At 37.8% G+C, this 72,089-nt stretch overlaps 4 protein-coding genes across 5 annotated transcripts; 3 read left to right on the top strand and 1 right to left on the bottom strand.

Annotated features, from left to right (window-relative positions):
* Window positions 1-13,937: 13,937 nt before the first annotated feature.
* Window positions 13,938-16,457, top strand: LOC104113735 (peroxidase 43-like). The gene is made up of 4 exons (XM_009623997.4): window positions 13,938-14,453; window positions 14,595-14,777; window positions 14,898-15,060; window positions 15,888-16,457. Exons 1-4 carry the CDS (start codon window positions 14,256-14,258, stop codon window positions 16,304-16,306), a joined length of 963 nt encoding a protein of 320 aa, XP_009622292.1. The 5' UTR covers window positions 13,938-14,255; the 3' UTR covers window positions 16,307-16,457.
* A 5,810-nt stretch (window positions 16,458-22,267) lies between these two features.
* LOC104119649 (putative clathrin assembly protein At1g03050) lies at window positions 22,268-25,062 on the top strand. Of its 2 annotated transcripts, none has more exons than XM_009631216.4 (3): window positions 22,268-22,440; window positions 22,662-23,390; window positions 23,677-25,062. In XM_009631216.4, exons 2-3 carry the CDS (start codon window positions 22,751-22,753, stop codon window positions 24,792-24,794), a joined length of 1,758 nt encoding a protein of 585 aa, XP_009629511.1. In that variant the 5' UTR covers window positions 22,268-22,440; window positions 22,662-22,750; the 3' UTR covers window positions 24,795-25,062. The 2 variants fall into 2 exon arrangements, with proteins under 2 accessions (XP_009629511.1, XP_009629510.1); XM_009631215.4 differs by having other exon boundaries at window positions 22,268-22,533.
* An 85-nt stretch (window positions 25,063-25,147) lies between these two features.
* LOC104113736 (phosphatidylserine decarboxylase proenzyme 2-like) lies at window positions 25,148-49,638 on the bottom strand. The gene is made up of 21 exons (XM_070177814.1): window positions 49,295-49,638; window positions 47,706-47,785; window positions 46,713-46,737; window positions 45,667-45,726; window positions 44,979-45,047; window positions 43,909-43,998; window positions 43,765-43,815; window positions 43,139-43,222; window positions 42,773-42,864; window positions 40,957-41,112; window positions 40,729-40,813; window positions 40,035-40,146; window positions 38,173-38,273; window positions 36,745-36,792; window positions 36,126-36,272; window positions 35,661-35,756; window positions 31,088-31,162; window positions 30,860-30,952; window positions 29,406-29,492; window positions 29,265-29,315; window positions 25,148-25,558 (listed from the first exon to the last, which is right to left on the bottom strand). The coding sequence occupies exons 1-21, from the start codon at window positions 49,511-49,513 to the stop codon at window positions 25,451-25,453; spliced, it is 1,929 nt and encodes a 642-aa protein (XP_070033915.1). The 5' UTR covers window positions 49,514-49,638; the 3' UTR covers window positions 25,148-25,450.
* A 5,139-nt stretch (window positions 49,639-54,777) lies between these two features.
* On the top strand, window positions 54,778-55,110 carry LOC138901656 (uncharacterized). Its single transcript, XM_070189457.1, has one exon. It carries the CDS (start codon window positions 54,778-54,780, stop codon window positions 55,108-55,110), a length of 333 nt encoding a protein of 110 aa, XP_070045558.1.
* The last annotated feature ends 16,979 nt before the right edge of the window (window positions 55,111-72,089 follow it).

Raw genomic sequence — 72,089 nt, 5'->3', positions numbered from 1 at the left:
GAAAATGATACAAAGTATCCGAGAATCTCGGTACCACTCTGATAGAATCAGTTCTTCGATAATGGGGTGTCCGTGAACTCAAACTACTCAGTGCATCAAGGCCACAAACCGACCACCACTTTAAAAACTCACAAATTTTCTTTGTTTGAAGCAGGAACAAAGCAGTGCAGGATGGCGGTTCTCAAAGGACGAATGTCACCAAATGTAAGCTCCTTAAAATCTTCAGCATGCATCACTACTGTCCTCACTTCTCATTTTCGTAGCTTAACCCATGTAGAACCTTTCCGCCTAGGGGGATCCAGCTCATAGTTCCGGGTAGAAGTACTTTTCGCTCAGGTTGTTTTACGTAGCTTAACCCAGGTAGATCTTTTCGCATTGGGGGATCCAGCTCATAGTTCCGGGTAGAAGTACTCTTCGCCCAGGCTGTTGTTTTGTAGCTTAACCCAGGTAGAACCTTTTCGCCTAGGGGGATCCAGCTCATGGTTCCGGGTAGAAGTACTCTTCACTCAAGTTGTTTTACGTAGCTTAACCCAGGTAGAAATTTTTCGCCTAGGGGGATCCAGCTCATAGGTCCGGGTAGAAGTACTCTTCGCTCAGGATGTTTTACGTAGCTTAACCCAGGTAGAACCTTTTCGCCTAGGGGGATCTAGCTCACAGTTCCGGGTAGAAGTACTCTTCGTTCAGGATGTTTTATGTAGCTTAACCTAGGTAGAACCTTTCCGCCTAAGGGGATCCAGCTTATATTTCTGGGTAGAAGTACTCTTTGCCAAGGCTTACTTTTCGTCGCTTAACCCAGGTAGAACCTTTTCGCCTAGGGGGATCCAACATATAGTTCCGGGTAGAAGTACCCTTTGCTCATGCTGTTTTTTTGTAACTTAACCCAGGTAGAACATTTTTGTCTAGGGGGATCCAGCACATAGTTCCGGGTAGAAGTACTCTTCGCTCAGGCTGTTTTTTTGTAGCTTAATCCAGGTAGAACATTTTCGCTTAGGGGGATCCAGCTCATATTTCCGGGTAGAAGTACTCTTCGCCTAAGCTTGCTTTTCATAGCTTAACCCAGGTAGAACCTTTTCGCCTAGGGGGGATCCAGTTCATAGTTCCGAGTAGAAGTACTATTTGCTCAGGTTGCTTTTCGTAGCTTAACCTAGGTAGAACCGTTTCGCCTAAGAGGATCTAGCTTATATTTCCAGGTAGAAGTACTCTTTGCCCAGGCTTGCTTTTCGTCGCTTAACCCAGGTAGAACCTTTTCGCCTAGGGGGATCCAACTCATAGTTCCGGGTAGAAGTACTCTTCGCCCAGGTTGTTTTTTCGTAGCTTAACCCAGGTAGAACCTTTTCTCCTAGGGGGATCCAGCTCATGGTTCCGGGTAGAAGTACTCTTCGCTCAAGTTGTTTTACGTAGCTTAACCCAGGTAGAACTTTTTCGCCTAGGGGGATCCAGCTCATAGGTCCGGGTAGAAGTACTCTTCGCTCAGGATGTTTTACGTAGCTTAACCCAGGTAGAACCTTTTCGCCTAGAGGGATCCAGCTCACAGTTCCGGGTAGAAGTACTCTTCGCTCAGGATGTTTTATGTAGCTTAACCTAGGTAGAACCTTTTCGCCTAAGGGGATCCAGCTTATATTTCCGGGTAGAAGTACTATTTGCCCAGGCTTGCTTTTCGTCGCTTAATCCAGGTAGAACTTTTTCGCCTAGGGGGATCCAGCACATAGTTCCGGGTAGAAGTACTCTTCGCTCAGGCTGTTTTTTGTAGCTTAACCCAGGTAGAACATTTTCGCTTAGGGGGATCTAGCTCATATTTTCGGGTAGAAGTACTCTTCGCCTAAGCTTGCTTTTCATAGCTTAATCCAGGTAGAACCTTTTCGCCTAGGGGGGATCCAGTTCATAGTTCCGAGTAGAAGTACTATTCGCTCAGGTTGCTTTTCGTAGCTTAACCTAGGTAGAACCGTTTCGCCTAAGAGGATCTAGCTTATATTTCCAGGTAGAAGTACTCTTTGCCCAGGCTTGCTTTTCGTCGCTTAACCCAGGTAGAACCTTTTCGCCTAGGGGGATCCAACTCATAGTTCCGGGTAGAAGTACTCTTCGCCCAGGTTATTTTTTCGTAGCTTAACCCAGGTAGAACCTTTTCTCCTAGGGGGATCCAGCTCATGGTTCCGGGTAGAAGTACTCTTCGCTCAAGTTGTTTTACGTAGCTTAACCCAGGTAGAACTTTTTCGCCTAGGGGGATCCAGCTCATAGGTCCGGGTAGAAGTACTCTTCGCTCAGGATGTTTTACGTAGCTTAACCCAGGTAGAACCTTTTCGCCTAGGGGGATCCAGCTCACAGTTCCGGGTAGAAGTACTCTTCGCTCAGGATGTTTTATGTAGCTTAACCTAGGTAGAACCTTTTCGCCTAAGGGGATCCAGCTTATATTTCCGGGTAGAAGTACTATTTGCCCAGGCTTGCTTTTCGTCGCTTAATCCAGGTAGAACTTTTTCGCCTAGGGGGATCCAGCACATAGTTCCGGGTAGAAGTACTCTTCGCTCAGGCTGTTTTTTGTAGCTTAACCCAGGTAGAACATTTTCGCTTAGGGGGATCTAGCTCATATTTCCGGGTAGAAGTACTCTTCGCCTAAGCTTGCTTTTCATAGCTTAATCCAGGTAGAACCTTTTCTCCTAGGGGGATCCAGCTCATAGTTCCGAGTAGAAGTACTATTCGCTCAGGTTGCTTTTCGTAGCTTAACCTAGGTAGATCCTTTTCGCCTAAGGAGATCCAGCTTATATTTCCAGGTAGAAGTATTCTTTGCCCAGGCTTGCTTTTCGTCTCTTAACCCAGGTAGAACCTTTTCGCCTAGGGGGATCCAACTCATAGTTCCGGGTAAAAGTACTATTCACTCAAAATGTTTTACGTAGCTTAACTCAGGTAGAATCGTTTCACCTATGGGGATCCAGCTCACATTTCCGGGTGGAAGTACTCTTTGTCCAGTTTTGTTTTTCATAGTTTAACCCAGGTAGAAATTTTTCACCAAGGGGATTCAACATTCTTTTTCCCAGTAATACAGGGCACCTACCCCTGGTTACATTTCCTTTTCAGTAATACATGGCACCAACCCCTGGTTACGTTTCCTTTTCAGTATAGGGTACATCAATCCCCGATCTCCTTACCAGTATAGGTTACACCAATCCCTAGCTGTGTTCTCCAATACAGGATACTTCATTCCCTAGTTTATTTGAGTTTAAATGCATGGTATACCACTCCCTGATATCATTGCCAATATAGGGCATCCCATTCCCTTGCCATATTTTTCCGACATAAGGAACACCAATACTTAGTTGAGACATTCTTTTGGGATCATGACCTTTTTCAGGGTACACCATTCCTGTTCTTTTATTTCTTTCAATAAAGAAGTAGTTTAGAATTTTTGTTACAATAACTCACGAAATTTTCCTAGTGAAAACTGGGGCAGAAAAATTTTGTTCGTTTGTTTGTTGTAATGTCTGAGCAGATTTTACCGCGAGGCACAATGTTTGAGATAAAAAAATAAAAAGACTCAATCCAGAATAAAGAAAAGAAAAGGAAAAGAAGTGAATCCAAATGCAGAAGCAGATGGAAAGGATATGGACTACTCAAGACATGACTGAAGTTACGAGCTTCACATTTCCCGTTTTGCTCAGAAGAAGCCGTAGAAGAATGAACTAGCACTTACAGCTAGCAAGCATCAAGGTTCAGATCAGAGCTTGCATGAACAACCAGTCAAGATTCAAGATCAAGCTTCAAAAGACTTATAGATAGGAATCTTGTAACTCATAGTTGATAGGCTTGTTTAGTTTCTTTCAATTTTGATGTAATAGCAAGACCGCGGACCGGAGCCTCGACGGAACCTTACTCGACTCTCCAAATCATCATTCCATCACTTTTCTTGAACTACACGCGACCTGATTCCCTTATAACCCGGGATATGTAGGCTGTCCAAAACCAGAACTCGGTTGCACCTTTTTCTTTTATTTTCTTCCTCTTTTGAATAACGATATGGTCAAAACTTAGTCACACAGCTCACTTTATCTTTGCCTGAAAACTTTTAATGTTTTCAAGCAAAGAGGATAATGCTGTGAGCACCTAATTTTTGACCGTGCTTGAATATTTTCCGCTTCCCAGACGTGTCCCCACTCAACCTTTCTTTGTCCCCCATGCTTGTCCCCCCATGCTTGTCCCTCCATACTTGTCCCCCCATGCTTTGTCCCCCGTGCTTTGTCCCCCACTCACAAACCCCATACCCCAAATTAAAGCACACCAAACTTCCTCCAAGAACGGAGGATCTCTCTTCTACACCAAAACAAAAGAGGGGGAGCAACCTTCTTCAACCTAGCCGCCTATCTCACCTTCTTCCTCCTCTACCCACAAATTTTGACTTCACTCACATACACTCACAAACACACACGAAAGGGGACAGAAAAATCTAAAGAAGGCTGAAACTAAGAGCAAAAATCTTCCAGAAAAATATAAAAAGTTTGAAGTTAGTGTGTAGTTCTTTCCTATTTAAAAAAAACTGTCGAGTTTCAAGGTGTCTTCTGGGTTGCTACACTGATGTTGCTGTTGGTTTTGATCTGTGTTTGATAGCTGTGAGTTTGGATAAAGTCCATCACTTTTGTTTGCCTTCGAAACCGCGGCCTAGGCCACCTTGCTGTTCTTAAGTCTCTCCAAATAGATTGCAGCTGTTACTTTATTGTGAAATCTTCGCAAAAAGGTAACACTTGAATCTTCTTTTTTAGTTGAATATTTATTGCGATGAACAAGATTATTTTCTTGATTGTTCTGTGTTTATAATTAAAAATTATTGTTTGATGCTTAGATATCTGTTGTTGTTAGAGTACCATCCAAGTTCGACTAGTGAATGATTTTCGCTCACTTTCTTCTAGATCAGTCTTCTTTACAAAATTCTGTATAATTTTGTTTTACTCATGTTAGTGGTAGTATAATATGAAATTAACCAAGAATATTTTCTATCATTTGGGTTCAAATACCTTGTCAGATTCATGTAACTATCCTGACTCTCATGTTAGTTTAAGTTTATTTCTCATGGATATCGAAATCTAAATCTCTTCATAAAGTAGAATATGTATGCAGGTTTGATAAGATTACGGTATCAATACATTATTTCTTTTCTACTTGGGATAGGGGTTTGTCTTTGAGATTATATTGGTGTAAAGATTCTTGGTGAACTTTGGCTAAATTTTAGTTCTATGTAAGAATAATATTTTATTTAAACAAATATAAATCTATTAGGCCAAATAGGTATGAGATCATTAAGTTATTTTCAATAAATATATATATATATATATATATATATATATATATATATATATATATATATATATTATTTTTTGATAAATAAATAAAAAAGAGAATGGGAAGAAAGAAAGTGATTTGCGGCAGTTGGTTTCTTGCACTTAGAATTGAAAAAATGTTGTTTTAAAATCATAGTGGTCCCAATGCTATTTTAACCGCCAAAATCTCCAAATCATTCCATTCTTAAGTTGATAAAAAGCTAGCCCAATTTTCAAACATAAAGGGTTTTATCAATTAATTTCAAAGATCTATTCTCTTTAAATAGTTATATGACTTAAAGCACTTTTAAAATAGAAGGCCAGTGAATTCTTCATCACGTGCGTTAATAATTTTAACACGATCACGGATTCGCTTGCGTAGCGTGATTCTTACATTCAATAATTAGCTTTGCAAACAAATATCATGCCTTCTCTTTTAGGTTTAATTATTTTTGTCATAACCACCGACTCGCTTGCGTAGCGCGGTAATGACATTTAATAAATTTTTCAAATTAATTTCTCAAGTACAAATGTAGTAATTTTCTCAAAAGTAAAAGCACTACAAATAATTGATTGTCATGATTTCAGGTTCGCTTGCAAAGTGCGATTATGATAAATTAATAAATTTTGTTTTCAATCATGCATCCGCTTGCGTAGCATGGTTATAACAATGTAATATTATCCAAAAATATTCTTTAATAAATCTAATGATCAAGAAATAAAAGCGGTTAGGTAAAAGCATGAGAATCTTATAATTCACGGTTTAAAAAATTAATTCATGCCAAATGTAGCCAATAAAGCGACCGTGCTAGAACCATAGGACTCGGGGAATGTCTTACACCTTCTCCTCGATCAACAGAATTTCTTACCCAGACTTTGTTTTCGCAGAACAATAATAATAGAGTCAAACCTTCCTTTGACTAGGGATTCAAATAAAAGGTGACTTGGAACACCCAAAAACTCAATTCCAAGTGGCGACTCTGTAAATAAAATAATTCCTATTTCAAAATTATCACTTTAATTGGAAAAACTCTTTAACCCACAATCCATAACAGATATTTATCTTTTGTGGGGGGTAAAAAGGGGTGTGACAAATATGAGGCCATGATTACAGGTCTCGAACTAGCCAAAAGCTTGGGAGTGGAGGTGATCGAAGTTAAGTGCGACTCCCTCCTTGTGGTAAACCAAGTTAATGGAACGTTCGAGGTTAGGGAAGAATGAATGCTGATATACTTAGACAAATTACAGGTGACGTTACATCGGTTCAAGGAATGAACTTTAAAACATGTATCTCGGGATCAAAACAGCGTGGCCGATGCCCTTGCTAACCTAGGATCGTCAATCGAAGACAACGAGTTCAACTAGGGTGAAGTCGTGCAACTTATGAGATTGGTGGTGGAAGAAGGCCATGCCGATATCAACTCGACGAGCTTAACTTGGGACTGGAGGAACAAGTACGTGGAATATCTCAGGAACGGAAAGCTGCCCTCGGACCCAAAAGAATCGTGGGCCTTGCATACAAAGGCAACCCGATTAAGCCTATCCGAAGACGGAACCCTGTTCAGAAGATCATTCGATGGCCCATTTCCAATATGTCTAAGGCTGTGGGATACAGAGTACATTCTGAGGGACATCCACAAAGGTACCTGTGGAAATCATTTGGGCACCGAATTATTGGTTCACAAAATAATCAGGGTTGGATATTACTAGATCGACATGGAAAAAGATGCAAAGGAATTCATCCAAAAATTTGATGGATGTCAAAGATACGCTCTGATGATTCATCAACCTAGGGAGTTGCTGCATTCAGTTTTTTCTCCATGGCCGTTCATGAAGTGGGGGATGGATATCGTCGGCCCCCTTCCATGGGAACCTGGTAAGGCCCAATTTATATTATTTATGATTGACTACTTTTCTAAATGGGCAGAAGCCCATGCATATGAACAGGTCAGGGAGAAGGAAGTTATCGATTTCATTTGGGACCATATCATATGCCGATTTGGGATACCAGCCGAGATTGTATGCGACAATGGGAAACAATTCATCGAAGCAAAGTGACCAAATTCTTTGAAGATAATAACATAAAAAAAACCTATCGACACTTTATCACCCTAGTAGGAATGGACAAGATGAATCTACCAACAAAACTATACTCCAAAGCCTTAAAAAGAGGCTAACCGATGCCAAAGGAAAATGGAAGGAAATGCTACCCGAGGTCCTATGGGCATACCGAACAACCTCGAAGTCCAGTACCAAGGCCACCTCGTTTTCTTTGGTTTATGGTACTGAAGCTTTAATGCCGGTCGAGGTTGGAGAACCAAGCATCAGATTCCGATACGCAACAAAGGAATAGAACGACGAGGCAATGAGTACAATCCTTAAGTTATTGGATGAAGGGCGAGAAGCCACCCTCGTCCGACTGGCCGCCGAGAAACAACAAATCGAAAGATATTACAATCGAAGGGACATCCTTTGACACTTCAATACAGGGGAGTTGGTACTAAGTAAAGTCACACTAAGCACCCAAAACCCGAACGAAGGGAAATTAGGGCCGAACTAAGAAGGGTCATACCGAGTTATCGAGATCACCGACAAAGGATCCTATAAGCTCGGAACAATGAACAACGAGCAATTACCGAACAACTAGAATATAACCCACTTAAAGCGATATTATTGCTAAGGTACGCCCCCGATTCTTTCTTCTATTTTTTATATTTCAAGCTAACACTTGCAGGTAACCAACAAAGGATGATACGAAGTCCTAGGTCTGAAAGCATGCGTTGCACTCTTTTTTCCTTGAACCGTTTTGTCCCCAATGGGTTTTTTGGCAAGGTTTTTAACAAGGCAACAAGCAAATCATGCTAAGTTAGAATTGAAGGCTGGTTATGAACTGGTGATAATGATCACAATACCATTCGAGAAGGCAATATCCCTCAGATATCGACTTTAACAATGAAAGAAACTCCGTGATCAGTGGGGCCCGATCAATAGGATTTATTGTAATGGCCAAACGGTCAAATTGAACCATGACCACACAGATTGATCGAGCCCTGACACAAAACATGTATACATATACAATCATTGCGCACAAGAATAAAAAATAAGACTCTTCTTGTTTTTGATATCACATTGTTTAAGGAATTTCCTACTCCCGGTCCCTTAAGGGTATCGAGCCCAAGGGTCACCATAATCCGAGTTCGAAACTTTCACTCAGGGATTATCAATCGAGCCCAAGGGCCATCTCAAATCCGAGTTCGAACATTCACTCGGGTGACTGCCGATCGAAAACAATCTCGGACGGTCCGAGCTATCATATTATAGGGGCAAAAGACCTATTAGGCAACGCCCGAATTTCTAAGGCTACGGCCACCCCTGCTCGGGGATTGTTATCTTAGGCATGGCCAGATAACTTGGGATAGCAAGCCCACTGGGCGACGCCTGATCTAAAAGGTTACGGTCATATTAACTCGTCTTGGAGCCGTCCGAGACCCCTAACAAAAACAAGGCCTTCGAAAAATTCTTTTTTATAACCAGTTCTAAAGGCTACCCTCGACAAGGCTATAAACCTAGGATATTTCGGGGAAACATTATCGGTAACACCGAACCCCTACAATGCCTTAACCCAAAGCGGCGATAAAAGCAAGGTTTGGTTGAACCTTCGAACATAACCTAACTATTTCATGCTAAGGCATTTCAACCTTTACGAACACAAATAGAAAAGCAAAAGAAAAGTTCAAAAGCCATAGAAGGGAAAAGCCATACATATATATCAAAATTTATTTACAAGGACTGAATAGCCCCGATGCATGTTTTTTACAATGGCTGAACGACCTCAACAAAAAGCTAGTACAAAAGACAAAAAATGGCCTAATCCTCATCGGGGGCTACGTCGCCGCCTATGGGGTCTTCTTTACCATTAAACTCACCCAACTCTTCAGACACCTCGGAATCCTCCTCAGGAAAAGCCAGCTTTCGGGCATTGGCTTCGCATATCTTGGCGTTCTTGATTTCGGTCAATATGTCAAAGTTCTGAGCATGGACTCCCTCAAGGGCATCCCTTCGGGATTCCCACCTCGCATGCTTCACCATATTTTTTGCCTGCTCCTGAATAGCCTCGATATCAACCTTGAACTGGGCCACCTTTTTATCAGCCTCAGTCTTGTCCGTGATGACCTCTAACTTGGTAGCCTCGAGCTCCTTGGCCAGATTCTCTTGACCAAAAACAACCGAGTTCAGCTGAGATTGGAGTCCCTCGATCGTTTTGGCATGCGCCAAATTCTTCTCCTTTGTAGCCCGAATCTGAGCCTCAGCTGAAGCCAACTGTGCCTGAGCAATCTCTTTCTCCGAGGCCAGGTGATCCATATTCTTTTTCCACTCTTCGGTCTCGGCTTTGACCGTATCCACCTCACCTCAGAGTTGCTCGATCACGATAAGTTTATTCAAAACATGTGTGTTCGGATTATTAGCTACTGAGTCGAACTTGTCATCACTAACTTCAAAAACTCTCCTTACCTGCTCGACCAGGTCGGTATGTTCCCTACGAGCCGCTTCAAGCTCAGCTTGGGATTTTTCACTAAGGAGCTTGTAAGCGTCCCTCTTTTCAGTAAGCTCACGGGCCTCAGCCTCGTAACGCTTTGACTCCTCCCGGTATTGAAGAAAGGCCTCGTGATGAAGTACCGAGGCCTGGAAACACAAAGGAAAACATTATGATTATTCATGATTAAAGCTAAATACATAATAAAGGGTCATTCGAAATTACCCGATTCAGCGCCTGTTGATCTTCGTTGAATAGGCAGGGTGCCTCTACCTCGTTCATTTTGGTTTGATCCTCTTCGGTCACCAAGCACCGAAGGTAACTGGCAATCCCCACCGGGGCAGAAAAAACCCGGGCATCCTCCGGGATGGACATATAAATTGCCCATCTCCGAGTAGGATCAACACTCGGGACTGGAAACTGATTCACTAATTTTGGGCTCGAAGAGGACCCGTCGGCTCCCGAGGAAGATGCCTTTTTTGGTACCGGCAAGTCGCCCAATCCGATAATATCCTCCGAGGCGGTAGAATCCAAGCCATCGAAGAAGTGGTGAAGAGAATCTACTGCTCCTTGGGCCCCTTCGCCGAGGTTACCTATCATGGTCTAGGCCTCGTTTATCATTGAATCGGTAAAAGAAGGCAACCCAAAGAGGTCGATCATGCCAAGCGCCTCTTTAGGCATATTATCTTCTGACCAGGAAGTACCGGCCAAATTCCCTTTGTCAACTTCCCCAACTCGGGGAAAAACGGTCTCGGCCCTCCCTGGTTCGGAGGCTTCGGCTGCTACTTCTTCTACGACCTCCATGGCTTGAGCCAGTTTAGAACCATTTCTCACACGGGCCACCAGATTAGAATCTTCTTCTTTTTCTTCGGACACATCCCTCAACTGATGGAGTGAGTCCGGTGAGAGCTCCCGAGCGCTGGCATCTTTGGTTTTGCGCGCCAGTCGCTGAGGTCTTTTCTTTTCAGGGTTCGAGGGACTCAGAGCTTTTCTTTTCTTCTCCTCTTTATCCTGCTTCGGAGTAGGGGGATCAGCATGTATGTCGTCATCAGCTGATAGAGGCCTCATTTCGACGTCTTTTGGTAAACCTGCAAAAAGAAAATATAACAGATCAGAGACCAATGATGAGAAAATAAGATCAAATATGTTATTAGGGAAAAACTCTTATCATGATTACCGGCCTCCCATCGGCCCTTCGAGAGCTCATGCCATAAGCACTCAAAGTAAGGTCTCCATGTCACGATGCCCTCAACCCACTCTTTAAGTTCAGGAATGACGTCCGACATTTGGGTGACAACTGCATCACATAACATCGATGAGAAACAAATGAAATGACAAGCAATAAAAGAAATACTAAAGGCAAAATCATACTTACGTTTCATGTTCCATTTCTCTGAAAATGGCATGTCCATAGCCGGAATTAAGTCCGAGGTCCTCACTCGAACAAATTAACTAAGCCAGCCCCGGTCCCGATCCTCATCGATACTCGAGAACAAGGTCTTAGTGGCTCGGCGTGCGAGTTTGATTAATCCTCCTCGATAAAGTCGAGGGCTGTACATGCGCATGAGATGGTCGATGGTAAATGGACACCCCTCGACCTTGCTCACAAAGAATCAAAGCAGAATAACGATCCTAAAAAATGAAAGATGTATCTTCCCGAGCGCCACCTCATACCTTTTGCAAAAAGCTATGATAACCGAGTCTAAAGGACCTAGCATGAAAGGGTAAGTGTAAACACTTAAGAAACCCTTCATGTAGGTGGTGATCGACTCCTCGGGGGTAGGAACCACTAGGAGTTTATCTTTCCGGTTGCAGTCCTTTTTGACTTTATCGAGGATACTAGCTATAATCGTACATATGTACCTCGAGACTGGCTCACACCGACCCAGTACCATAGGCGTATTCTCAACCTTGAAGTCATCCACGGTTGGGCACCCAGCATGGATATACGACCTCAGAGGTGGTTCCTCAATAGCAGCGTGTGGAACATTTTCAGATGGTTTTGAAGAAGAAGGTGTTTCTTTTTTAGGAACAGACTTTGAAGACTTTGCCATTTGTTTTATAGAAAATAAAGAAAAGAAATTGCCGGTAAGGAAAGCTTTAAGTCTAACAGTTAGAAAACCAGAAGGTGAAGGTGGTGAAGTTTTTTTAGAACATAAGAAGAATTTTAGTGTAAAAGTTCTAATAAACGGATTGAAAGATATTTATAGGTTTCTCAAGCGGTGGTTCACCTCCCGAAGTGGCCGACCGTCAACGGACACACATTTAATGCCTTGAAGATTGGACCGACGGGATATTTCAGTTACTTTTTTTTGCTTACGTCATGATTTATCGAAGTGAGAACCAAGGGTTCACATCGTTTTTCATGGCCTACTCTCCAAAAAATGAGGGAACTATCTGTATATGGGTAAAACCGAGCTCGATGCTTGATCGAGCATCTGGAACGGTAGGCCAGGCTAGACACATCTATAAGAGATCGAAGTTATGGATGAAACCGAGCTCGATATCGAGGTTCGAAGTTCGACATGGTCAGCCAAGATCGGAATATGATATTGTTGGACCTAAAAGTATCGTCAAAACATGCCATCAAGACCATCAGCTTTGCCCTCGAGTTTACCGAAGGCACGACCGATCCTGCTTTTAACGGCCTCGAAGAAAAGCTTCGCCAACTCATCCGACAAGGATCCGTGATTCTCGACATTAACCAATTATTATGGCAGAAATCACAAGATTAAGTCAAAAAAAGGGGCCAACGGTCTACAAAATTAAGGACTTATGTTTTTTATAAAATAATGTCTTAAAAGGAAGATCTCCCTTAATATATAATGGGAACTCAGTAATTCATGGGCAGGCATTGTAACATACTTAAAAGAACAACATACTATTGTTTCTAGCTTTGTTCATACCATTCCGGCTTCAATAATATTATATCTAAGGTCGAAGGAGATTAAACTCACAAGGCCTAGGTTGTTCAACTTGCGTGGTTTGCAATTATCTTTCCATTGATTACTTCCACATTAAATCTGATTTCTTGCTTTGTATCAAATAGATCACGTATCCTTAAGACCGCGTATAAATTCAATTGTTATCCGATTTTGAGGGTGAACAATATTGTTGACTATCGTTATTACGGAGAATATCACATTCCCTTCTCCCCTCAAATAAATACTCCTATCATATAAGAGCTACTTTATTACATAAAGCTGTATAGAGATACTTAAAATGACTTTTGAAATATTAGATTTAACGTTTTCCTCAATTGTTAAAATAAGAAAACTATTACTCATGATTTGCTAAAATATGTGTTTCAGCGAAGTAATTTCTAGTTATTAACCTCTTATACTTGATTTATCATTGAGGAGGTTCTAAGTACTGGGTTGGAATGCCTTCCAAAGAAGGAAAAAAGTGAGGTTGTAAACATGGAAATACATTTTTCGTCCAAAAAGAATGACACATTTCTATAATTGGTAATAATTCAGCTTTAAACTCTTTATTTTATCTATTTTACTCTTAATGAGAAGCTTTTATAACCACACAAATATCATGACCCTACAAAACTTTTACCCTTTAAGCTTTTAAGACAATAAGTTTTCAAAGTCTTTTTTTTTTTTTAAACTTCGTGCCAAGTTAAACTATTTCATCTATAATGATACGGAGGGAGTAATAACTGTAGCACCACTATACAAAACAGAGAAACTTAAATGGCTTCATCCAGCCCATAAAGGTCCAAAAACCCAAAAATCTATATGTTGTGTATCTACACGTGAATCCCTCTACTGACAGTTGTATTATTCATCTATTTTGGCACTCGTTCGATGTTTACAGCAGTTAACTCAATTACAATAATAACAAAAACTTTACTCCATATTTCCTTTGTTCCGTCACATTTTTTCTTATTAATCGGTTTTTAAAAAGATACAATTTTATACTTTAAAACATTTTAACTTTAAATTCTTATCTCTTTACTTAATAATATATGGAAATATCATGATATATATATAGGACCATAATTTCTAAGAATAGTTTTCCAACCGTCGTATAAAATGAAGCGAAGGGAGTATCATCTTTAAAATTAATGACTTATGAAAAAATGGGATGAAGTAGAAGAAAATTCAAGAAAGAAAAGGAAACCCCCAAAATCATGCAACTTGGCGCTTGACACATTGCCATCTCTTAATTCACTTAAGTGTGGTAAGAGGGAGTATAAAATAAAGAATTTTTTTTGTAGAAATATAGTGGATAGCAGGTACATCACCTCCTCCATTTTCTCTTTATCTCGATCTTCTCTTTTTGGGTGTACTACCATTTCATAAATCATATTACTCTCCTGCTTCCAACATTCTGACCACCTTTTACTTGATTCTTTGTTTTTTTATTTCCAAGAATTCACTACAATTACCCAATTAAATACTTTCTACACAATGGTACTTGTATTTTTCATTGTAATTTTTAGCTATCTAGCAGGGATCTCACAAGGCCAACTAAGAGTTGGTTTTTATGGCAGCACATGTCCTAATGTTGAGCCCATTGTTAGTGCTGTTATACGTGAAGTTGCTGCCTCCAACCAAAATATTGCTCCCGTCTTGCTTAGGCTTCATTTCCACGACTGTTTTGTTCAGGTCATCATTTTTAATAAATTCTAGCGAATTCAAAATTTAGAGTCAGTAAGTTCATAATAAATAGTAGAATTCTTTTTTACATATGTGTAAGTGATTCGAGACGAAAGTTGTGAAATTATAGTTATTTTTGATGATGTACAGGGGTGTGATGGATCAATATTGATAGATAATGGAGATAATGCAGAGAGGCATGCATTTGGACATCAAGGGGTAGGAGGTTTTGAAGTGATAGAAAGAGCCAAAGCACAAGTAGAAGCAATGTGTCCTGGTGTTGTGTCTTGTGCTGATATTGTTGCTTTGGCTGCTAGGGATGCTGTTGTTTTGGTAAATTATTTTTTTAATTGAATTGTCTCATCAGTTATGTTTCAGTTCATTAACTACACTGTTGAACAAATTTGTAGCTTTTTCCTTTATTGTTTATACTAACATATGTGGTGGCAACAGGCGAATGGACCTTCATATGAGGTGGAAACAGGAAGAAGAGATGGAGTGATATCAAATTTATCATTAGCAGAAAATATGCCGGACATCAGCGATTCCATTCAGATATTAAAAGCTAAGTTCTTTGACAAAGGCCTCTCTGAGAAAGACCTTGTTGTGCTCAGTGGTACACTCTCTCTTATAATTTCATTTTTTATTTCCTTGTGGTTTTAATTGAACTTATTACTTCGTGCTCGAACCATACGTACACGTGTGAAAAAAGAATTTGTCTACATATAGTAATATCATATGAATTCTGAATTTACTAACTTTAGATTTTGAATTTGCTTTTGCTTTACACCGACCTAGAAAACCGAGAGAAAAAACCACAAACATGCGCACGCACACACAACACAACACAGCACTGATAGTCACACTCAGTAATGCATATGTACATGCAGAGATTGTGGGTTTTGTAGGTTGGTAGACATTGAAGGGATGTGAACTTATATTGTCATTAGCTAAGCCACGATTTTGGAGCTTTCTATTTAAATAGGAGTACTATATTTTGGGCTTCTTAATTAAATCCTTAAGCCAGATTTTAAGGTAATTGTGACTTTCACCTTTGTCTTATACACCATTCAATTCATTTTAGTTATTAAATTCACTTGGAAAATGAGTTATTATAAGTAGGTTAAGTCAATGCAGTCAGATGAAATTCTTCACCCTTGGTCAGTAAATGCGACAAAATAAGAAAAAAGAAAGGCATATCTTTCCTTTCTGAGCGGTGAAAATGGGAAATAGCTAGTGTTTAGTAATTGAAGATCACGAGATCGCTTAATTAGGAAATGGACCACGTAAAAAACAATTTACACATGATATTCTTGATATCCAGAATACAATCACCAATTATTTACACATGCATGATTCTTATGTTCCTTTGATTTCATTACGCTATTATAAGCAGTTTTATCCAATTAATTATCATAATTAAGAGAAATGATGAATTTGCAGCTGCACATACAATTGGTACCACAGCATGTTTCTTCATGACCAAAAGGCTTTACAATTTCTTCCCTGGAGGAGGTTCTGATCCATCAATAAATCCCAGTCTCCTACCAGAATTAATGACTACTTGCCCACAAAATGGAAACGTTAATGTCCGATTACCGATAGATCAAGGCAGCAGCGACGCTTTTGACAACCAAATTTTGCAGAATATTAGGAATGGTTTTGCTGTGTTACAATCTGATGCTAGCTTATATGAAGATGTGGTAACAAGGAGTGTTGTGGATTCTTACTTTGGGATGTTTAGCCCATTTTTAGGGATATCATTTGAGGCTGATTTTGCCAATGCAATGGTGAAAATGGGTAGAATTAATGTGCTAACTGGCTTTCAAGGGACAATTAGACGTGTGTGTTCAGCTTTTTGATTGATATAATTGTAATTACTAGTCGTACCTTCTCATTGGGTCTTGCTTAAGCATTTTACTTTGTATGTTGTGGAAACTTAATGGTTCATTTTGGAGTGTGCAATGTCAGAATCCAACGATCTGAGAAGAGAAGTGTAGCACTCCGTAAATTCGAACTAGGTATGGACGTGTTAAATTAGTATTAATGTGACATCTTAGACATATGAAGTCATATCGGAATGAGTAAAGGTGAAAAGAGTTATTTTGCAATCAACACGGAGAGTGAGGTGCATAAGATTTGATAAAATCGACTAAGTTTATGGAATATCTGTCTTCTTGAAGGATATCGTACAAATCTGTTGGGAAATTAAGAAAACGTAAAACATTAAGGTTGTAGCTCTTTGAAATAACTTTCCAACGATATATTGTGGAGCCCGAATGGATTTCTGAGTAAGATGTTATGTGCGTTTTACTGGACAATGCGCAGTATGCGCGCCCAGATGGTCCCGTGCGCGGCCGCGCACTTGTGGCAGTGCTACTGCCCTGATGCGCATCCAGGTGCGCGGGAGCGCACCCGGGAATCATTTCTAAAGCCCTACTTTGTCCCCCACACCCCAAAACATAAAAACTTACTCTAGAAAGGGAAGCTCTCAAGAACCTAACTCCTCAAAGGTCTCTCCACCATCCAAGGTAAGTTCTAATGGTGATTCTAAGTTAATTTCAATTCCCCAACACATTATTAATATGGGTAAACCCTCCAAATCATTAGATATTTGATCGAGACATCATTGTTGAGAGAAGAAACCCTAGAATTCGAATTTAAAAGGATTGAACGTCAAAATATAATATCTTCACCCTCTAATTGATTATAGCATTGGATTAATGATTATAGACTCTAAGTTCATGAGATATGAGTTGATGAGTTTGATAGAAAAGCATGAACGGTTATAGATTTGGGTTGTTGGTTGTTGATTATTGATTATGGGTATTGTTTATCTTATGGGTGATGAAGAATAATGTTGATTATAACAATTTGAGATTTTAGAATTTATCTTGGAGCAAGAGAATGGGTTGTTGGGTGTAGAAATATCATTAATGAAGGTTATGAGGCTTTACGCCCATAAAGTGTTTGATAAAATGTCTAAGTGACCAAAACATGAGTATTATTGCTAATATGGAATCCCTTTGACTTGTATTGATGTAGATTAAAATTGAAAGGGTTGACGAATGTTATATTACGCTCAAGAGCAGGAAGTCAAGGTATGTGAGGCTAACTCTCTATGTTTGGGAATGTTAATGATTCTCCCTACACTACGTTTCTTTTACGACGTTACTAATTGCCTCAGAAATAAAGTTAAGCCTAGTTCCTTGAATAGTTGTACAACTTCTATTCTCTAGATTCATAACTCGTTCATGACTTTCATTTCGAACGTTGTGGGCTCAGTGCGTAATCAATATAGACTTGTGATTAATTCTCATGAGTCTTAGTCTAGATTACTCAGCATGTTATAAATAGTTGAAGCTTTAGTTCTCATAATCAGTTCATGAATACTTGTATCAGTCTAGTCTTATTCAGAATTTCAGTATCATGTAACTCAATATGATTCAGTATTTCAGCATCACGTATTGCAGTATGATTCTCAGTTCCTTATTTAAATTAATGTTAAACACCTGTATTTGGGCCTGAGACCGTAGTTTATATGCTTTATGCATATTTGGGCCTGAGCCCGTAGTTTATGCTTTATGCATGTTTGGGCCTGAGGCCGTAATTTATGCTTTATGCATATTTGGGCCTAAGCCCGTAGTTTATGCTTTATGCATGTTTGGGCCTGAGGCCGTAGTTTATGCTTTATATATTTTTGGGCTTGAGGCCGTAGTTATGTATACGTATATTTGGGCCTAAGGCCGTAGCTTGTGCATATATATATTAGGCCCAAGGTCATAGTTTATTTAGATAAACAGGTTGTTCATCATTCAGATGAGGGATTATTCATATCCTTACTTCCTTTGTTCAGTTCAATTATTAGTTATCATTTCAGTTATCAGTTATCAGTTATTAGTTTCAGTTTCAACAGCTATCATTTAAGTTATCAATTATCAATTCTCAGTTATCAGCTCAGTATCAGTTTCAGCATTTATATTTCTTTTTTTCAGTTGCTTTACATACCAGTGCAATTCAAATGTACTGACGTCTCTTTTGCCCGGGGCCTGCATCTCACGATGCAGGTAATGATTTACAGGTTGACGATTGAGAGCACTAGGATTCTCGTACCAGCTATTTGGTGAGCCCCAATTTTTCGGGGGCAATATCATTACTTTATAGTTTTTCAATATTTACAGATAGTCAGTGTTTTTAGTAATTCATTAGAGGCTTCATAGACTAGAATAACAGTTAGATAGAGTCGAAGACTTTTCATGTTAAGCTATGTTGGATACAAATATGTTTCAGAATTATATTAGTATTTCCGCACTTGATTTATATCATTCACACTTTTTAGTATATCAGCATGTGTAGTTTATCTTCTGCATTGAGTATGTTATGATATCACATGTTGATTCAGCCAGCCAGTTGGTTCGCTCGGTCGCATGTAGTCAGGCACTGGATTGGATGCTGCGTGTTGTGTCCAGGCCCAGGTTCGGAAGAACTATGAATTTTGATAGACTTTCAAGTTAATTTCATGATAAAAACCAATCGAGAGGGATAATAATACCACGATACTTGTTTTCGATCCGATGATTAGCCGCTAAAACCACATAAAGATACTGATTTCACAACAAATTAAGTTTAATTTTTATTTTTAAAAGGCTAATAGGAGTAATAGAAGAAGCAAAATCAAAGAATGGGAATTTGTCCAATTTACCACCTTTAAAGCCTTAGTTAAGACTTATGTTTTGGCTTCTTTAGAATGGTTGAAGAAAAATGACAGGACCGTTAAAGAATTCTCTTTCACAAAATCCCCCACAATAATGTTAGCTTATGGATATTTTTTTTGGTGTGTGTTTGGGGAGGTTGGGGGGGGGCTCTGGACCCTATATCTTATCTAATTCAATTATTTCATTGATTTGATGATGAAATTCGCTTAGCCTTTAAGTTTCAAGCTAGAAGGTCTTGAAAGCTGAGATTGATTCAAAATTTAAACTTTATGGGTTCAACCTATGGGTTTTTAGCAATGAATCAATTATATTCTTAAAGTTATAAGTTCATATCTACCATTTGTTATAATTTTTATGAATTTTTACATATAAATTTGTACTCCACGTTAAAAGTATTGGATTCAAATGAACTTGGTTGGATATTCAAGCCTTTTAGATAGTCAACAAGCACGGATATATAGACTGGCATCTTAATTAGAATAAGAAAGCTTGTTCCAGATCAAGAATTTGCAGAATAATCTGTGGTAAGACCAGGATATTTTAACTAGTAATCAGGCCGGTGGCAAAGTTCTTTATGCAACTCATGCATGTGACTTAAACTTGTTTTTATTCCTGCAGTCATCTGTAATTCTGCCCAACGTTCTACCGGGGAATTCTGGATTTAAATTGAAGTGAATTCACGAGAAGCCTAGTTTCTACACTGTCTTTACCTCCCTGTAACAAGTACAGGCGGATTCAAAATCTGATGGATTTAATTTTTAAAAATTCGTAGTATTGAACTTATTACACTTCTGAATGAGTTCATATTTAATATTTTTAAAATTTCAGTATTATATATATATATTCATGTTATGGGTCAAAAATAATGGGTTTGGTTGATCTTCGGGCTAATAAGCTACACAGCCGTACTGGTAACAACATGCTACGAATTCTTTGAAACTCTCTATTGAACGGTCAAGAGTTTTGTCCTAAACAATGAAGGTCTATACAACTTAGATTGAGCTGGCAATTCTTCCAAGATTAATACTATGAGAAGTCCAGTCTTTAGGATGAGGTAGGAACACAAGTTAAGCCAAAAACAATTTCTGGCTGGAGTCAAAATTCTGTTAGCTTTTTAATTTGTTATTGTCCACATTAGTAAACACAACCAAATTGACAGCACTTTTTTTGTTGTTGTATCTTTGTTATGTTTCATATGTCCTATTGGAGAGTGAAATCATTTTCAATTTGCACACGCTTCTTTAGAAAATCTTAATAAGCACTTCAAAAGAAGAAGAAAAACAAAGACAATAAAAAAGCACTTAGCTTCAACACTGAACATATATATATATATATATATATATATATATATATATATATATATATATATATATATATATATATATATATATATGGTAATGTAACAAATCTCTCACACCCTAAAAGAAATAGAACAAAGCAATATTTTATTTGTTCGGGGTTGAAACTAAGTGCTTTTATAAGTGAGAGATTGGTTACATTGCCCTATATATATATATATATATATATATATATATATAAAATATACTATAATTATTTGATTATATGTATGTTATTTGCTTGTCACGAATAATTAAGCTCTTACATACAAAGCACTAGAAATTTGTACTAAGTGGTTAAAACAACCTCATGATATGATCTATATCGATCATGTCGTATCATCAGATTTTTCTATTTTTAAAATATATTCACATAAATTTCAAATATTTTGAAAGAAACTACTCTGATAGAACCATATTAATTCTTTATATGATCTCATTAGTAATATATGTATGATAGTGATTACTTAACCTATATATTAAAATACAATTACTTTCTAGTACATTAAATAAAAAATACATTAAAACATACCTTTAAGTATTTAAGCGTCTCTCTCCTTTGAGAAGCTTAGTTGCGCTCGAGGTGTAGCACAGAGGTAGATGAAACTGACACAAAGATATCAAGTTCAATATAAAAAAAAGGTTAGGTGTTTCTTTTCTTGTGCCCTAAATCTCGATACGTACCCGTGAGAGAGTAGTAGCAGTCACAAACTAATACATACTATACTTGGTCAAGTTTGCTACTCACGTGTAAAATTGAATATAACTTAATGTACACAAACCTTGTGCTTTAGAAGTTTTCGGGGGGTGTAGAGGGTGGTATAAGCTCAATTCTTCCTACTTTTAATTTTCCTTGTGCTATTTAATGTAAAACCAATCATTTCTATCAACAATTACAATGAGTTCAATATTCTAAAATTAAAGTGTCACATTCGACGCTTCGCCTTCGCACATAAGAACGAAAGGAGAAAACAATGCTCTCTAGCCGGGATATCTCACGTGTCCGATAACGATAACTTAGCTATGGCCTTAGGTCATCTTTCCTCGATGCGAAAGAGCTAGATAAGTAGTTTATCTGGGACGAATTCTTACTTACTTTTCTTAGTAATGGTAACGAAGGTATGTCAAGGGAAGCTCGTGCCAACCTATGTCTCAGTAGCTGCCCGAGAAAGGACCACTCAATCCAGACAGGTTCTCGCAACTGCCTTTCAAACAGGACCTCGAGAGGCATGACATACGTAAATAAAAATCTCCGTGAACATACATTCAGTTCGCTTTAATTTAGATCTGTGATATCTTTTCTGTCTTTTCTATATATACCATGAACATGATCGAATTGCGTTATTTAACGCTCTAAAATCTTTCCTTAATTAAATCTATGATAGAAAATATATATTTAAAAAGCCTGAAACAAAATTAAGATGGAACAAATGGAATAAAAAAGCTTACTCGCTTTTCTCCTCATTTTTATGTCTTTCTGTGTCGCTCCATTATTTTTCTTTAAGTTTTGTTCATATATTTTATTTTCTATCAATTCACGTGTAACATAATACAAACATGGTAATTATAATACAGTGGCACACAGAGAACGTCACAGATGATCGATCCTAAGCGAGTAAGCCAGGTCCATCTCCAAATAATTGGTATTGCCTTAAAATTTTCACTAAAAATCTTCTCTTCATAAAAATTTAGAAACGAGGAAAAAGAAAAGTTTTAGACAGAATTTTCATTCTTCACAAATTCGCAAGTGGTAACTCTGTTTTGAAAGTATTTCCATTAGCCTCCCGAAATATGCTGCTAAAGTACAGGATATTTCTACGGTTATTGTAGCCAGTCAAGCAGAGAGAAACACAAGAGGGAGAGAAAATTTTAATCAGCAAAAAAGAGAAGAAAGAGCTGCACATACCTCATTTTCTCCCTTTTCATCTTCTTTCTCCAACTCCAGTAAATTCTCCTTCCTTTTAAATTATTCTCTCATTGTAAAACTGAATCTTTCATACTTTTCCATCTGTTTTACCACAAAATTCAGTATAACAGGTGTAAAATAATGTTCTACTACGTCCTTAATTAATTTGCTGTTTTTAATGAGATTTTATCGTAACATACCATGCATGCATGTTTAATCTTGAAGTCATTAAGGGTTGTTTTTGTTTCATTTCTTTCAGGTTAATACTGCCATCCTTGTGAATAGCTGAAGAGAAAAATAATCAGCAGTATATTAAAATATTTTTGAGACTTACAAGTCTGAAACATCATGGCTCCAAGCACGCTTAGAAAAGCAATTGGGGCAGTGAAGGACCAGACGAGCATAAGCTTGGCCAAAGTTGGCAGCAGTGCCTCCTTGTCCGATCTTGAAGTAGCCATCGTGAAGGCGACCCGACACGACGAGTACCCACCGGAGGAGAGGCATATAAGAGAGATTCTAAGCTTGACTTCTTATTCTCGAGCCTATGTTGCTGCATGTGTTAGTTTCATTTCCAGACGCCTTGGAAAGACCAAGAATTGGGTTGTGGCGCTTAAGGCACTCATGTTGATTCATAGGCTACTCTCTGATGGCGATCCGTCTTATGAGGAGGAGATTTTCTTTGCCACAAGGCGAGGAACCAGGCTTCTTAACATGTCTGATTTTCGTGACTCAAGATCTAACTCCTGGGATTGTTCTGCATTTGTACGATCTTATGCTTTGTACCTTGATGAACACCTGGAGTTTAAGATGCAGAACCGCAGGGGAAAACGCAGTGCATTTGCATATAACGATGATGAAGAAGAGGTTCGTCATAATGTCAAGGGGGTAAAAGCCACTCCGTTGAGGGAAATGAAGAATGATCGAGTTTTCTCAAGGATTCATCATCTCATGCAGCTCCTAGAGCGATTCTTAGCTTGTCGACCTGCAGGTTAGTATTTCCTAACTCCTCCACTTTTGCTTTAATATTTCTTGCCAATTTCAAAAATATATAATCGGCAATGCGTCTTATAAAGATCGAATATCAAATGCCAATATAGAATTAGCATAGAAATATAGTAGCTGAAATGAAGAGAAAAGAAATGAGAAGATAATATATGACATTAACAAAATTTGAGTTTTGTTATCATCTAATAATAACCATAAGGGCTTGCTCGTATTTTATCGGCTCCTTTCTCAGGTAGCCTTTAAATATAAAATTTCACTATATGTTTCAGGTTTGGCAAAGAACAACCGAGTCGTGATTGTGGCTCTTTATCCATTAGTGAAGGAAAGTTTCCAGCTATATTATGATTTAACAGAAATCATAACTATTCTGTTTGATAAGTTCATAGAACTATCAATCCCCGACTCTGTAAAAATTCTTGAGATTTTCTTCAGAATTAATAAGCAATATGAGGAGCTCGAGCAGTTTTACGATTGGGGTAAAACAGTTGGAGTTGCACGCACTTCTGAATATCCAGATATTGAGATCATTCCACCGAAGAAACTTGAGCGTATGGATGACCTTATACGAGAAAAGTCCTTCAGAGAACAGAACAGGAAGGCGGCAATACGTAATGAGCCAACTACTGAGCATGTTCAAGAAATTGAAAAGCAGGAAACTAAAACTGAACCCGAAGAGGACATGAATGCAGTTAAGGCATTACCAGCACCAGAGGTATTGCCCAAAGAAACAGAAGAAAATATAGAGGAAGATGACAAGAAAGAAGTGAAAACCCAAGAAGTAGGAGATTTGTTGAACTTGAGTGAAGATGTTCCAACTACGGAAGAACATGGAGATCAACTAGCTTTAGCCCTGTTTGATGGTGGTCAAGCAACGACCAATCCTGCAACAAGCATTTCACCATGGCAAGCATTCAACGATTCAGGAGATTGGGAGACAGCACTGGTTCAGTCCGCAAGCCACTTGTCAAACCAGAAAGCTTCGTTCCCCAGAGGCCTTGACACATTAACACTTGATGGCATGTACCAACAAGGAACAGTGGCACAGGCAGTAGCCACCTCAGGTGTTGTGGCTACTGGAAGTGCAAGCAGCGTAGCATTTGGCTCAGCAGGACGGCCAGCAATGTTAGCATTGCCTGCACCTCCAACCGCAAATGGTGGAGCTAGTACAGCCGCACCAGGCACAGATCCTTTTGCAGCATCACTGGCAATAGCTCCACCAGCATATGTTCAGATGTCAGAGATGGAGAAGAAACAGAGACTACTGGTGGAAGAGCAGTTAATGTGGCAAGAATATCAGAGAAATGGAATGCAAGGACAGGTAGCATTAGCCAAAGCACAACCAAACCCTTACCCACATAACATTGGTGGTTACAGGCAAACCTTCTAAAACTTTCACTGATAAGATACACAACAATGTAATGTCATTTTCCATGTGGTCAGCGGTATCTCAGTACAAAGACAAGTCATGAAATTGTACAGAAAGAAAGTGGCATTCTAGAAGAAGAGGTATGCAAATTCACATCTAATCAATGTCTGCATTGCCAGCTTTCTCAGAAAGTCAACTAAGCTACGATATTGAAATATGAGAACTGCAAAACTACATGTAGACAACATCCATTATCAGTGTACAGAAAGTGAAATTTTCTTAAAACAAATCGCTAGTGTCACGTCATTCTTTTTCCTTCTTTTCTTTCTTCAGTTTAAAGTGGTTACTCAAGCTGATATATACATACTGTTGCATTTTACATCATAAGAAATAATATATTAACCACGGCAATGAATGATAGCTAATGCTAATTCTTGTTATTAGTATCTTAATGAGGAATGAAGAAAATTACTAACACATAATTTAGAAGACAGACCTAAGAGTTACAAACTGTGCACAGCAAAACAACAACAACAACAACTACGCCTCAGTCCCAAACAAATTGTGCACAGTAATCAGCTCAAATCATTTTTGCAATCATCTAGGACTAATCTCTACACAGTTGATGAACATATCAAGGTCATAATGAAAGGTTTCTGAAACTTGGCAGCTTCATGTTAATCCTGCTTCTTTACGGAGAGACCCAACTGCATTCCTACAGATACCAGGGTCTCAAGTGATCTTGCACTATTTTCCAAGAGATCCTCGTCTATCTTTATGGAATCCTGTACGTTTCCACAGATCAGATGCCATGCAAATCACTAAACAACAGCAGAATAGTAGTTTCATAAAACAAAATATTTCCATATTTTTGCTTACTACTCCCTCGAAGGAATGCCGCCTCCAAATGTACAACTAGATTGGACGCAACTGACAAAAAAGAGGGAAGGGAAGGGAAGGGAAGGGTGATGAATTCTATGTATAGGTACACAAAATATGTAATGTGGAGTGAACATTGTAAGTGTTATCAAAGGCGAAAAGCGCAAAAAAGCTCTAAGGTCTATTGGGGCTTTAAGCGCAAAGCGAAAATAAAGCATGGGCTTTAATGAAAAAAGGCGCAACTGGAGAAAAAGTAAAAATATGTATATGTAATCCAAGACCAATAATTATAAGCATAAATAACAAATATATGGACAAAGAAATTAAAAAAAAATTACGACAAAGTGAAATATCAATTGCTTAGTGTTGCCTTTTCAGGATCACACTCATTGGCAAGGAAAAGTATGCCTTAGAGCCTTGATGCGACACTGAAGCGCTCGCAAAGCGAGGCGAATCGCTCAACATGTTTTGAGCCTCGCTTCAGGGTTTAAGCGCACCTTTGACAACACTGCACTAAGCTGGCTAATCTTATGAGGCAAGTAATTCACCATCAATACCTAAAACGTTTTTGGTAATTACTGTAAACAAATGCCAGCTTCTGTTGAATGTTCTCGTTTTTAATCTTGTCTAATCTTGTGACCACACATCCATCATAGTATCCGTATCTTCGCAACACTGACTTTCGAGGCCCAACATTTATGCCTGTTTAACATTATTGGACTTACAACTGTTCTATAAACTTGTGTTTTACTTTGGCAGGCATCCATCTATCCCATAACAACTCTGGACACACTTCAGCATCCTATTTTGATTCTTTGTGTAATATCTTCATCTACCATACCATTCTTCTGGAGCATCGCGTCTAGATATATTAAATGTTTGCATTTACACCACAAACCCATCTAATCTCACATCAACTTCACCCTTATGTTGGCTAAACTTGAGCGCATATATTCAGTCTTACTTTCACTTATCTTAAAACACTTTCTTTTAGAGTGCTTCTCCATAACTCATGCTTTTGGTTGACAGTGTCGTTAGTTTTTTCAATTAGCACAATATCGTAAGCATATAGCATACAACATATGACCTCATCCTGTATGGTATTAGTTAGCTCATCGATAACTAGTTTAAGCAAGTAAGGGCTCAGTTCTGATCCCTGGTGTAAGATCACGGTTACTGAAAAATATTGTGTCTCCAACTGTGATCCCACACTAGTGATGGCTCCTTTTATACATATCCTTTATGGAAACACAAAATATATATTAGTGGAATTTTTTTTTATAACACGTGAAACTGAAATAGATGTTTCAAAAAATGCACTGTTTATTACAATGAACCAAATATTCCTCTAATGCATATTCACAAAATTATTCAGTGATTTATCATCGTTACAATCCACATATTATAATCCATGTATAAGTTGTTTGTGAACCAAATCACCCTAAATTACTAGACACTTATTGGAATACAAGGCGCGTATATAGTCGTATGTTATAGCTTAAAGTTAACCCATGTAGTTCTACACGAGGATGATCAGAAATATTTACCCATAGAAGAGTCCAGAGAGTCTTAAATTACCAGAGACGCTAGACAGGATTCCAAGTAGAACCTACTCTCTCTCTCCCTCTTTTTCTTTTCCTTTTTGTTTTTCTTGCAGCAGTCACCTATAAACCTCATATATCTTCGAAACGCCACACCAACTTATACCAGTTACAAGTTATGGAATTTTTCCTTCTTTCTTCATATTATTGAAAATTATGGATCTATTAGTCATTGTTAGATCCCACACCCGTTGGGGATTTAAAAATGAGTCTCCTTATATGTTCTTCGGAAATCCTCACCTCAGGAGCTAGCATTTGGGGTTGAGATAGGTTCAAGATCCATTTTTATCGGTCATTAATTCAATATGATAAAAACATAATACCATCCAATAAGCAATGCTATCTCGTAGAGGTATTATTCTATACTGACTAAACTAAATTAGAACCTAAGCAGCTGGACAGTTTATTTATTTTCATACATCTATAATTTCATGCTCACAAGACCAAAGTGGTGTTGTGTTAAGAGACAAACTGATCTCCATATCTTCTACTTGCAAAATAGATTACTCACATAGGTTTTATAAATCCTAGTGGCAGTTTATAAACTCTTTAAACCCATATTTCCTATGACGACAACTCTTTGGTTCAAGCCAAATCGTTCAACTTAGTGGTGGCCCAATAGATAGAAAAAACGGTTACCCATCCATATTATCCATTAAAAATGGGTTGGATAATGAACTTTTTAAAAATGGGTCAAATATGGATAAGATCCATATTATCCACTTAAAAAATGGATAACCAATGGGTTTAACTTTTACATATGCAAGGACTCAAATTGGGGGTTCCTCAAGTTTAAGAGACTAAGAATTTCCCCAAAATTGATCATATTCAAAAAGCCATGGATAATATGGATATCCATATTATCCGCCGGTAAACCCATCTTCTCCCATATTAAATATGGGTTGGGTCGGATAATTTATCCGTTTTTGCATTACCCATTTTCGACCTACCCATATCCGACCGACCCGCCCATTTGCCACCTCTAATTCAACTAAACATACATGTTGAACGTCAAGAACATGCATTGAGATATCACCAGGATTGTCCGTGCCCAAAATGAGCCCACTAGAGGGGCAGATGTTACTCTACCAGGACATAAACACTTGGTATATTTTCTATGCTGGCAGAATACTTAAGTCTTTTTGATATAAAAGAAAAAGTGTATTACCTTAACACGAAGGGGTCGTTTGATAGGAGGTATAAGAATAGTGCTGAGTATTAGTAATGCTGGGATTAGTTATGCTGCCATTAGTTATGCTGAGAATATTTCTTATCCATTGTTTAGTTTGGTGTATTAAAGCATTGCATAATTTCTACAAAAATTGGTTGTTTACAAAAATACCCTCCACATTCTTTAACTTTGTACACTATTTTTTCCATGGCCAAACCGTACAGCGAGAAGAAAGAGCAGCGTTGTTTCTATAAAATATAGCAGGAAGTATTTGGAATAGGTTTCGAGGGATTTGAGGGGAAATTATGTCTTTAATGTTTATGCAAATATTAAAACCCCTTGCATTGCTAATACCATGGTTTGCTATGTATTAGTTATACATGGGGCAATACCAAATAGGATGTATAACTAATACAAGTATTAATTATCTTGTATTAGTTATACATAGGTTGAAAAAATATACCAAACAAGGGATTAGTAATGCACGAAGCTAATGCTTGCATTATTTTTTCTAATACCTCCTACCAAACGACCCCTAAAAGCATGCCACAATATGATTTATATATACTCAAGTAATAGTAACATATGGGGATGTAAAGGTACTTGAGCAATGTTTCACATAACCAACAAAACCAAGGTTACAATAAAAGCGATTATCACTTGAGGATTTCGAAAGGGAAGGGCAAAGCATTTGAAAAAACTTCAGATGATAAAAAACAAGCTTAAACATCATGAAATCGGGCGGACTAGAATAGTTCTACAGCAAGATTTCACAATGTAGCTTGCAAAATAGAATTTTCCAAGTCATTTTCAAGTAGAAAAAAATGCTTGTGCACCTACCTTTTCAAAGACACAAATTACAGTACTTCCACCAAAAGAAAAATATCCAAACTGCAACCATGAAAAAGGAATATGAATTAGACATCAAACAGGATAATTTAATTATAAGGCAGCAAAAGTCCCACGTCATAAGTACTGTACCTCATCCCCTTTCTTAACATAGTCACCCTCCTTTCTGGAGAAATTAATGCTGCCAACCATTGTTGCTCCAATTGCAACAAATGCAACCTGCAGTCAATTAAGCAAAGCTTCTTTCACCAAATTGAGCATAATAAGACACAGTAAAGGCATAGAGTTCTGGCGGAGGCTAAGGCAGCATGGCTAGGGTTGAAGTGGTGTATTTCACAGGGCTTCCAAAACATCTCCCTTGAATGTGACTCTATGGTAGTAATCAATATGATTAAAGGGAACACAAGATTAGCGTGGTAAATGAAGGATACTATTTTGGATACTAAACAACTACTTCAACAAGTAAATTTTGAGGTCCAATATTGTTTTCAAGAGGCTGATCAAGTAGCAGATGCTCTTGCTAAATGGGGCATTGAGGAGAATGAATCCATTTACCTCAATCCTAGAGATCTGCCCAGGTGTGCAGCTGGACCCTATTTGATGGACAAGGCCGAAATGGCTTCAATAAGGCATAAGCAAAGGATGAACATGCTGTCTTAAGTTTTTGTTTTTGTCGCAGGTTTGTTTTGGAGAAATCTGATGTATAAGGGTACTATCTTGCACAGGATAATAGGAGTGTTTATAACTTGGATTATGAATCTTTGTACTTGTATATGGCCCTGGTTGTGATTACAGGGATCTTTTGTTGAACAGGGGCTAGGTTGATGCCCTTCTCTGTTACGCTGTAATTTTTTGGTGATTAATATAAGGACTACACCTCCTAATGGCGTAAATTGTATTTAAAAAAAAGGGGCATAGAGCTCGATATCTTAGCCAACAATCTGGCAAAAGCAGTGGTTCAGAATGCTGACTCAACTTAGAAGGGGTATTATCAATTAAGCATTATATCAAGTATCGTTAGAGCTACTATAGACAGAAAAGGGAAGGAATGAAACTTTAGCGCGAAGATTAATTCAACACCTTAGAGACTAACACGTTAATGACTCAAAAATAGCCTCAAGGAGACGATAGAGTGTCGAGTTATTCTCATGTGGAGAGTTTCTAAAAAGACTAGCTAAATTTATCTAAAAGGAAATTCAAAATAGGAGTCACACAAACAAAGTGGCCTATGAATCTGATAACTGTATCGATGAGATTGTGACTAGATCCCTTGCTTCGAATCAAAAACGGCCTAACGAGAGAAATGTTGAAAGATAATGATCAAAAACCTCTTACTGATAAAGAAGAGGATAGATGTATCTTCTGAATATTCAGATATTTATTATGTCCACTTCGGTTGGATATTTCAAAGAAATCTAGGTAAAAAAACAAGCATTCATCTTATTGACAGCAGTATCAGAATTAATTACTTTTAACTAGCATGGCTGATAAAGGATAGCGGGACAATATTAACAAAGCAGTACACAACTTTTTCAAGAAAGAAAGATTATGTGTAAAACTGGAGTCAACTGCATAAAATGACATACCTTCCCGAAGTATTCTGTGGAAATTATAGCCACAACCCTCTTATTCTCTGTGAAAACATTGCAGTATTTGCTATTCACAGCAATAGGATTCACCTAGAAAAAAAGAAAAAGGGGAGTGAGGTGAGTGGAACAACATGAACCATTTAGGATTAAAAACTACTCTGATAAAGAAGCAGCAATTCGCTGCCAAGATAAGCTACATTTAAGGAAGCAATATATTTTACATACCGTATATAGGCATCCAGGTATTTCAATAAATTTCTCAATAGTTCCAGAGACAGGAAAGTGGAAACGATGATAATCCTGCAGTTATTTGGTATAGCATATCCAAAAAGTGTAAATCAGAATAGAACAGTGGAAATTTACTTAACCAAAAATATTTTAATATTGAGAAATCTTAACAGAAATATTCAATAGTGAGAAATAGCTCTGTGAGAAAGCACGGGAGAAAATATATTATTGATATTAGATGATAAATACAATACAAGAGGTCCCTATTTATAGCTATACACTACAAGGAGATATTACTCCTCTTCCAATGTGGGACAAGACTACACTATACATATCTATAAACTAACACTCCCCTCAAGCCGGTGCATACACATCATATGTACCGAACTTGTTACACATGTAACTAATACGAGAACCAGTAAGAGACTTAGTGAAAATATCTGCTAGTTGATCATTCGACTTTACAAACTTTGTAACAATATCTCCTGAAAGTATTTTTTCTCCGACAAAGTGACAGTCGATCTCAATGTGTTTAGTCCTCTCATGGAACACCAGATTTGACGCAATATGAAGAGCAGCTCGGTTATCACACACTAGTTCCATCTTGCTGATTTCTCCGAACTTTAACTCCTTGAGCAACTGCTTGACCCAAACTAACTCACACGTCGCCATAGCCATGGCCCGATATTCGGCTTCGGCGCTAGATCGAGCAACTACATTCTGTTTCTTGCTCTTCCACGAGACCAAATTACCTCCTACTAGAACACAATATCCAGACGTAGAACGTCTATCAAAAGGTGATCCTGCCCAATCAGCATCTGTGTACCCAACAATCTGCTCGTGGCCTCGATCCTCGAATAGTAATCCTTTGCCTGGAGCTGACTTTATATACCGAAGAATGCGAACAACTGCATCCCAGTGACTATCACAGGGAGAATCCATAAACTGACTTACAACACTCACCGGAAAAGAAATGTCAGGTCTAGTCACTGTGAGGTAACTCAATTTGCCAACCAACCTCCTATATCTCATATCTCGTAGGGTCTCTAAGAGGCTCCCCTTGTCCAGGCAGAAGCTTAGCATTCGGATCCATAGGAGAGTCAATAGGTCTGCAACCCATCATTCCAGTCTCCTCAAGAATGTTTAAGACATACTTCCGCTGTGAAATAACAATACCTGAGCTAGACTGAACGACCTCAGTACCTAGAAAATACTTCAATCTACCCAGATCCTTAGTATGGAAGTGCTGAAAGAGATGTTGCTTTAGATTAGTAATACCATCCTGATCATTACCAGTAATAACAATATCATCAACATAAACCACTAGATAAATACACAGATTAGGAGCAGAATGCCGATAAAACACAGAGTGATCAGCCTCACTACGAGTCATGCCGAACTCCTGAATAATTGTGCTGAACTTACCAAACCAAGCTCGAGGGGACTGTTTCAAACCATATAGTGACCTGCGCAATCTGCACACACAACCATTAAACTCCCCTGAGCAACAAAACCAGGTGGTTGCTCCATATAAACTTCTTCCTCAAGATCACCGTGGAGAAAAGCATTCTTAATGTCTAACTGATAAAGAGGCCAATGACGTACAACAGCCATGGACAAAAAGAGACGAACAGATGCTACTTTAGCCACGGGAGAGAAAGTATCACTATAATCAAGCCCAAAAATCTGAGTATATCCTTTTGCAACAAGACGAGCCTTAAGCCGATCAACCTGGCCATCCGGGCCGACTTTGACTGCATAAACCCAACGACAACCAACAGTAGACTTACCTGCAGGAAGAGGAACAAGCTCCCAAGTGTCACTCGCATGTAAAGCAGACATCTCGTCAATCATAGCATGTCGCCATCCTGGATGAGATAGTGCCTCACCTGTAGACTTAGGGATAGAAACAGTGGACAAAGAAGATATAAAAGCATAATGTGGTGACGACAGACGATGATAACTTAAACCGACATAGTGGGGATTAGGATTAAGTGTGGATCGTACACCTTTGCGGAGTGCAATTGGTTGACTAAGAGCAGACAAGTCTGCAGTAGGTGCAGAATCTAATGCGAGGCGAGAATCACCTAGGCCTGATGCTGGATGTGGACGACGATGATAAGTCAAGAGTGGTGGAGCTGCAGAAGGTTAAACTGGAGCTATAGGTAGTGGAGCTACAACCGGAGCTGTAGGTGGTGGAACTGGAGCTATAGGTGGTAGAGCTACAACTGGAGCTATAGGTGGTGGAGCTACAACTGGAGCTGTAGGTGGTGGAACTAGAGTGACTGAATCTCCAAAAGATGAAACTGGTAGTACCTCAGAAATATCTAAGTGATGACCTGAACCTGTGAAGTATGATTGGGTTTCAAAGAAGGTAACATCAGCGGACATAAGGTACCGCTGGAGGTCAGGAGAGTAGCATCGATACCCCTTTTGTGTTCTCGAGAAACCCAGAAATACGCACTTAAGAGCACGAGGAGCTAACTTATCTGTTCCTGGAGTAAGGTTATGGACAAAACAAGTGCTTCCAAAGATACGGGGTGGAAGAGAGAACAAAGGTAAGTGGGGAAACATGACAGAGAATGGAACTTGGTTCTGGATAGCTGAAGATGGCATACGATTAATAAGATAGCAAGATGTAAGAACTGCATCCCCCCAAAAACGCAACGGAGCATGAGATTGTATGAGTAGGGTACAAGCAGTTTCAATAAGATGTTTATTCTTTCTTTCAGCTACCCCATTTTGTTGAGATGTGTACGGACAAGATGTTTGATGAATAATCCCATGAGATTTCATAAACTGCTGAAATGAGGAAGACATACTCTTGGGCATTATCACTACGAAATGTGCGAATAAAAACCCCAAATTGATTTTGAATTTCAGCGTGGAAGGTCTGGAAAATAGAAAACAGCTCAGATCGATTTTTTATCAAAAATATCCAAGTGCACCTGGAATTATCATCAATGAAACTGACAAAGTAGCGGAATCCCAAGGTGGAACTGACCCGACTAGGACCCCAAACATCTGAATGGACTAAAGTAAAAGGTGACTTTGCTCGATTATCAAGACGCCGAGGGAAATGGGAGCGGGTATGCTTACCGAGCTGACATGACTCACACTCTAGAGCTGATAAGTGAGATAAACCAGATACCATTTTCTGAAGTTTTGACAAACTGGGATGTCCCAACCGTTTATGTAATAAATCTGGTGAATCAGGAACATGACAAGTTGTAAAAGGAAGACAAGATGTGAGTCCATGTGATTTAGCAAGGATAAGGTAATAAAGTCCGTTTGATTCACGCCCGGTACCAATGATCCGCCCCGTACTGCGTTCCTGTATAAAAACATGGTCATCAAGAAATAAAACAGCGCATTTAAGTGATTTGGCTAAGCGACTAACAGCTATGAGATTAAAAGGACTATTGGGAACATAAATGACTGAATCTAAAGGTAAGGAAGGAAGTGGGCTTGCTTGACCTATTGCAGTTGCCATGGTTTGAGACTCATTGGCCATTGTGACTTTTGGAAGAGATTGAGAATACGAAATAGTAGTGAAAAGAGATTTGTTACCAGAAATACAATCTAATACACCTGAATCAATGACCCAAGACTCAGAGGATGAAGATTGGGAGAAACAAGTCACGCTATTACCTGTTTGAACAACAGAAGCTATCTCAGAAGACGTCTGCTTACATGCTTTATACTGAAGGAACTCAATATACTCTGCTAAAGAAACCATCCGACTATTTAAAGCATCGGTTCCCATGTCGCTACAATTTGTAGTAGTAGGGTTAACTTGAAATAGTGGAAATAAGTAACTCCTGTGAGAAAACTGAAGAAATAGCTTGAAAAACACTGTTTACAGCAGGAAAACAGAACATTGTTCTGTGCCGGAAACACTGTATCTCGCCGGAAAATTTCAAAATTGTCGGAATTTGTTGTAACCAGGATGGATAGACTCGGAATTCCTTTGCGAGCAAGCTGTCATGAAGAAATGTTTTCAAACAATGGCCAGAAAGGTCACTGTTCACGCCGGAAAAATATAAAAGTTGTCGGAATTTGATTTGAATTAGATGGGTCGGCTCGGAATTTTGAGGAGAGCACACTGTCCTGAAGAAGCTTCGCGAAAAAATGGCCGGAAAGTGGTCGGAACCCTCGCCGGAAAAGTTGTTGCTGGCGCGTGGAGGAGCGTGGCGGCTTTTCTGACGGATAAAATTTCAGGGGTTGGTAGTCTGAGGGTGATCTACCTCGTGGTGGTGTTGGTTTTAGCACAACACCGACAGAAAGTGACTTTCACTTAGACAGGCCTTAGGTCACCGGAAAAATTGCACGATGACTAAGTTCTTTCTTCCCGGTTAACGCTGGAATGACGCACAGCGATCTTTTCTCACTAATGCTCTGATACCATGTGAGAAAGCATGAGAAAAAATATATTATTGATATTAGATGATAAATACAATACAAGAGATCCCTATTTATAGCTATACACTACAATGTGGGACAAGACTACACTATACATATCTATAAACTAACAAGCTCCAACAAGGAAGAAGGTTCACAACAATTCTACCTGTGGTGCCAAGCGAAATATCACTAGAGCTCCATTGATAAATGCGCTGGAACATGCTTCATTCCCCAGAAGACCTTGGATGGAAAACTTTCGACCCTGAGGTAATCCATAAGATACCAAGGCAGTTTGCATCACAATGAAAATAAGTAGAAGCTTTGAAACTTCTAAGATTTCGCTATAGGACAAAATGATTTGGCATTTCTGTCATGGACATTACAATTCACAACACACGCCAAAAATCGAAAAAAGAAAAGCAAAATAAAGCAATTCAGACAAATGTGAACAAGGGTTATAAAGTTTCTGTCATGTGGTAAAAAGTTGAAATATTTTGTTTTACATTGAACTACCGGATAGGATCCGCAAATAATCTGCAGTAAGTGATCTTTATAGATATCATGAGAAACAGCAGAATATTTACAAGCAATAATGAAAAACAAACATTTGTTTACAATAAATTGGATTTACCTTGATCCAAAATCTTATACTATCAGCAACACTGTTGAATACCATCAGACGGCAATCAGCAGCACATACAGCAATATCATCACGTTCTTTAAAAGCAATAGGTCTTGCACCAGGCTTCAACTCTCTTATGAAAAATTCGTTGAATGTCTGGAAACCAAATTTACGAGACCATTAAGCAATGATGCGCAATGATAGTTCAAACTTTATAAAAAATTACAAGATCAGATAATTATAAGAACAATAATCAAATACAAATAAGGTGCATTGGATTGATCAAGATACAATGCATCCTAGTGACAAGTAATCGTCCTCACTGACTTCTACTCAATCTTCTTCTACATGTAATACCAAATTGAAGCATATGCAAGCAACAGACCAAATTAAATTCATTCTTTTCATAATTCATAACACTGCCAGTATCAGTTCATTCTCTTGCAATCAGTCCAAAGACCTAGTTGGAAAATTACCTTTTTCTTTGTTTTTCTTTTTGAGAGCAAGTAAAGTCCTATTTCTAGATAATGGGAAAGCTTCGATTTACAAGAAGCATACCAAATTTAATTGAAGAAAGAAAGAATCTCTTTCAAATGAAATCCCAAGTTGCTTGATGCTGTTGGCGTACCTTAAATTGCTCCAGTGGATACTTGACTTCATCCATATTTATTTGACCCTAAAACAGAATTATTGAAGTCAATCACAGTTCACAAGAATAAGATAACTTTCTGTGTACTGCAAAAGAGACCAAGTCGAAAGACACTATACATAGATATTGCCAGGAATTATGGAAATGATAACAAATTCAAGCACGAAACATGTTCAGCATAGAGTAGCTACGCTGTCAAATCACCAAACAAATGATTTCATCTTCAGCATCTGGAAATTGGGACTTCAAGATGATAATGAGGATAAAAGAATTACTTCTCCCATTTCAGCTCAAAGAACTGTTCAGTCTCTGGCCTTACGCTCCAGTTTTCACTCTCACAGTAGTCTTAGTTTAGACATAAAGGGATCAGGAGTATAATTCAAATCTTACAGTACTTTATAGAGAAGTAGGCCCAAGAATAGAGTTTAAAAGTTGTATCTTGGATAAATCTAGAATTTTTACTAGGAAAACTTTGGTCCTATTTGACAATTGAATTCTTCTGCAATGATTACATACTAGGATTCCACACTTCAAAAGATCTTTTATGATCTATGTTGCTCGGACTCGGGTGCGAGTATCCGGTGCAAGTGCGGATCTAAAGGTCGTTGGATTCTTCATCACATAAATTTTAGGATTCAGGGATATGGATTCGAGTGCAGATACGGGTGATGGGATACAACCAATAAATATATATTACGACATATAGAGTATATATCTCAATTAATTAAAGCTACTGAACTAAAAATTATAATATTTAATTCCTTATAAACACTTAATATTTTATTCATAAGATATATCGTGTAATAGCAAAGCATTCACACACTTTATATAACTATATGTATATATATTACATAAACCCAAAAATCAAACCAAATACCCAATCAAGCTATACTTCTCGGCTGTAGATGTAGTCAAAGCACCCGAGGTAAGTTGACCAAATCTGGAGTTGTTATGCATTTCTAACTTGATTGTATAGTGTAATATCAAAAGTAATTAAGTGTTGAAGCAGACTTCTTCCGATATGAGGAAGATGGACAATATTTCATAATAAAAGGTGGACAATATTTCATAATAAAAGGTAAGGGTCCTTAAGGATAGAGGGGATAGCTTTTTGTACATAACACATGGAAGGAAAGTTGCATTTAATCAAAGGACATAGCTTTTATCATTCAAATCTCTTCCAAGGCACCTACAGTTTATTGCAACAGTAGCAGAGTGTAAAAATGGGGAAAGCAAAAGGATAATTATTTATATTCTCCAAGACATTATAGCAAAATAGTTATATTGAAGAAAAGTACAGAATCTAGCGGCAGTTGGCTTAGGCTAGCTGGTGAATCTACTACGATGAAAGAAGAATAATGTATAAGCAGAACTAATTATGACATCATAATTAACTAGGAAGAATACCTTAAAAAATTCAATGAAGTTAGGTATTTCTTTAGCAGATTCAGCAGAATCCATTTTCTTGCCCTGTTTTTCAGAGAGGCTCCGCAAGATTTCTTTTGCGCCTGTGCTAAAGTTAAAATGGTAACGATCAGCAACAAGAATCCACAGCAGAAAAAAATGGGGGACACAATTTATACACTCTCTCGACCTCCGTTCCACTTTATGTAAACTTATTTGCTTTTCGAGATTCAAACTATGTAAACTTTGACCAACATTTTGAAATGCATTTTTTCAGCATATTGACATGAGAAAGAATTGCAACTTAGAGCATTTTTCATATAGTTTTTGAATATCTAAATTTTAACTTTAAAATATCGAGTTAATGTAATCCAATTTAACTTCAAAGATTAGTCAAATGACTCTCGAAAGCGAAAAAGTTCACATAAACTGGAACGGAGGGAATACTAGATACTCACTGTACATTTCTCAAGTTGATAGTATCTGATAAAGGAAAAATATGAAAGATAGATAGGATGATGGGAGAGTTCTGTATTATGAAACCAGCATCAGCTAGATATATCTTTTTTTTCCAGGATAAAGAGCACTTGTGGCCCATGCTACATTGATAGTTTTGACTTACACGTAAAGCAATGTCTTACTCAAAATTTGCTAGAACTAGTTCGGTGGCCCGTGTTATCCTTACTTGCGCTTCCCGACCTCATTTATCCAGAAGTGGAACTTTTGGCTCATTTTTTAATATAACCGTTAAGAATGAACAAGAACAATTAAATCTGATTTAAATCTAGGGCAATTTATTAATTCAGCATACAACAGGAAAATAAAATAAATCTGGATTTTTGAAAATTTTAACACATTTAAAATAGTCTTTTGCATGAACAAACAGAATAAATAAGCAAAAAAGAAAGGAAAAACTAATATGCATAAAGTGAAAAATAAAGTGGAAAGAAATAAAAAGAAAACACATGAAAAAGGGAAAAAATTAAAACCTCAACGGCTCAACCCAATCTTCTCTCTTGAACAAGTGAGGCTTCCTCAGTTGGTAAAGCACCTCCACCCACGACCGTTAGGTCCTGGGTTTGAGTCACGCTGGAGGGGAAGTGTGGAAACACTATAGATCCTCTTTTTTTAATTAAAAAAAAATAAAAAAAAATCTTCTCGCCTGTGCTGCTCATCCCTATCCTCAACAACCCACTACCTGGACTTAATTTAGATGCAACTTTCATGTCCCCTGATTTACACAGGTTGAATGGGTGTAATACGAGTACGACTTACAAGTATCTAGCGCAGATCCTTCAAACACTAAAACTAGCTAACATTTAGCATACTCCATTGCGTACTTATAGCACCCCAACTGAATATGTAGCATCTGTATCCCCAAATACAATTAAGATTCCTTATCCACCCTAGCCCTTCCCCTTCCTCCCTCAACAAGCTCCTCCACCATCCATTAACCCGACCCTCCGTCCTCTCAAAACCCCGACTCATCCTTCCCTAGCCAGACTCCCCAAATCACCCTTATTACCCCGTTGATGACAGAAAAAGCGAAGCTTGTTCTTATGAGTTTGCTTTCTGTTTGTTCTTCTTCTGATTTTCCACTATGAGAGTTACCAAATACCCCTGATTTTTAACAGATTGAGATACGTATATTAAAAATGGACTAGAACCATTGTATTATTAAAATTGAAGTCTAAAGAGCTACTTTGAGTACATGGGCCAAAAACCGAAACTAATCTATATCATAAGGGCAAACTAGATGGATATCAGGATGTTCATATATAGGCTTACATATAGAAGAAGTGTATATATACAAAAACTGTGCACAATTGAGGATCCTTTGATAACTGATTAAGTCAAAAGCATACCATTATCCATAAGGCCAAGGCCAAATTTAGACTGATAGATAGCCCTCATTGACAAGACAATCTTCCGATCAATTATTTCCTCCACTAGCCTTTTCTTTCTGCGATCATAAACCTAACAAGTGCAGGATGCAACATCAGAGGACAAAAGCATGTTCTAATTCCCATCCCACTCTGCTCAGAAATTACACATAAGGCTAAAAGAAAGAGAGAACGATTGAAAAAAAAAACATCCAGTTGCCCGAAGTTACGGGGTCATTTTGCCGAGTTGTTCTTTATGAGTTTTACAGGGATGCAGGAAATGAACATGGGGAAATAGGTGAGCCCTCGGAGTGTGTTGGTAACTATTTTCAAGAAAAATAAAATGAGAAGATTCAAAGGAAGGCGAGTCTCAAAGGAAGAAATCATATAAGATCCTCGGACAATTCAAAGTAATTACTTTCGCCAGCAGTGGGATCATACGCACTTCAGAATTCATAACAGAACCCTAAATTGATAAACAGTGTGAAAATTACAAATACAAAGGTCCGAGAGGCTTGCAAAAGAACTTGTAAGAAGACAAGGCAAGTAAAGCACGCATCAATGTCTTAGATCCTTCTCCCAGTTTCTATAGAAAAAAGGTTGCTTCTTCCATATATGCATACCAGAAAGGTGAGAGACATTATCGTTGAGGGGTGGAGTGAGTACAAGAGCATACCAAGATATGTGATGCACTTGAACCAGACCTTAAACCGATATCATAAGTTGAGAAATGGGCCCATTCACTCAGTTTGAACATCCATCTACACAGAATTATTCAAGTATGCGAACTTCAACATTTCATAATAAAATCAGCAGAATTTCAAAAAAAAAAATTAATAATAATCAAGACAGAAGTAATTTTATTAGGAATAATTAGAACTCAGAACTGTTGCTTAGTTCTCACCCACTTGAAGCCTCCTTCTCAGTCAGGAAACCTCCTGTCATAACCTGATTCCCAGTCCCCTCATCAAAACACAAGGTCATATGAATCATGCTGTTCAACCCATCTGAAACTTCAAGAACTTGGCCACATACTGGACAGCAATTGATTAGTGGTTCCCTGCAAGAGAAGAACATTGAGTCTACAGGAGAATAGAAGACCATGAAGCCAATGACAGAAGTATTTATATCTGCCAGAAAAGAAAAATAATTCAATGCAAGTAATTGCAGATGTCATGTATCTTCACTTTGAGGTGAAGAACTCTGGACAAAAGTTTAGGAATGTCCAAAAGAAGATATTGACAAGATGACATCAAATTGAAAAGTTGAAATTACAAGGAGGTTTCTAATCATCCCTATATAAATTGTTCGATGTGTCTCTAACTTCTACCCACTCCTCATGTACATTGTTAAGGATATAATTGGTTTCTCGTTAACAATGTTTCAGGCTACATACCACCATATAAAAGGTTTAAACGACAACTGTGTTTTCACATGATAGAGCATGATATAAGAAGTAATCTCTTTTAAGATAAAGTCAAGTCAAGGAAAAGGCACACGTAGGAACTTTTTGCTTTCATCCATTTTATTCCTTACTAACTACCTTCAGTTTACTTCAAGTGAAGCATCTAGATTTATCATACATCATGAAGTTCAGTACTTCATCAGAATGTTCTCTTCTCTTTAAAGAAGGGAGCCTTGTGCTTCTATTTTGTGATGATTGCTAATAGTTTTCACTCTAAGCATATATTTATTGGGATGTTATCCTTAAGAAATGAAGAGCCTTGTGCACCTAATTCATGATGATGCCTCACATTTTTCTTTCTGCAGAAGACACTATTTATAATTTTGAATAAACCCTTGCAAAGACACTATGGAAACTTCATATATAGCAATTTAACTTTTCTCCCCAATTTTTTAGCCAGACAACCACGAATTAACAAATGGAAATCATTTGAAGTTTGCATATGGTATTAGGTCTAGAGAATAGCTCTGTTTTGCTCTGGTATTGATCTTTTTCTGTTTCTTTTTCCTTCCTTTAATGAACATAATAGCTTTACTAAAAGATTGTCACACACGTTTTTTTCTTTTTCCTTGCTTTAATGAACATAATAGCTTTACTAAAAGATTGTCACACACGTTTTTTTCTCACAGATTGTCACACACACGCATAGCGGGAGCTTAGTGCACAGGGCTGCCCTTTTTTATTGTCACGCACGTTGATGCCAAGATTACCAAGATGGAATGGGGGGTTTACTTTTTGTATCACTCAGTATGTACAAGCAGGTACTTATGCCCATTTTGCTATATCAATAAAATCCTCAAAACTTATGAGAAAGTAGAATTAGACGTACATATATTGAACATTAAATTCTCGATTTTTGATCTGAAAGAGTTGTTACGTTTGAAGTTTTCACAAGTTCAAATGCGACCTTCTAGGTCTTGGGAAGTTTTCTAAATCCTGTAACTCGTTTCGTAAGGTGTTAAGGCGTGTTTACCACCTTTGGCTTTAGTTAACACAGACAGCGGCAGTGTGAACTTTAAGCACAACATTTAAGGAAAAATGCAAGAACTTTCAAAATAGAGTTGCATAATACAACCCCAACTGGCAAGTGCCTTTGGTTCAATGGTCCACTTTGCTTGCCCCAGAGTAGCTAAGAATTCAAATAAATAAAAGAACTCATGTAGATGCTGCAGTTCATTAAATTTGAGCATTGAAGGGAGTACTACAAAAAGAAGTCACAATTAATTCCAGGCAGGCAAATTTTACGAGGCCTTACTTTTCATGCTGTATAGCCAGAAGGGTGGCTAGCTCATCCAAGCAGACAACACCATCCCCATTTCTGTCAGCTTGTTTGAATAGCTCCTCTTTCTGACAAACAGAATAAAAACTCCTAAGCTATGGAGTCTTCACAAAAAATATATGATGTGCCTTGGTTTTAATAATTACAAAAATTGTATCTAGAATTCTTAGCTGGTTTAGGTGCTATTCAAAATGCATTTATATTATGTTGAGAAAAGGTCATTATTGAAATAACAATATGAATAGGATGTGATCTGAATGAGAAATCAAGTCCAATAACATGTTGCATGAGAGGATCTATAAAAACTACAGTATGAGCTTAAGATACTCTACAGATGTGAACCTTCTCAGCTGCCAGCTTATTTCCAAACGCAGCAATCAAATCAGAGAACTCAGCCAATGACAGCTCTCCATCTTCATTATAGTCCTGCAAAGAGCAACAAATCTCTAATAACTAATTCATAAGTCATCTCATTACAAAATAATAATAACTTAATGACAACAGAGAAGCAAAACTGAGATTGTGTATATTATTACAAACTGAAAAAATCATTCACATATTGTAACCAGATGACCGTTACTTTCCCTTTACTTTATCTTTTTGACTAATAGCAAGAAAGGAGTGCATTAATGGATGTTCCACATTGAACTACACAAAGAAAAACGATTACTTTCTGTAGAGATAAATGGATGGAATTTTTGGATACTTAATGATAACTTCAGTAAAATTGAGCATGTCTTGGTGTGATATGCAATAGGATGATCTTGATAAGAAAAAGGAAAGAGAAAAGATTGAAACAGTTCGTTTTGAATTATCAAGAAACTAGAAAGAAAAGATTGAACAAGGGACACGCCTATATAGGTGAGACAGAGCTTCTAGCCAGCTTATACTGCAAATTGTTCTTCAGAAGGATCCACTAAGAGAACACTTTCATCTAGAATGACGGCATAGGTAAAATTTTCACATACCACTATAGATAAGATGCGCCGAACAAAGCTTTTCTCTGTGTCAACAGGGTCCTGCCAATAAAATTTAATCGCATATTTGGAATCATAGCCGGTAGCAACCTACTATAAGCAATTAAAAGTAGATGCTCCCCAGTGAATACGAACCTCGATGCAACATGAAATAGATATACGGCCAACAGTTGATAAGGATGATGGGTCTAACAAGTCAAAAACCTCAGTATCAGAACTGGAATCCTGCAAGATACATTATTCACTTAGCATTGGGCTAAGAGTTGATCTGAAATGGAGACGGAAAACCTAATTTCATGATTAGGGACTTGACCACACTAAGCAATCCAAATTTGGACTTACTATTCAGCAGACATAGATTAACCACGAAAAATGTGGGATACATCTGGAAGCATAGTATCATTTAAGTAGATCCCTCTGACAACAGAATAACTTTCTCCAAGTAGAGGAAAGGTGCAAATATTGCAAACTAAGGAATGCAGCTCCAAACACTACATCAACATTTTTGACAAGCCAACGGGTTTCTGTTAATCTTTACGAGTAAAAACTTCTAAAATCATCATTTTACGAAACTACACCGTTCTCGATATTAACATCCTTCTTCTTGCATTGGTAGACATCCTACTTCGCCTTATCCAAACGCTTGATGAAAGTAACTGCTGTTTGAAGTGGTGACTTTTAAAATGCTACTAAATCCAAGCATAGTGAAGGCCATGTTGCTTCCATCTTTGGATTTTTTGGTCAAGCGAATTGCTTTAAACAAATTTTTTCAAATTCCTAGGATCAACAAAGACCACCTTTTGTCCACCTCGCATCATAGCTAACATTAAATAGGCAAATACACAATTGATAAAGGGCACAATCATAAAGAAGCTTAGATCAGTAAACCTTATTGGAAAGGATGATTCAAAATCATTGTTAAGTGAGTATAACTTGAGGAACGTGTTCTTAACAAGTGGATTTGGCATCTCTTTGACAGATGTTTTAGTCTTCTCTTTGACATGACCCTTTTAAGCAAAAATAAAATGAAGAACAGAAATGTCATTCTGTCAAAACTGTAACTCAAAATAGATGATTATTACAAACAAGAAAAACCCAAACTTGCACGGTTACATTACAAACAATTATTCCGTAGTTGGCAACATAAGCATGACATAAGTGCCACTTGTTGCAGATATTTTGTTTCAATCACAAAAGCAACTCACCTGAGAAAGAAATTCAAGTAGATCTATCTCACAGTAACCAATCAGATTGTTCTTGGAAAGCCTGTTGGTCTGTAACATGGATTAAATAAATCAGTGGTGAGTAATTTTTGAGGATTTTCTCTTTCTATTATATTGTTTTCTCTTTTCATAATGACTCGTAGGATAAAACCATTATTGGCATTTCAAAGTACAACATAATGCAAAGATGAAAATTAAACAACAATATCTTCCTCGTGAGGTCTCAAGGAACAGGATTGGGAACAAAAAATCAACAAAGAGCTTTCTGCTTCCAAACATATCAAGATAAAGGAGAGGCTTAATCTTTCCTCTGAGAACTGTATATAAAATCCCAGGAAGCTATAGGGCTACATAATTCATGGATGATTCGGTAAGATAGAAAGCATATATCCTAATTCATGTTTTTACCGATAACTTTCTCAACATGAGTCCATGATGATCGGAAATTTTCAAACTCCTCAATTCAACTTCTTGAGACCTAACATGGTCAAATATGAAATATATAATTATTGAGGATGCTCTTTGATGCATTGCAGCACCTAGGTTGGACATCCAACACTAGGTTTAGCTTTTATTACTTAATGAGGTATATTGTATTATACAAAGTTTTTCACCATCAAGGAAATGCAAACCACAAGAGATAAATTTCACAGCCATCAGTACTACGCACCTCAAAAACAGATATTCTTGCAATATGGGCTCCATGTCTTTCCAAAAGAAGCTTTTTTTCCTATAGGAATTAAGATTGAATAATATCACCAAAAGCTCATGACAGAAATAGCTCATAAATTATTGTTAAAGAAAAACTAAAGAAGGTCAAAAATAGCTTCTAGAACTTGTCATTATCCTCTCTAGAATTTGGGTGTGTTAGAAATATACTAAGTGTCCCATCAGGTGGATACGAGCATCAAAAGGGCTTACAAAAATTGGGCTATTCACACATAGCTTTCACATTGCCTGAAAGTTTTTGGTTGGATGCTTAAATTCTTAACCAATTTCATTATGAGCTCCATTGTAGAATTCAGACCTAACAATTAAGCACATGGCATCACAATAAACTTTGATAAGCTTGTAGTTTCACCTTTAATTTCAATTTCACATGTGAACCCTAGCACATATGGAAAGTTGATAGAGATATACAATGTCCCACCCACATCAGATGTAGTTCGAGAGGAGGTAGACATGCTTCCAAAAGAACTCATAGAGATCTTGGGCTATTCACTCATTTCTTAAGATTTTACCTGAATGATCAGGTTTTCTCACAGAGAGCATAACCAAGAATAAAACACCCTAATGCAATGAGATGGATCAACCAAGATTAGTGTGTACAAGAAGATCAGAATAAAAATCCCCAGGATTGCAGGGTCAGTGCATGCCCAACTGTAACTTGCATAACTAGACATCAGTTATCATGCCTTACTTAGCTTGACAAACAAACGGTAAGTTAAGCATAGAAAGATCACTCAACGCCTACCCACAAGGAAAATTTGCATGTACAAGGACCAGAAATCTATATTTCTATAATCGCCATAAACATCTTAAATAAGTACGTGTGTTTAATCAATGTGGGAAAGCAACAATAATTGTGGCCTAAAGGGTTTTAACTTTTATCTGCTATGTGTGCATACTATGGATTGATCACATTAAAGATATTAAAAGGAAAGAGAATATGGGATTTCATTGTAAATATATTTAAAAAATACAGTGTTTACTCACTGAGTTCCAGGTCGGCTTGTCAGTTCTGCAAAGAAATAAAAAACAAAAAAGAAAAAAAAATCATAATCACTAATTTGTGGTGTAAAAGAAAGGAAACTGAGCACAACTATGCCTTTTTTTCTTTGTCCTACATTATGAATGATTGGAGAAATGTGTCATTGACATCTCCTAGGCATGAATCTGTATGTCTTCTTCCAATTCTTAATACAGTAAACATGCAGTAGCAGATTGATAAGAATACCAAATAACAAGGAGATGGAGTACTTCTCTGCATATCATACTTGGCATATTATCATTTTCTGAAGAAATACTGATCCAAAGCAAGAAATATTCCAAAAGATAACACGAATATTAGAGAATGTATAAATTGTGTTACAGAACTATACAGCACATCAAGCGAATAACGCTCTGAACTGTTGTAAGATAGCATGCACAAGTTCGCCAGTTGCAATTCCAAATGAAACTTCACTTTTCATGTATGTTACTATCAGTGCATTTCGAAGTATCCCAGGCACTAAGAACCTAGTCAAAGTTCTAGCTCTTTTTAATTTAAACAGTTGTCTGGGTCCAACAAAATAAGACCCATAGGTAAACTCAAAATTTCTACATAACTAACATGCTCACATCTCAAAAGCAGTTTTGTCGAACAAAAGTATGTCATAACTGAACTAGTTCATACTATTTGTTTTTTATCTTGTAAACTAGAATAGGTAAAAGCTAGTTTCGTTTTTCACAAATTATCCTCAACTTGTTCAAATAATTCAAAACAATCTTTGATTACTGTACCCACACCCAACATACTGAGCAAAAAATATCATATGCAACCCCCCGCCCACACACACAGAGTCAGCTATAACTTTGGAAGTGGCAGAAGTGAATTCTCCAAATATTTATATGCAAAATACATGTTTGTATCTGTGTGTGTGTACTGGGAACATTGTTCAAGACACAAATTCGATTCCAAGCAACTGTCTGCAGGCACAGGTACTTAACTGATCAGACACATGAGTGCGAAAAGTTTGTTCACCAAGAGAAATACAGACTAGCCATTTGTCCTTGAATTTCATCTCTGCCTGAAACAAAGTAACCACAACTTCATCCATAAGTTTCCAAAACTTAATAGACACAATAGGTATAATATTTACCAGATTGTGTACAAAAAGTTTGGAAACTTTGCGAGCTACATTCTGCATCTTTCAAAACTAACATAAACATCCATATTGGCACACAAAACATTAACATATAAGTATTCCATCTATGAGAGTAAGTGTAAGGTTTTGTAAAAGTCACTGGAATTAGTAAGAGAAAGCTACAGCTACACTGTGTCTTTCAAAAATCTAAATATTACGTGCATACATAGGTATTTAATCTACAAATTTGTAAGTAACACTCTAGAAATAGAAAAATTACATTCTGTATATGTTTACCCGAAAAACGGATTGAGTTGAATTTATACGTAGTTCTAAGGATACGTAATATAAATTGATACAAATCGTGAAAAATATTTAAATGAATATCGAAATTAGTTATAAAAGAAATGGATGCAAACCGAATGAACTAGTTAGCTTAAGCCTTCAAGTTTTATCACCTCCAAATTGAATGAAGAACGACTGATAGAAAAAATAATATGACTAGAAAAGAAGGTAATATTTGCTCTCTTTTCTCTATATCTCAGAATGAATGTGTGTCTGAATCAATCCGTCCTATTACAAATGATAACCACTCTTAATATAGTGGGGGAATCCCATTTTGGACATAATTAAAATTACATAGTGGGGATCCCATGATAGATTAATTAATTAGTTTTTTCTTGATTCAAGCCGTGATTTCCGCCGAGATTCTCTCCCCAAATGCGGCTATAACGGCTTTTTCGACCTTGGCTCGATCTCGATCTTGGCCGATCTCAGTATTGATCGGTCTCGAGCTCGTTCTTGACTCGATCTCGATATTGATCGTTCTCTGGGGCTCGAGCTCGACAACCTATCTTCGTATCATGACTCGATATTATAATGATGAACCTTGGACAATCATGTTCCAATCTCGATTAGTCATACGAAGGGCAGACTCGGTTTTGACCGTATACAGTATCTATTCAAAACTTCTATATAAGTAAACGTATTACATTTGCCAAAATTTGCATAATTTTTTGCAAAAGTTGTACTATAAATTAGTTATCTTTTCAAACTTTAAATATAAGTATAAAATATAAATATGTATTCACACGCAAGACATGCATATACGTATTACATTTACTAGATTATGTAAAAAAAAAATGCAAATTCGTAGAGATTAGTTGCAGAAAGTCACATTCTCATTCTTTTCAAAACTTTTAACAAAACGCGTAAATACGAATTCGCACGACCGACATGCCCATATACGCGTTACATTTACCATTCTGTGCAGAAAATTCAACAAATATTTGTAGGAATCAGCTACAGAAAGTCAAACTCTGTATCTTTTCAAAACTTACGCCTAGATACGAATTCACACGCACAACGTACACATATGCGTATTACGTTTACCAGAGTGAGTAAGAAAAATTAATTTTTTTTAGAAATTATGTAGAGAAACTGAGAAAGTACACTGATGATCCGGATGAGAGCGATGCCAGCAAAATCTTCCTCCTTTAGGATTTTAGAGGTGTGAGAATGTGAGCCAGTGGTGTGAGCACGACTACGGCGACGGAAATGGTGACTGTGCAGGTGAAGCCGTCGACCGAGTCTTCTCATCCGCGACGGTTTCGAGCCGCCGTCGGCGGAATCACCGGAGGAGGAATCCGATTTCGAGCTTCCGTGACCCATTCGATGTGCCTCAGGAATTGCCTAATGGAGACGATTGAAAAAGTAGTTAAACAAACGGAAATATAAGAATATGAAAAGATTGCTGAATTGGGTGAATATTGCGAGCATAGTATATTAGTACATTAATGGTGAAAACTTTGACTAAGACCACTGCCTTTTATCGATTTGGAGCTGGTGGAAAAGCTGACGTGGACTTGTCTTTTTCCACTTTGGCTCTCATTGCCAATTGGCTACATTATGGGTTTTGTTTCTTTTTTTTTTCTTTTTCCTTCTTTGGCTTTACTTCTATTGACTATTGCCAAGCGGAATATCTTTTATTTTTTAAAAGTATTATTCGAGCTTCTTTTTAGATTATTTTACTGGAGAAATTATAATTTAATGTTAATGCATGTGCAGAATATTAGTCTGATTTAGTGGGAAAGTTGCAAAAAGACATGCAAATAAATTACTTAATTCTATCTCATGGGATAGAGTATATCATGCATTAATTATCAATTATCTCTTAGTGAGTAAGTAAGCTCGTAATAAATGGAATTAGGCTAATGGTATAGATAATAGCAAAACTAAAGGTCTGCAAAAGATAAAAACTATTAATCGTATACTTGTGGCAATATTTTTCTATGGCTCTTCAATTCGTTATTTGATCACAAATATTTTAATTGTGTGGACGCTCTCCTCCTACATGTCTACATAGGGACTGATATTGCAATTGTCAGTTACCTGGACCCCCCCTATTGCAATTCCCGTTTCAACATTTCATGTTATTCCAAGGAACTATTGTCAAAGGAGAGACTTTGACACGTGGGATGTTATCAAATCGTTTACCAAATAAAGGAATAGAAAAGCATTCTATTTTTCCTTGAGAGAGCTCCTTTTTGTGATTTAAGACAATCGAGAACACTCATAAAAGAAAAAATTTATGTCAAACGAAGCAGATGTGTTTGTTCAATTAACTTAATATTTTCGACGAAGAATATATATTTATATGTAATTATTCATTAAAATTATAACAAATAGTATATAAGGACTCATAATTTTAAATATACAATGTGCTCAATGCAAAAAAAACTTAAAAATTAAATTCATAAAAGCTATATCCTGCACATGAAAGAGAGCTATTTGACATTCTAATTAACAAAATTATCTTCATATAAATAGTGCAGGATATAAATTCTCTTCCAAATAATAATCAGAGAACTTTATAACCAACAAAATATCAAAAGTTGGATGGAACGAAAATAATATTATTATTTCAATTCAATGAAAGTTGAATTACTGCGTATTATTGGATATTTTGGCCCCTTGTTGGTTTTGGTTAATTTGTTAGTTCAACACAGCACATGCGGAAAACCCACGGGCAGGATTTGAAGTAAATTGAACGATTTGACAGCCCCATGTAATGCTTGTTGTAATTGTGGCGAGAAAGAAGCTAGGCCTGCTAAGCTAGTCATTTGCAATAAAGCTAATTACCACTTAAATTATTTTCTCTGGTCCACAATAAGTGATTATTTTATTTTTTTTATTTTGATTTAAAATAAGTGTTCATTTACATAATTAAAAAGGAATTGATTCTATATTTTCAATTTTTGCATTTATTTACATATTTCAATATGTTAAGATAATAATTAATTAAGATTAAATATATAAGTGGCATAAGGTTTTTGGTCTAATTTGAGATAGACATAAAAGGAAAATATATACTGTCGGACTCGGAGACAGAAAAAGACGACAAGAAAAACAGGAAGACACAAATTGATTCTGTGAGAGGAGAATGGGAAGACTGAGAAGTTCGCTACAAAAGGCACAATGAAAAAGTTAGCTGCAGAGGGGAGTGAGATAAATACAAGTACAAGGTAGTAAGCACAAATTTGGGTCCATTTGTTTGTTGTACTAGACCGGGTAGAAATGACATTAAAGGGTTGTAATTTAAGAATTAGCCAGTGCGTCCTGAATTTCAACTTTTCAGTTTAATTTTTCAGGATAAAAATGTCCTAAATTGTCATGAAGTTAAGATTTTTAATTTAAAATTTCAGGATAAAAATAAGTATTGGCTAATCTCTTAATAGCATCCCTGACACTAGGTAGCCACTTTTAAGCATGCTATTTAAACTATATCTACAGTTATAATATATTTAAAAATTAGCCAATTAACTCAAACTTCAGGACACGACATCCTGAAATATAAACCTCAAGGTTCAAACTTCAGGACATCGTGTCCTAAAGTTCGAATATTATGTCCAGAAATTAGAAATTAATGTCTTGAATTTTAAATTAGCAGTTCAGAAATTTAGGATACGGAAATTCAGGATACTTAGTCCTGAAGTTTGGGCAAATTGGCTAATCTTTAAATGTATTGTAAATTATAAATATATTTTAAATAGCGGACTTAAAAAGTGACTACTAATGCACTTTGCTCAGGTTCGGATCATTGTCCTTATGATCAAATTAACTCTATTCATAGTTCATACTATACAGTTTCTTTATATTAATTAATCTTTATATGCATCCACTTACTTCAAATCTATAAATCTGTCTATAAACAGAAGTATTTTACATGTGACAAAGAGGTATTGGAGATACTAATTGCTTCGTTATAATTTTTTAGACTCAATACATACTTTACCTTCCAACTTGTATGGAAACTCTTTTTACACACTTATTCTTTGACAGCTTTCTTTAGACGCTTTAATTTACTAAATTCAGGCCTAAAATCTCCAGAAGGAAATTAAATTTCCTGCAACTTTAACATACCTATAATTTTCTTATTGAAATTGAAACAAGATAAATCTTTCAAGAAAATTACCATATTGTTTGTGCTGTCATCCAATTCATTTTTAAGGAGATTCGTTGTGTCATTCTTCAAATATTTCTGTTTTGGATTCGCCTTCTCTTTTACCATCTCGATTCGAGTCTTTTTCTGCCTGACTGTGAACTTGCTGCACCAGAAGAATATGAGCAGAACTAATAGTGAAAGAACTGAGAATCCCACTTCCCACTCCAGAAAAAAGAGAAAGCGTTGCTGAATTGTCATCATTACCCTTTGGAGTAGGAACTTGCTTTTCAACCAAGTGTTTACCATCTTGATTTTCTTGGAGTACCTAGATAATGAAAATATCAGAATGAAAGGGAGCGCGCGCCATTAATTTAAACATGTAGCTGAGTTTGACAAATGAAAATGCAACTCAAGACACGACAGGGATCAAATCCCAACTAAGTAAAAAAAAGAAGCTGCTTTTATGTTTTGATAAAGGGGAAAAGAACATATATGGAGGCCCAGCGACTGGGTGCATGTGCATCTTCGGTCGAGTCTAGCAAAAGCTCTTGCTGTTGCTTATGAAGAATATAAATTTGCCAAGAAAAAAGTTGGAAGAAAAATCGATTTAGCTGCTTTAATAAAAAGCATAGGGAGCGAGTTTGGGATGAAGAAACTTCAAATAGAAAATATAACACTTTAAAAGCTCTTGCAGCTGAAAAATATCAAAAAAATGGGATTATAGAAGATTGTTAGCACTTTCATGCACTTTTTGAGTTGGTAACTGATGAACATGTGACATGGTCTATTAGCTCCAATCTTTATTTATCAAAAACCAATCCCTTTAATTTATTAGAAAAATATGTAAAAAGATTTCCGAGAAAGTTTGAAAGGTAAAGTATGCATTAAAGCAGACATGCTAGCTAGCCGCAAAGAGTAAGTTTAGGTTGCAAGTGTAAGATTTTCCTAACTATATTGGTGGCCCAATAGGTTTAAGACTGTAATTAATATTATTTAATTAATGAACAAATCATATCCGTCTGATCGGTTACTTGATGGACGTACCGAATTAAGTGAGAACCTCTATAAATTGGTCATCTCCCCACCCATTAGGGTTACTGTATTTTTCTATTCTCTCTTCCATCACTAAAGTCGTCGGTAACGAAAGCTAGGGCAAGGGGTGAGAAACCAGAAACCAATTACAACTAACGCTTCCGATTCGTGATAATGACTTAAGATTCATGTATATTTTCTATAACAATTTTATGTAAGATTATCATGTTCAAGATCCTAGTATGAATTAAGTTTATGTTTACACGTGGTATCATCGAGCCTAGATTACTTTAACTGATAACCTTCATTGAAAAGAACAATATTTATGAATTAGTTGTTGTTTAAAAAATTGCGTGTGCATTCCACAATTACGAAATCATGTCTTTAAATATTTTATCATCCTTGTTGGCTTTCTGTTGGTCGAAAATATTGAAACATTATTACTGCTTCAATTGTCAAAGTGCCTTTTGAGAATATTTTCAATATAGTTGAACATATTTGAGTGTTTAACAATTTTTTAGAGGCAATTATGCAAAATATGATAAAAACGGAAAAGTTATTTATAGATGCCCTAATGCAGTAAGTCGTCTTAAGCCCAAATAATTTTGTCTATTAAGTTTAACTTCTTTATTTTACCTGAAATTTATGTATTAATTATGAAGTCCAATTTGAGGCCAACAGGGATGACTAATTACTTTAAGGATGTCGTTTATTTGATACTTAAAAGGTTTTAACTCATGGTTCTTCCGCATAAGCAGTAAAGCTGATTGTATCTATTGTTGAGCCATAAAATAATTTATTTTGGACTATTAGTTGATAAAGTCATTTTTTTTTTATGTATGTGATTAATGTTTATATAGTTTGTTAGTCACTAAAGCGATCAAATTAGATTGTTTAAAATATTCACATGCATAAAATTTTCTGATATTTATTTTATGTATGCATTTATGTTTATATAGTTTGTTAGTCACCAAAGTGGCCAAACTAGTATGTTAATGAAATTACGCATACAAAAAAATTGTAGTTTAACCATGAGATTAATGAAATAAATGTGATTAAAAATAAATTGATAAATTAAATTTTACTATTGCTAGAACTTAAGGATTTACCCAAAGGTGAATCAATTATTCTATGAATAGTGAATATGATGAGGTAAAATTAACATTCTTTAGTCAAATATATATTGTCTGTCCAAAGATGGCATATATATATTTGATTAAAAATATTTAATTATCTATTAAAGACTAAATGATATTTAAATTATGATAGTGTGTCGTAGTATTTACCCAAAGGAGAATTGCGATATGATTAACTGTTTTGTTGAATCCATATTGATTTGTGAGTATGTATTATCTATTTTGCACTTATTCCTCTTCATTCGCATGCTTCGTCTATTACAGTGTTCAATGGATTGAACTTCTCTGAATGGCATGAACAAGTCCAATTCCACTTAGGTGTGATGGAACTTGACTTGGCTCTGCTGAATGATAAGTTTGCTGCCATTACTGATTCGAGCAGTGAGGATGAGAAGTCTTTCCATAAAGCATGGGAACGCTCTAACAGGTTGAGCCTTATGTTTATGCGAATAAGTATTGCCAAAAACATTAAGAGTACTATTCCACAAACAGAAAGTGCCAGAGAATACCTGAAGTTTGTGGAAGAACGTTTTCGTTCTGCAGATAAGTCTCTCGCTAGTACTCTAATGGTTGAACTCACAACCATGAAGTTTGATGGGTCGCGTAGTATGCAAAATTATATCATCGAGATAACTAACATTACAGTAAGACTTTAGACCTTGGGGATGAAAGTTGATGACTCCTTCTTGGTTCAGTTTATTCTGAACTCGTTGCCTCCTAAGTATGGACCTTTTCAAATTAACTATAACACTATTAAGGATAAGTGGAATGTTAGTGAATTGTCTAATATGTTTACTCAGGAGGAGTCAAGACTTAAGAAACAAGGGAGTCATTCAATTAACCTCATGGGTCAAGGAGCTGGTAAAGGACTTAAAGTGAAGGCCAATAAGTTCAAGAAGAAGAAAGCACCTACTAAAGCTCCACAAGATGCTAAGAAGGAACATAAGGTAGATACGTGTCGTTTCTATAACAAGAAAGGACACTATCAGAAAGATTGCCTGAAACGTAAAGCTTGGTTCGAAAAGAAAGGTACAATTAGTGCTTTTGTATATTTCGAATCAAATTTAGTAGAAGTTCCTAATAATACTTGGTGGCTTGATTCTGGTGTAACTGCTCATGTATCTATTACATTGCAGGGATTCTTTACGATCCAAACTACAATTCCAAATAAGGATTTCTTGTTCATGGAAAATCATATGAAGGCTCCAATTGAAGGCATAGGGACTTATCGTTGTTCATGGAGACTGGACGTCACCTTGATCTATTACATACTCTTTATGTACCTTCAGTTTTTAGGAATTTGATTTCTCTTTCAAAACTTGATGTTTCTGGATTTGATTTAAAGTTTGAAAATGGATGTTTTAATTTATATAAGAATGCTATTTTTTATGGTTCTGATTTTCTTGTTGATAGTTTATATAAATTGAAACTCGATATTGGTTTTTCTGAATCCCTTCTTACTGTTCAACATAATGTTGGAATTAAACCTAGTTCACTAGATGAAAGTTTTGCTTACTTGTGGTATAGACGTTTGGGTCATATATCCAAATAAAGGTTAGAAAGATTAGTAAAGAATGAGATTCTTCCGAATTTAAATTTTACTGATGTTAATATATGTTTGGATTGCATTAAGGGAAAGCAAACCAAGCATAGTAAGAACGGTGCTACGAGAAGCACCCAACTTCTTGAAATTATACAAAGAGATATTTGTGGACTCTTTGATGTTCCATCTTTTGGTGGAGAAAAATATTTTATCACTTTTATTAATAATTTTCACGTTATGGATACATCTATTTGCTGAAAGAAAAATCTCAAGCAACAAATGCTCTCAAGGTGTTTGTTAATGAGGTTGAAATGCAATTAGATAAAAAGGTGAAAATCATTAGGTCAGATAGAGGTGGTGAATATTATGGAAAATATAATGAATCAGGACAATGTCCAGGTCTATTTGCAAAGTTCCTCGAGGAACATGGCATATGTGCACAATATACTATGCCAAGAACACCTCAACAAAATGGTGTTGCAGAAAGGCGTAATCAAACACTTATGGATATGGTTAGGAGTATGATGAGTAATTTCTCATTACCCAAATCATTGTGGATGTGTGCTCTTAAAACCGTTGTATATTTATTAAACATGGTTACTAGTAAGGCAGTTCCAAAGACTCCTTTTGAAATGTGGACAGGAAGAAAGCCTAGTTTAAGGCACCTGCATGTTTGGGGTTGCCCAGCGGAAGCTAGAGTTTATAATCCACAAGCAAAGAAATTAGATTCTCGAACAGTAAGTGGTTACTTTATTGGTTACCTAGAGAAATCTAAAGGTTATGTGTTTACCATCCAAACCATAATTCGAAAATTATTGAAACCGGTAATGCAAAATTCATTGAGAATGGTGAAGTTAGTGAGAGTGTTGTAAAACAAAGAGTGGAAATAAAAGAGGTTAGGGTCAACGTTCCATTACCCACGAATGTGCCTACTTTCACAAAAATACCAAATATTGTTCCAGTTGTTAAAGAACACTTTGACAACACCGAGCAACATTTGGATGAAACACTTTATGAAGAAACTAACTCACAAATATCTGACACAAATAAACCAAAAGAAATGCCATTAAGAAAATCTCAAAGAGTTAGAAAATCGGCTATTTCAGATGATTATGTGGCAAGAGTCAGATTTTGACATTGGTCTTAATAAGGATCTGGTTTTATTTCACAAGCCATAGAAAGTAATGAGTCTGACAAATGGATTGATGCCATGAAGGAAGAGTTAAAATCCATGGAATATAATAAAGTGTGGGATTTCGTTGAATTGCCAGAAAGTTCTAAAAGAATTGTGTGTAGATGGGTCTTTAAGACCAAACACGATTCAAATGGCAATATTGAATGATACAAAGCCAGACTTGTTGCCAAGGGTTATATTCAAAAAGGAGGCATTGATTATAAAGAGACCTTTTCACCGGTCTCAAAGAAAGACTCGTTAAGAACTATTATGGCTTTGGTGGCTCATTATGATTTAGAGTTACACCAAATGGATGTGAAAACTGTCTTTTTTAATGGAGACCTCGAGAAAAAAGTTTATATGGACCAACCAGAGGGTTTCGAAACTAAAGGAAAATGTCAAATGGTGTGTAAACTGAAGAAGTCAATATATGAACTTAAACAAGCCTCACGACAATGGTATATAAATTTTAATGATACCATAACATCTTTTGGATTTGTGGAAAATACCGTTGATCGGTGTATATACCAAAAGATCAGTGGGAGCAAGTTTATATTTTTAGTCCTATATGTTGATGATATTCTACTTGCTACTAATGATTTAGGCATATTGCGTGAGACTAAAGATTTTCTCTCTAAGAATTTTGAAATGAAAGATATGGGTGAGGCATCCTATGTGATAGGAATAGAAATATTCCGTGATAGATCACAAGGATTATTGGGATTGTCTCAGAAAGGCTATATCGAAAGAGTTCTAGAGAGATTTAACATGAATAACTGTTCAGAAGGAATTGTTCCAATTCAAAAAGGGGGACAAATTTAGTCTCATGCAATGCCCTAAGAATGATGTAGAATGAAAAGAAATGGAATCAATTCCTTACTCTTCTATTATTGGTTGTCTGATGTATACTCAGACTTGCACAAGACCAGATATTAGTTTTGCGGTCGGAATGCTAGGAAGATATCAGAGTAACCCAGGAATTGATCACTGAAAAGCTGCAAAGAAAGTCTTGAGGTACCTGAAAGGAACGAAGGATTACATGCTCATGTATAGGAGATCCAAGCATTTGGAAGTTATTGGATACTCGGATTCAGATTTTGCTGGATGTATTGACAGTAGAAAGTTTACGTTTGGTTATTTGTTCCAATTAGCTGAAATAGCAATATCGTGGAAGAGTGCCAAACAGTCTGTCATTGCTACATCCACGATGGAAACAGAATTTGTGGCATGTTTTGAAGCCATAATTCATGCATTATGGCTGCGAAACTTTATGTAACGACCCGACCGGTCATTTTGAGCTCTAGCACGACATTCAGTGGTTTGAGATCCTCATCAGCTTCACTTTAGGTATTATGACTTGTACGTATGGTCGGAATTAAATTTCGGGAAGTTCGGAGTTATTTGAGAAGAAAATTCTAATTTAGGAAACTTTAAGTTGGAGGAATTGACTAAAGGATGATATTTGAGTAAACGACCTCGGAATCAGGATTTGGAGGTTCTAACAGGTTCGTATGATGATTTTGGACTTGGACGTATATACGGATCGAGTTTTGGAAAGCCCGGAAATATTTCGGCGCCTAATGTGGAAGTTGGCATTTTGGAAGGATTTCATAAATTTGGGTTGGAGTGCATTTCAATGTTATCGATATCTGTTTGGGATTCTGAGTTTAGGAATAGCTCCGTATGGTGATTCTGGTATTGGGAGCGCGTCCGGATATGGATTTGGAGGTTCATAGGTCATTTCGGGGTCATTTGGCGAAAGTTAAAACTTTGAAGGATTTTGAGAAGTTTGACCGGAAGTGGACTTTTTGATATATGGGTCAGATTCCGATCCGGAAGTTGGAGTAGGTTCGTAATGTCAATTATGACTTGCATGAAAAATATGAGGTCAATCGGACGTGATTTGTTAGGTTTCGGCATCGATTGTAGAAGTTGAAGTTTCAAAATTCACTAACTTTGAATTGGAGGGTGATTCGTAGTTTCGATATTGTTGGGCATGATTTGAGGCCTCGACTAAGTTAGTAATATATTTTGGGGTGTGTTGGTATATTTGGTTGAGGTCCCGAGGACCTCGGGTGGATTCCGGATGGTTAACAGATCAATTTTTGGACTAAAGGAATCATGAGGGAGCTCGTATCTGGTGTAACCGCACCTGCGAGGTTTTGGCCGCAGGTGCGGAGCCGCAAAAGCGGCCATGAGGGGCGCATGTGCGATTTTAGTTGAGCAGTGCTGAGACCGCAGATGAGGTTATCTCGCCGAAGAAGCGAGACCGCACCTGCGAAATGGAAGGCGCAGAAGCGGAAGCAGCGGCTGGGGGCATCTCCGCAGAAGTGGAATAATTGCCGCACATGCGGAACTGCAGAAGCGGTCAAGTGACCGCAGGTGCGAGAATTCGAGTTGGGCAGTGAGGTTTCCTTAAAATGGGATTTGGCCCATTTTTTACTTGGTTGGGCGATTTTGGAGAGTTTCAAGTGGGGGTTTTTTATCATTTATGCCAAGGTAAGTTATTCCCATTCATTGCAAGTTAAATACATGGTTTGTATAAGGATTTAATCATGGAAATTAGTAAATATGGTGGGGGTTTTGGTAAAAATTCTAGAAATTATACTTTTGGATTTTGACCACGAATTTAGGCATGAAATTGAGAATAAAATATATATTTGAGCTCGTAATGCTATGGGTAGTGTTTATCTTCGAAAATTTTCGAAATCTGAGCGCGGGGGCTAGAGGGTAATTGTTATCGACTTTTTGAGCGAAGTTAGAAATTGTTATAAATTGATTAATTATGAGTATTAGAGTACATTTTGATTGGGTTGCATCTTAATTGACTAGTTTTGGAGCGACGGGCATCTGTTTGAGGTGTTAGAGGGCTTTGGAGCCGGTTATGGAATTTCGGAGCGAGGTAAGTCTCCTGTCTAACTAGGGGTGGTATGTGGGCCGGGCCCAGTCCTAAGTGGGCCGGTCCTAGGCGGGCCGGTCCTAAGCGGTCCCGGGCTTCACGGGCTTCTTGTTGGAACCGGTCCGGGACTGGGACCACGAACTAACGGTCCCGTGTTAAGTGGACCGGTCTCGGGCCTAAGCGGGCCCAAAAGGTCCTAAGCGGGTCCAAGTGGGCCCAACGGATACTTTCTATTTTTTAAATTATTTTTATACAAGTTAGAGAAAAAAAATGGTAATAAAAATATCTAAGGCAATTTCTAGTAAATTATATTATAGAATTGTCACCTAAATTTTTTAATTCAAATTTAAAGACAAAAATATTGTAAAGAGATATTCAAAGCAATGTGTTTATATATATATATATATATATATATTATCGAATATGGCTTAAGATATATATTTATATATTATCGAATATGGCTTAAGATATCTCTCTCTCTCTCACTCACTCTCTCTCTCTCTCTATATATATATATATACACACACACTATATATACATCTTACTATATTAAGATGTACACATAGTATATCGTAAGATGTATACTATCGAATATAGAATTTCGGAGCGAGGTAAGTCTCCTGTCTAACTAGGGGTGGCATGTGGGCCGGTCCCGGTCCTAAGTGGGCTTTGCGGGCCCGGTCCTAAGTAGGCCGGTCCTAAGCGGTCCCGGGCTTCGCGGACTTCTTGTTGGAACCGGTCCGGGACCGGGACCGGGATCACGAACTAACGGTCCCGTGTTAAGTGGGCCGGTCCCGGGCCTAAGCGGGCTCAAACGATCCTAAGCGGGCCCAAGTGGGCCCAACGAATACTTTCTATTTTTTAAATTATTTTTATACAAGTTAGAGAAAAAAATTGGTAATAAAAATATCTAAGGCAATTCCTAGTAAATTATATTATAGAATTGTCACCTAAATTTTTTAATTCAAATTTAAAGACAAAAATATTGTAAAGAGATATTCAAAGCAATGCGTTATATATATATATATATGTATATATAGTATATATATATATATATATATAGTATAGTATAGTATAGTATAGTATAGTATATACTATATTATACTATATGTATAGCTTAAGATATATAAAAAGACAAAAATATTGTAAAGAGATATTCAAAGCAATGCGTTATATTTTTATTATAGCATTAAAAAATCATGGCAATATCTTTCTTGCCAAAATACAACTTACATATTAATTTACATGGTATCTCTTACAAATTTCATAAATCCTTCAAGGCCCGGAGGAATTTCCGTTGGTGGTGGCGGAAATGAAGCTTGGTCATCACCGCTTCTAGGCGAAGCATCATCCTCCGCAAGTTCAGCTAGCATTTCTTCGTAAGCTTCGTCTACCTCTAGTTGTGATTCAGCAAGTCCAAAATTTCTTCTTTTCGAACGGATCCAATCTCTGAAAAGTACTGATTTTCCAAGCTCTCCCTCATAGATGCTCTATAATCACCGAGTTGAAGTCTTGCTTGACTGCAAGCGCTCTCTGATGCCACTGTTGAAGCTTGAATAGTTAAAATATCTCGGGCCATCCTTAAAAGAATCGGAAAGTATTTTTATTTGTCCTTCCACCATTCCAAAATATTAAAGGAGCCGTCGGGATTCACTTCCTCAATTCCGTGTGACAAATAAACTTCAAGCTTATTTAGTTGTGAAAAATCACTAGTATTAGAACCTTGAGAACCCCTGAACCCTGCCCAAGCACTAAGTGCTCTTACTCCCGGTAACAGTGTTAATTCCCGGTTGAAATTGATTTGACCCGGTACTAAGGTCAGCCTGACTAGGTGCACTTGTCCCCTCGGCCAAAGCTTTCATACGAAAATATCTAGCTTTATCTTGAGGGTGTAGCAATATGTGTTTAGTCAAACTTCTCGTCCCTCCCCGACTTCCAACATATTTAAAAACTAACTCTTTGCCACAAGTTTTACACTTAGCCCTATTTTTTCTCTTAGTTGAGTAAAAAATGGCCAAACAAGAGATGTTTCTGCCCGTTTAGAAGGTTGTCTAGAAAATGTAGGGGCAGTAACAGGAGGGTCAGACGGGGGATCATTTGGATTATTATTAGTTGGGTTAACTTCAGGAGCAAGACTAGTGGGTGTATCGTCATCCGGTTGCGTTTCATCAAAATCTATTTCTTCATCATCATTTTCATCAATAGTTGGATTACCATAAAGAGCATTCATATATTCATGGATTAATTGTTCACCGGGTTCAATATTATGGTAAAATTGACTCTCGATATATCATAATAAACTATTATCGCTATCAAGAATAAGAGGTGTAGGACGGGTAACATGTTTGGGCCGGGGAGCCGGGGAAGTGGAGGAGGAACAGATTGGCCACTAGATTCACCACTCTTGGATTTTTCCTTATTTTTACTGAATATATTTTTTAAGGAATAAGCCATCTTAATTAATCAAGCAAAGTAAATAAAACAAACAAAACTATAATATTAAAACTTAAGAGTTGGAATGAGTTTTTCGAATTGACGAACAACTTGTTGAAAAATAATTATCGTTGAAGACTTGAAGACTTCAATTCACCAACTTCACAATTTTGCACAAATTGTAACAATTAAGTAAGCAATTATAGAATAATATTAGAGAGAGATTGAGAGATTTTGTGAGAAAAAGAAAAGAATGAGGGGGTATTTATAGTTGAAAATAGGAAAAAGTGTAATTATAAAAAGTTTGGGGTTAAAACAAAATTTGGGGGGTTAAATGGCTATTTTACAAATAGCCAACGACTATTTTGGCAGACCAAACGGCTAGTTTTTAAATCGCCAAACGGTCAATTTTTTTTTTAAAAAAATTTATTCGTTGGGCCCGGATAGGACCGTTTAGTACCGCTTGAACCGGACCACTTCTCAGCCGGTCCCGGTCCCAAACGGTCCCGGTCTAGCGGGCTTCGCCTATGAGACCGGCCCACTACCCGCCCACCAACCCACGGTCCCGGTCCTATCCGGTTAGGACCGTTTAGGCCCACCGCCTATGTGGGCTTGCGGTCCTGGGCCGGTCCCGGTCCTAACCGGCCCACATGCCACCCTTATGTCTAACTTTGTGAGGGAAAAACTACCCCTAGGTGATATATTTAATGTGTGCAACTTGTTGCGGGGACTACGTACGCACGAGGTGACGAGAGTCCGTACGTAGTTAGATTCATGTTATTGTCTAGGTAGACTTAGGTTCACATCATGCTATAGATGTACTATTTGAACAGTCTCTCATGTATTAAATTCCCCTGTTTTAGATTACTACTTGAGACTAGAATTGCTTTTGTAGAGACTTCACGAGTTCATGATTAGTCAACGAATAATGTTACTCCTCTTACGACATGTTTCTGCGATATATATATGTTTCATTGAAAGGTTGTTGTTAAAGAAATTACAACTCACACATTTATTCGCGAGTAGGGTCAAGGACCCGTCAAAGCCTTTTATTCTAATGGGATCGGGTCGTTCGTCTCGGCAGGATTTATGTACCACACTCTCATGGAGCGGGTCGTTCGCCTCGGCAGTTAATAGATGCATCTATGGTTCGTGTCGTTCGACCCTCGATAGTGCATAATTTTATTATTATGTTGGATCGGGTCGTACGCCTCGGCATTTCCTATATCATATCCTCATCGAATCGTGTGTAATATTTGGCAAAAAGCCAGAGTATCTGTGAGTTTTCCCGATTTGGGTTATGAAAATCCATCTGATGAGATCCACTATATTTATATATATGCTCCGGTTAAGGAGGGAATTTCAAAAGGAGTGCTTATGTTTCTCGTAAAGAGGGGTATTTGTACCACGTGATCTATACTTGTTTGTCTCATTTATTTGCTTTGCCTCATATTTACTTACCTCTTTACTGTACATGGTATTATTGGACCACTAGTAAGTGTCGATGTCGACCCCTCGCCACTATTCCTCCGGGATTAGGCTAGATACTTACTGGTACACATTGATTACGTACTCATACTACACTTGCTGCACATTTTTGTGCATGTACATATGTGACTAGTGGTCTTGTGAGAGCAGAGACGTGTATGCATGCGGGGACTTACGTGAGCTGCATTCCATATTATGACCCGCAACCGGCAGAGTCTGCTTCAGGGTATTTATATTTCTCCTGTCCAAATTTGTATTCCGGACAAATGCTATATTTTATTTTACATTCCTAATTGATACTCATGCACTTGTGACACCGGGTTTTGGGATGATTATGGGTTGTTCTATATTGAATTCGTTAAAAGTATTATTATTTACTCTGTAAATCCCCTTTCTTTACCATTTAAATTGAAGGAAAATATGATTTCAAATAATAAAAATGAGAACCCAATTAAGTAATTATTGTTGGCTTGCTTGACAGTGGTGTCCGACGCCATCACGACCTTTATTGGATTTTGGGTCGTGACAGCTTGGTATCAGAGCGCTAGGTTCACTTAGGTCTCACGAGTCTTGAGCGAGTCTAGTAGAGTCTGGCGGATCGGTACAGAGACGTCTATACTTATCTTCGAGAGGTTACAAGGCTGTTAGGAGTACTTCCCTTCTTGATTCCTCATCGTGCGATTTGATTCCTTTAAGGCTTATGCCTTCATTTCCTTCCCATTCAATCTTATGCGACGTGAAGCGCTTGTTATAAATTTGGAATCGAGGAATTTTGATGGTACTACAGATGTGATGTAGGATGTTTCTCCTTGCGTATTTTATTGGGCTATTATCATCGCCTTGAGAAAGGCCGTTCTATCGTTGCAGCTCAATATCAGTATTACCTAAGGTTTTGAGGTTTGGCATTGATTGTTATGACGATTCGTGCGTTGCTATCGCACCGTATTTGTGTAATGGTAGGATGCTTGTCTATGTGTCGAAACAGTGAATGACTTGGAAGGAGGTTTACTCAGTGCATGATTCAAAGATCCGGTATTTTATTTCCGACGAAGGAAAAACAATCGGACTAAGAATGTTCAGGTTTGGGGTTGATGGAGTAACGAGACTTGGTATTTTCGAGCGTAGCGAAATCTTCATCCGTGATGTGGTGTCATTGTTCTTGCTGAATGTGTTAAGTTTGCCGATATTATGGTTTCCTTCAATTCGCCTTTGGGGCAGAGTACTGTAGATGGTGCCGGGGCAGCAGCTGTCACAGGTCGCAGTGTGCTGTGATTTAGAATCGAATTAGTGATCTTAAAGTTGATGGATAAGGAAGATGATCTTCGGGGAGGTTTAGAGTTGGCGGCGATATGTTGGTTTAGGTGCTACAGAGATGAATTTTGATTTAAGGTAACAACTAGGCAGCGAAAGATGAGGAAGAACATGTGGGAGGTGTCTTGTGGTGGTTAAACTTCTAGAAGGCCAAGTGTAAGAAAACAAGAGTCGAGTATTGCTTAAATGAGAGGGTTTGACCAAAGTGGGAGAGTGGCAGAGTATCATATGGGTTCTGTGGTAGGATAGCTACATGCCTTGAGAAAAATTTAGAGTCAATTGGAACTCATAGTGGACAGTGACTAAGTCTACGAACTTGATTGGAAATATTGGCCACTATACAGAGGAAGGTTGGACACGACGGAAAATGAGTTGCTTGGTATGAAGAAGGATACAACATGACTTTGGATTGGAAGGTATTGTCGAACCTTTAGATTATGTCAATGAGGAAGAAGGAATCTTGGTGGGCTCCAGGGCTATGTAATTGTAGCTTCAAGCTGAGTGGGAGAGCCCCAGGCACCATTGCCTGTGATTGGATTGCATGGATGTTTAGTTGGGAGGTTTCTGGTTATCGGCATATTGGTGGGTTATTACGGCTAAGGAAGAGAACATCAATGGTAACTTGAACAAAGGATTTGAGGAATGTGTGCTACCTTTGGCCTTATCGGTTCATGTTCAGGTCTTGGGTAGACTTAGAGTCTATGCTTCGTGTGGATGCGGTGTATAAGGAAAGGAATTCAACCGGTTGCTTCTTGAGAAAGTGTTCATGTGCTAGCAGGGCCTTGGAGTTTGATCATAATTAGGAACAAGCCAGAGTGGGTGACTCCCTCCTTTATTAAAAGTGCAGTGCCTAAGGATTTCGAGCCAGTAGTATGGTTAAGTATTTAGCTTTTGCAGTGGATTATGAAAGGTGGCTTGGAGTGTTCTACATTATTGTCGGTCTGCGGTGTGACATTTGAGGAATGGGAGAAAATAACTTCGGATTCATAGAGGGGTTTTCAGAATGGGTGTACCAGTTAAAGATGCAAATATGCGCATAAGGAGGGTATGAGATGGTTCGTGGGTTTTGGAGATAACGCGATCTCGTAAAATAAGGTCACTCAGGATGAGTGCGGATTTGGGTTCATGATGTTTTGAATGGAGCTATCATTATTTTTAGGGCAAGTCCCAAGTAAATTAGAAGAAGTGGCTCGGTTGGTAATGGTTGAATCAACACGGTTATGGCAGTGTCTAGTTTCTCCAGCGTGAAGTTATACATGTAGTTTGTGGTTGTACACTTGGGCTTGAGCACCACCACAACTTGGTTGATTTGGGAGGTATTCAATTCGTATGGCTTTGTTATGTAAAGGGATTTCCGGAAGAGTTATGGCAGTTTAGATTACGACATGAGGTTGTATTTTCTGCGGTTTGGGAGTTAGGTTACGTGTTGCATTGGTTCTTTCGAAATGAGCTAAGTAAAAGGTTTCTATATGATGAAGTGTTTATCCTATTAGTGGGAGGGGTTATTATGGAATTATGGTACTCTCACGTATTGGCATGTTAGGTGCAGCGAGCGACATGGGAAATTGGAAGCTGAGGATCAAGGTTGCAGTTCGGTGTTGACAAGAATGTCACGAGCTCGGATGATCAGGGAAGAATTCGGATGTTTAGAGTAAGCTGGTATTGTCTTTAGCGTCACCTGAGATCGGTGTCCTGTGTAAGAGGCTTTGTGTACTGATTTGCGGCTTCTTAATTTGCTTTACAGTATTAGTGTGACTGGTGGTATGGATGTGCGGACTTGTTACCTGATACGGAGGGTCGTGGGAGTGTATCCCACGGAAGGATTGTATAAGTGTGACATATAGTCACTTGATTGTTTAAATATTTAAAACCAAGTATGAAGATTGTGGTATTGTCGCTAATGTGAGAATTTATGCCTGAAGGGCGCTCGGTTCATTTGGTTGTGGAATGTGGAAGTTTGTTCCAGATTTGACGGTTGTTCCTATGTGTCGTGAATAGGTCATTGTGGGTCCTTAAGAGGCTATTTAGCCAAGCATGGTATGATCAGAATCGGTTGAGGTCCGTGGATGGATCTAAATGTGAATGTGGGCTCTATATCAGGCCGGATGTGCTCATCTCAGCATAGCATTATTTTCGGAAGGATCTTCGGGCCTTGGATGTTATTCTTGTCGCCAGCTATCCCGTGTAATCTATTATACTAAGTGGGTTGTGAGGTGGTTTAATTATTCGCACTCGTACTGAGATCCCGTATGGTTTGTGGTATTATGTGAGCAGAATGGCTCTCGAAATGCAGGTCATATATCGCACCTTAGTGGTGCTTGAGTTTTGTAGCGCGTGACACTACCCGTCTCCCCAGGATTTTCATTATGCACTTGGCGTGCTTAGGGTTGATATTCAGGCATTTCGTGATGGCGTGCTTAGGGTTGATATTCAGGCATTTCGTGAGTATAAGCGTTTCGGCTCGATATGTGTTTTCTTTAGATTATTATGTGCGGATCGGGTGGCACGCCGCCACGGGTATATGGTTGGATCGGGTGGCATGCCGCCACGGATATGTTGATTGGATCAGGTGGCAGGCCGCCATGAGTATCATGGTTGGATCGGGTTGCACGTCGCAATGGTATCATGTATGGATCGGGTTGCACGCCGCAACAGTGTGTTATTGAGTACAGTTTCCCATATCTGTTATTGCATGTTTTGCTTCCCATTTCCTGAGGAAGGTTCATAACATCTTATCGGTTGTTTAAATTAGTTGCGTGGGTTGAGTCGTTCTTTCTAGAGTTCGTTTTCCTTATATACCGCATTCTAGTTTGTGGATTGTTGGCACATTATGGCATCCTATGAGACTTTTGGCAGTGTATGAGGTGGCTTATTGCTTGAGCAGCTTGTACTGGGTGAGACAAGATTATTGGACCTGGGATTAGTGCGATCAGATTTATATGAAGCATATTAAAGAGTAAATATTGCTATTCAATCCAAAATAAGGTAATGGTTCTTGTCGGGAGGAGAGACTCCATAAAATGTGATTCGGCAGGTGGTTATGAGTTCTACACATCCTCTGTCGTGGCAGTATTGCATGAGTTGGAACAGGACTTATATGAGTCATGCGGTGTGTTGTGAGCATCGGATTCGTGGGTTTTCAGCTGTTGTTATCAGGGGATGTTATTATGGTCATGTAAATTATGCGGTGCATGGTGTGGATTCCGCGAAGGTATGCAATCATGTGTTGGTACATCATGTAGTGATGGATACGGTGTTCGTATGTTGGAAACAAACCTGGTAGAGAATTTCAGATGTTGGAATTTGGCTCTAAGGCTTATTTGACTAGATAAAAGGGAGGATTTTCAGGTTTGCTCAAGCAAATGTGCTCAAATGGGTTATGGTAATACGGGTAGGTGCACAAGGTGTTAAACAACGATTTCAGACAACTCCAGAGCAGTTCTTAGCACGTTTGCGAACGAACGTATATTTAAGTGGGAGAGAATGTAACAACCCGACCGATCATTTTGAGCTCTAGTGCATCATTCAGCAGTTTGAGACCCCGAGCAGCTTCACTTCAGGTATTATGACTTGTACGTATGGTCGGAATTGAATTTCCGGAAGTTCAGAGTTAGTTTGGGAAGAAAATTCTAACTTCGGAAGCTTTAAATTGGAGGAATTGACTAAAGGGTGATATTTGACTAAATGACCTCGGAATCGGTATTTGAAGGTCCCAAAAGGTTCGTATGATAATTTTGGACTTAGACGTATGTCCGGATCGAGTTTTGGATGACTCTGGAATGTTTCGGCGCCTATTGTGGAAATTGGCATTTTGGAAGGATTTCATAAATTTGGGTTGTAGTGCATTTCAATGCTATCGATGTCCGTTTGGGATTCTGAGTTTGGGAATAGCTCTGTATGGTGATTCTGGTATTGGGAGCACATCCGGATGCGGATTTGGAGGTCCGTAGGTCATTTGGCGAAAGTTGAAACTTTGAAGGTTTTTAAGAAGTTTGACCGGAAGTGGACTTTTTGATATCGGGGTCGGATTCTGATTTCGGAAGTTGGAGTAGGTCCGTAATGTCAATTATGACTTGCGTGCAAAATTTGAGGTCAATCGGACGTGATTTGATAGGTTTCGGCATCGATCGTAGAAGTTGAAGTTTCAAAGTTCACTAAGTTTGAATTGGAGGGTGATTCATAGTTTCGATATTGTTGTGCGTGATTTGAGGCCTCAACTAAGTTCGTAATATATTTTGAGGCGTGTTGGTATATTTGGTTGAGGTCCCGAGGGCTTCGGGTGATTTCTGGATGGTTAATAGATCAATTTTTGGACTAAAGGAATAATGAGGGAGCTGGTATCTGGTGTAACTGCACCTGCGAGGTTTTGGCCGCAGGTGCGGAGCCGCAGAAGCGGCAATGAGGGGCACATGTGCGATTTTAGTTGAGCAGTGCTGAGACCGCAGATGCAATTATCCCGCCCCAGAAGCGAGACTGCACCTGCGGAAGGGAAGGCGCATAAGCGGAAGCAGCGGCTGGGGGAATCTCCGCAGAAGCGGAATAATTGCCGCACCTACGGAACTGCAGAAGCGGTCAAGTGACCGCAGGTGCAAGAATTCGAGCTGGGCAATGAGGTTTCCTTTAAAACGGGATTTGGCCCATTTTTCTCCCATTTTTCACTTGATTGGGCGATTTTGGAGAGTTTCAAGTGGGGGTTTTCATCATCTATGCCAAGGCAAGTTATTCTCATCCATTGCAAGTTAAATATATGGTTTATATACGGATTTAAGCATGAAAATTAGTAGAAATTGTGGGGTTTTTGGTAAAAATTCTAGAAATTATACTTTTGGATTTTGACCACGAATTTAGGCATGAAATTGAGAATAAAATATATATTTGAGCTCGTAATGCTATGGGTAGTGTTTATCTTCGAAATTTTTTGAAATCCGGGCGCGTGGGCCCGAGGGTGATTTTTATCGACTTTTCGAGAGGAGTTGAAAATTGTTATAAATTGATTAATTATGAGTATTAGAGTACATTTTGATTGGGTTGCATCTTAATTGACTAGTTTTGGAGCGACGGGCATCAGTTTGAGGTATTAGAGGGCTTTGGAGCCGGTTATAGAATTTCAGAGCGAGGTAAGTCTCCTGTCTAACTCTGTGAGAGGAAAACTATCCCTAGGTGATATATTTAATATGTGCAACTTGTTGTGGGGACTACGTACGCACGAGGTGACGAGAGTTCGTACATAGTTAGATTCATATTGTTGTCCGGGTAGACTTAGGTTCACATCATGCTATAGCTGTACTATTTGAGTAGTCTCTCGTCTATTAAATTCCTCTATTTTGCATTACTATTTGAGACTAGAATTGCTTTTGTAGAGACTTCACAAGTTTATGATTAGTCACCGAATAATATTACTCCTCTTACGGCATGTTTTCGGGATATATATGTTTCATTGAAAGGTTTTTGTTAAATAAATTACAACTCACGCGTTTATTCGTGAGTGGGGTCAAGGACCCATCAAAGCCTCTTATTCTAATAGGATTGGGCCGTTCGCCTCGGCAGGATTTATGTACCACACTCTCATGGAGAAGGCCGTTCGCCTCGTCAGTTAATAGATGCATCTATGGTTCGTGCCGTTCGACCCTCGGCAGTGCACAATTTTATTATTATGTTGGATCGGGCCGTACACCTCGACATTTCCTATATCATATCCTCATGGAACCGTGCGTAATATTTGGCAAAAAGCCAGAGTATCTGTGAGTTTTCCCGATTTGGGTTATGAAAATCTATCTGATGAGATCCACTATATTTATATATATGCTCCAGTTAAGGAGGAAATTTCAAACGGAGAGCTTGAGTTTCTCGTAAAGAGGGGTATTTGTACCACATGATCTATATTTGTTTGTCTCATTTATTTGCTCTGCCTCATATTTACTTACCTCTTTACTGTATATGGTATTATTGGACCACTAGTAAGTGTCGATGTCGGTCCCTTGTCACTACTCCTCCGGGATTAGGCTAGATACTTATTGGGTACACGTTGATTACGTACTCATACTACACTTGCTGCACATTTTTGTGCAGGTACATATATGACTAGTGGTCTTGTGAGAGTAGAGGCATGTATGCATGCGGGGACTTATACGTGAGCTGCATTCCATATTACAACCCACAGCCGGTAGAGTCTCTTTCAGAGTATTTATATTTTTTCTGTCTAAATTTGTACTCCGGACAGATGTTGTATTTTATTTTATATTCCTGGTTGATGCTCATGTACTCATGACACCAGGTTTTGGGATAATTATGGGTTATTCTGTATTGAATTCGTTAAAAGTATTATTATTTACTCTGTAAATCCCCTTTCCTTACCATTTAAATTGAAGGAAAATATGATTTCAAATAATAAAAATGAGAACCCAATTAAGTAATTATTGTTGGCTTGCCTGACAGTGGTGTCTGGCGCCATTACAACCTTCATTGGATTTTGGGTCGTGACACTTTATTTTCGAACTTGGGGTCGTCGACACCATTACCAAGCCGCCGAAAATTTACTGTGATAATTCTGCAGCAGTATTCTTCTCCAAGAACGATAAGTACTCCAAATATGCCAAACATATGAAATTAAAGTACTTTACCGTCAAGGAGGAAGTTTAGAAACAAAGAGTGTCACTTGAGCATATTATAACTGATCTCATGATTGCAGATCCGTTAACGAAAGGTTTACATCCAAAGATATTTAAAGAACATATACATAAATGGGTCTTGGCTGTATATATGATGTTTTGACACTCTTAGCTCATTT

Source organism: Nicotiana tomentosiformis, chromosome 1 (assembly GCF_000390325.3).
Source record: "Nicotiana tomentosiformis chromosome 1, ASM39032v3, whole genome shotgun sequence".
NCBI classification, from domain to species: Eukaryota; Viridiplantae; Streptophyta; class Magnoliopsida; order Solanales; family Solanaceae; genus Nicotiana; species Nicotiana tomentosiformis.
The sequence above is the reverse complement of the archived record's forward strand: the minus strand, read 5'-3'. Positions and strand labels throughout refer to the sequence as shown.

What these genes read in the sequence shown, in the direction of transcription:
- LOC138901656 (XM_070189457.1), top strand. Translation starts at nt 54,778, where the DNA reads ATGGAACTTGACTTGGCTCTGCTGAATGATAAGTTTGCTGCCATTACT.
- LOC104119649 (XM_009631216.4), top strand. Translation starts at nt 22,751, where the DNA reads ATGGCTCCAAGCACGCTTAGAAAAGCAATTGGGGCAGTGAAGGACCAG. An exon ending in CTTAGCTTGTCGACCTGCAG is followed by an intron (nt 23,391 to 23,676) that starts GTTAGTATTTCC and finishes TATATGTTTCAG; the next exon opens with GTTTGGCAAAGAACAACCGA.
- LOC104113735 (XM_009623997.4), top strand. Translation starts at nt 14,256, where the DNA reads ATGGTACTTGTATTTTTCATTGTAATTTTTAGCTATCTAGCAGGGATC. An exon ending in TCCACGACTGTTTTGTTCAG is followed by an intron (nt 14,454 to 14,594) that starts GTCATCATTTTT and finishes GATGATGTACAG; the next exon opens with GGGTGTGATGGATCAATATT. An exon ending in CTAGGGATGCTGTTGTTTTG is followed by an intron (nt 14,778 to 14,897) that starts GTAAATTATTTT and finishes TGGTGGCAACAG; the next exon opens with GCGAATGGACCTTCATATGA.
- LOC104113736 (XM_070177814.1), bottom strand. Translation starts at nt 49,513, where the DNA reads ATGGGTCACGGAAGCTCGAAATCGGATTCCTCCTCCGGTGATTCCGCC. An exon ending in CCTTGGCCTTATGGATAATG is followed by an intron (nt 38,274 to 40,034) that starts GTATGCTTTTGA and finishes ACTTTAGCACAG; the next exon opens with GCGCAAAAGAAATCTTGCGG. An exon ending in GTATAAGATTTTGGATCAAG is followed by an intron (nt 35,757 to 36,125) that starts GTAAATCCAATT and finishes GGATTACCTCAG; the next exon opens with GGTCGAAAGTTTTCCATCCA.